A 68,301-nucleotide genomic window follows, 5' to 3' on the forward strand; every position below is an offset into this window, starting at 1 on the left:
TAAGGTACGGAACCGGAAGATCAGATTTGATGGCAAGACACAGAACACATATGCCAGGTTCGATGTTGTGGATGAATCCCTGTACTTGGAGAAGATGGCATTAGATGAGGCAGCCCGTCCATGGCTTGCAGAGGTGATAGCCATCCCTGGGACAACACCAGCTTGGCTTACACCGGGAGTCTCAATTGCTAGAAACACCCTTAACTTTGAAGCCAAAGGGTGGTGCACCTTTATCTGTAGCCGCCTTGATCCGTGCCAGCATGACTGTGACATTCCACTCTCCCAGGAGATCCTCATAGCATCCATCATGGCGGGGTACCCAATAAATGTGGGGAACCTCATGGCCCAGAACATATCTAAGGCAACCGGGAAGAAGGAAAGTTCCTACCCTTACCCCAATTTCATCACTATGTACCTAGAGGACCAGGGGGTTGAGGGGAGACACTTTGACACAAAGGTGAAGCTGAAAAGGCCCTTCTCTTGGTACATCCTTCAGGGAGTAGACAACTCGAAGTCCAAAGGCAAAGCAACTACCTCCACTGGCCAGTCTGAAGAGCCAATGGTAGTGTCCACTGGTTCCGAGCCTTCCATAGCGGAGGGTTCTTTGGCTGCTATGCCACCTCCCTCATCCGGGCCATCTGTCACAGCCCCACTATTTGTGACTTCCTTCTTGGCTTACCCTCAGGCTGTACTGCGGGTCTCTCAGACGCTATCTAGCGTCAACAACTGGTTGCAGGCAACTACATCAAAGTTGTTTGTCTTATCCAGTGCAGTCGCAGCACAGGCAGCCCCAGCAAAGCTTTAGGTACCTCCATCAGTGGAGGATTCATTGAAGGAGCTTCTGGACAACCAGAAGAAGCTCCTGGACAACCAAAAGAAAATTCTGGAGACATTAGATACTCATGGGAAGGTGATCAAGGAGCTGGGCAGGCAGGTCCAAAAGATGAAGAAGACTCAAGCTTCAAAAGAGTCAGTGGAGTTGCTGAAGAAGGAGGTAGAGAAGTTCACTTCTACCGGAGATATTCCACTGGACCTGCTTATGGAGGAGACTGCCCCTGGAGCACAGACATCACAGGCATCAAAGCAGGAGGCTGACAGAGAGCCGGTGAGAGGATTTGTGATGCCCTAGTCAGAGGACCTGGAGATACAGTTGGAGGACCCGGAGGGAGTTGATGATCCTATGCAGTCCGAGGTCCCCACTAGTGAGCCTGACCCCATGCAGACAGAGACCACATAGGGAGTTTTCTTTACTCTCTATCCCGCCCTAATCTTATTTTTGCTTTTAGCATCGAGGACAATGCTATCTTTTATTTGGGGGGGGGAGGGGGTCTTATTTTGATTAGATGACTTTGATGACTGGCTTGTAATAATTATAATACTATTTTTCTTTATTTTTTACTTATCGTTATTTTTATTTTCGTTATTTTTCACTTTTGGTATATATATAACTTTACCATTCCATGTATATATTCATCCCCATTTTGTATATATTCGTTTCACTCCCCTATTGTACATATTCATTTTACTTTCCGTATTTTACTTTATAACGTCTTTTGTAATTTTCCTTAATAGTTTAGCTTCTTATTCCCTTTAGTAGATTCTTTTAGAGTTTGTAGCCTTTTTTTACATTTCTGGGTGATCAATAAGCCTTTGGTTTTCTTAATGCCACGGTTCTTTCCAAAGGTGGATGTTGTATGAACCGGGTGGCTCTTCCCAACGATGGATGGCGTGACAACCTTCTTAAGGGATTGAGTCTGTTTTTCTTTTTGCTCTGATATATAGTAGTAATGAATAAAAGTGTCTCAAGCAGGCTTCACTTGGTACTAACACATTTACCTTCGACCTCAAGGTTAGAAACAAGTTGATTGACAAAGAATAGCTCTAGTTGTGACCTTTAGACTCTTGAGTTGACTAAAACTATCATCAAGTGGTTTCTTTGAGCCATCTGTGATCTTCAATCTTAGCTAGGGTTATTGTGGGCCCTCGACTCTGTTCTCTTTAACAATCCATTAGCTTGAGAGAGAGGTGAGGTATTGAATTGCAAGTCCAAGTCCCGTGCCAATAAGTCTAGAACTTGCCCTGAATGTTTGTCTAGGAGAAATTCTAAGTGTAGCTCGACTTGAGAAGTGATTGTAGGCTCTCCTTGGTCCCATTTAAACTGTGAAAGCTTCAGTAGCCTACCAATATGATATCCCTAGTCAACCCCTTTGAGCCTAAGCTTTTTTCATTCAATAACCACATTACAAACCCTCATCCGTTTTATAATGACCCCTTCTTAGCACCCAATCTTTCCTTAGCATTCATGATGAACATTTGGCAAAAACATAAGTTTGGGGGAGAGACGAGGAATTTTAAAGTGATGAAAGGTTCAAAGAACAAAAAGAATTTATGAAAAGGAAAGGCAAAGAAAGAATGAAAAACCAAAAAGAAGCATTTTGAAAGGATTCAAAAACATAATGTTAAAAGGAATGGATTGACTCAAAAAAAAACTCAAAGGAGAAAAATGAGTGTCATGAACAAGAAAGAGTGACAATGTATCTCTCTAGTTCCCCTGAGGAAGAAGAAAATGACTCAAAGAGTCAAGAAAGTATGAACCGAAATGAGAAAATGGAGTACTTAAGGAAAGATGATACCATCATAGTTCATTATGTCCTACCTTGATCCAAAAAGCCTTCATTGCATCCCGCTAAAGCCCTATAGGATTTAAAGTTGAGTGAGCTTATATTAGTGGTGATTTACATGAGGGGCAAGCTTATGGTACTTAGAGTCGGACTTGTGACATTCTTTTGAGAGTGATGAGTGCAATTCTTTACAATCCCTGTTTTGAGTGTCACATTCTATAAGGTGAGATTAGCTCATGGAGAGTAGAGGAGGACGAGTCTGGGATCCACAATAACCTACGTGAGAAAGCGAGCTTCCTTGATGAATTGAGTCAACTCTTGATACTTTTGTGTCACATTAGAACTATGAAACTCAAAAAGTCATAGCATGATGTTGTTGATAATGCATTTGTGTTAAGGGTAATTGTTAGTCCCAATTGATGCTTGATGAAGTCACCTTAGGACAGCTTAAATTTTCATTTCTTTTTCTTGTGGAGGTGAGAATTACCTTATTTTCTTGACGACAAGCAAAAGCTTAAATTTGGGGGAGTTGATAACTAGGGATTTTAGCCTATTATTTGCTCTCTTTTGCTTAGGTTTTGGGTCAAAAATGCGTAAAGGTATTCCCGAAAACTAACTTAATGTGCTTGCTTGCAGAGTTTGGTCAAAATGAGGCAAATAAGCCATAATCAACTCATGAAGGAGTCACACCTGCACGAATCCAAGGCTGAGACTGGAGCGCTGAGAGTGGCAGAAAAGCGCGGACGCGTAAGGACCACCGTTGAGGCGGCCAATATTACGCGATCCGCGAAACTAAGCCCAATCCAAGCCTAGTATTGAAGAAATGCGGACCGCACTCATTATTAAGCGGCTGCGTAAGCTCAAGCGCCGACGCGGTCAAAATTACGCGTCCGCGAATCCTCCGCAAGGGCATTTTTGTCCGAAAATTTTAGCCTAGTATAAATAGATCCTTTTATCCATTTTAGGTTAAGTTTTGTTTAGGGGAGCACATGAACGGCTCGTTGGGTAAAACTGCATCGACCATCCTCGCTACTCTATAGTGGTGTAGGTTTGGCCTCGATCACTTTTTGGCACCATTGCCGAGGAGTTAGACGGTGTTGGATATCTATCTAACTATTTGTGTGTCTTGTTTTTCTTTCCTTCTGTTTTTCTAACTTTTGTGTATCAATCGCTTTAGGTACCAAATGGCTCATAATGATGCTCTCGGACGTTTTCTTCCAGAGGAGGAGGTAGATAACAATGATGAGGATGAAAAGGGGCACCTATGTCGCTCACACCAAAAAGGGAACCTATGTGACTAAGGTACGGAACTAGAAGATCAGATTTGATGGCAAGACACTGAACATATATGCCGGGTTCTATGATGTGGGCGAATCCCTGTACTTGGAGAAGGTGGCATTAGATGAGGCAGCCCGTCCATGTCTTGCAGAGGTGATAGCCATCCCTGGGACAACACCGGCTTGGCTTACACCGGGAATCTCAATTGCCAGAAACATCCTTAACTTTGAAGCCAAAGGGTGGTGCACCTTCATCTGTAGCCGCCTTGATCCGTGCCAGCATGACAGTGATATTCCACTCTCTCGGGCGATCCTCATAGCGTCCAGCATGGTGGGGTACCCAATAAATGTGAGGAACCTCATGGCCCAGAACATATCTAAGGCAACCGGGAAGGAGGAAAGTTCCTACCCTTACCCCAATTTCATCACTATGTACCTAGAGGACCAGGGGGTTGAGGGGAGACACTTTGACACAAAGGTGAAGCCGAAAAGACCCTTCTCTTGGTACAGCCTTCAGGGAGCAGACAACCTAAAGTCCAAAGGCAAAGCAACTACCTCCACTGGCCAGTCTGAAGAGCCAAGGGTAGTGGCCACTGGTTCTAAGCCTTCCACAGCGGAGGGTTCTTCGCCTGCTATGCCACCTCCCTCATCCGGGCCATCTGTCACAGCCCCACCGCTCTGGAAGGCACAGATAGTATGGCTGTGCTAGATGGCCCGGATGAGGGACGTGGTATAGCAGCCGAAGAACCCTCCGCTGTGGAAGGCTCAGAACCAGTGGCCACTACCTTTGGCTCTTCAGACTGGCCAGTGGAGGTAGTGGCTTGGTCATTGGACTTCGGGTTGTCTGCTCCCTGAAGGTTGTACCAAGAGAAGGGCCTTTTCGGCTTCACCTTCGTGTCAAAGTGTTTCCCCTCAACCCCCTAGTCCTCTAGGTACAGAGTGATGAAATTGGGGTAAGGGTAGGAACTTTCCTCCTTCCCGGTTGCCTTAGATATGTTCTAGGCCATGAGGTTCCCCACATTTATTGGGTACCCCGCCATGATGGACGCTATGAGGATCGCTCAGGAGAGTGGAATGTCACTATCATGCTGGCACGGATCAAGGCGGCTACAGATGAAGGTGTACCACCCTTTGGCTTCAAAGTTAAGGGTGTTTCTGACAATCGAGACTCCCGGTGTAAGCCAAGACGGTGTTATCCCAGGGATGGCTATCACCTCTGCAAGCCATGGATGGGCTGCCTCATCTAATGCTATCTTCTCCAAGTACAGGGATTCGTCTACACCATCGAACCCGGCATATGTGTTCAGTGTCTTTCCATCAAATTTGATCTTCCAGTTCTGTACCTTAGTCACATAGGTGCCATTTGTGATGTGGGCGACATTGGTGTAGAATTCCTTGACTAGGTACTCATTTGCTTCTGGCAACTTGCTAGTGAATAATTTCCACCCACTATTTCATCAAATATTCTCTTCACGTTCGGGTTGTGAGGGAGAAGGTCTCTTTCTATGAAATATCGCTCAAGGGTGAGCGACCTTTGTGGCCACCATTCCCAGAATTTGTGGTAGGTCTTCTCACTCACGAACCTATCTTGCCACACTGACGGCTTCCTTGATCTAATCAAACCTCCAACCCGGGTATCACCACCTCTCCTGTCATCTGGGACATCCTTTTCATCATCAATATTAATTGGAGCCGTTGTGGAGGCCGGAGTTGCAGCAGGTGGGGCAGGTGGTGTGGAAGTCTCACTACCTCCTCCTGAGCCATCAGACGACCAAGACAAGGAGGTAGATTCATTGACGAGGCGGTAGGGCTGTGACTGAGCCTCTTGTTGGGGTTGTGCAGCTTCTCCTTCAGAAATCTCCCGGGAGGGGACATATTCACTAGTCTCAGAAGAGTCGAGAGTGGGTATTCGGAGGGTTTGCTTCTTGCCAATGACCCTTTTAGGTGCTAAGGGTACAGTCTGTTTCCCTCTACCCCAGCCTCGGGCGGATTCTCCTCTCCCTTGAGATTTCTTAGGACCGCCACGAGATCGCACCATTATCTGCATACACAATTAGTGAAAGCTCATTAGTATTGTGGTTCAATGAATAAACAAAGGAAAGCAGATGAAATGATCACATTGTTTCTCAAAGTAGGGGTCCGCTGACAGCGTAAAAAGGAGCGCGGCCGCGTAAGGGTCGGCGCGGTCCACATAAAAAGGAGCGCGGCCGCGAAAGAGTCAGGATCAGACTACCAACTCTCTGATATTGGTTTTCGCTGACCGCAAAATAATGGGCGCGGCCGTGGAACAATAGACGCGGACTGCGTAAAAATGAATGTGGTCGCGGAATCAATTTGTTAATTCTTTGAAGCTCATGAATGCGGTCCGCGAAATTATGGATGCGGCCGCGTAAAGTCAACCACTGACCGCGGAAAAATCACCGCGTCCGCGAACATATAAGCCTAACCAGTTCGCATAAAAGTATGAACGTGGACCGCGTAATTTGGACCGCAGTCCACGAAATTCAAATCATACTGGCACTGATGAATTATTTAAGACCTAGGGTTTCACTTAATGCAAATATTTAAGCAATTAACAGGCATAGTGAACAACCCTATCCCCCTTTAAGCATTAAACATTACCCACATGCAATTTTAGCATCAATCAAGCATCATTTTGAAATCATGACATGTGTTAAACCCTAAAAAAGAAAAGGTAAAACTAGAAGAAAAGAAAATCAAAAGATGAAATTAATGTAAAAATTTGAGCATACCAGATGTGGATTTGTAGTAGAAAATTGTTTCTTGATTAATGAGATATGAAATTGCAAGTGTAAGAAGGGGAAGATGAACAGTGGTCTATTTCGGTGAGAGTGTGGGGTTTGAAAAGTGTAAAAGTCCTAAGGACTTCCTATTTATAACAACCCCACATGTCCCACCGACTTACCTGAGCGCGGTTCGCGGAATTCCACCGCGGTCCGCGCTTTTTACCTTTCGAAGAGCCTTTTCAGAAACAGGTCCGTTGAGAGCGGATTAACGGGCGCGGCCGCATAAGATCAAAGCGGACCGCGAAATTACGAACGCGGACGCGAATACAACTTCAAGGAGTTGATATTCTGGAATTTTCAAGTCCGCGTCCGCTGACAATTTGTGCCCCCGCGAAAAGCTCTCGCTGACCACGAAATTTTGAGCGCGGTCTGTGTAATTCCCCACACTTAGGCAAATTTTTCCAGCAACAGTCCTGTACTATACAAATAATTCCTACAAAATGCTCACAACCAGTTAGTTCAAAATAAAGCTTGATCTAAGAAGAAAATCAAAACAAGAAAGAAAAGCACATGGGTTGCCTCCCAAGAAGCGCCTGATTTAACGTCGCGGCACGACGCATGTTACCAATATCATTGGAAATTGATCAAGGCCACCACATGGTTGTCATCAAACTTGCCAAGGTAATGCTTCACTCGGTGCCAATTAACTCTGAAGATTTCACCATTTTTGTTTTTCAAGTCAAGAACACCAAGCGGAGTCACGTGCACCACCTCAAAAGGGCCACTCCATTTTGACTTGAGCTTTCCCGGAAACAGTAGTAACCGAGAGTTGAATAGAAGAACCAAGTCACCCTCCTTAAAATCTTTATTCCGGGCATATTTGTCATGTAAATACTTCATTTTTTCCTTATACAAGGACGAGCTGGAATAGGCATGAAACCAAAATTCATCAAGTTCATTGAGTTGCTCTACCCGGAGATTGACTACTATATCCCATTCAAGGTTTAACTTCTTGAGTGCCCACATAGCTTTGTGCTCTAACTAAACCGAAAGATGGCATGCTTTCCCAAATACCAAACGGTACGGAGACATACCAATTGGAGTCTTGTACGCAGTTCTATAAGCCCACAAAGCATCGTCAAGTTTTCTTGACCAATCCGTCCGATTTGCATTGATGGTTTTTGATAATATGCTCTTTATCTTCCTGTTGGAGACCTCAATTTGTCCACTATCCTAGGGATGATAAGGGGTTGACACCTTATGATTGACACCATACTTGAAAAGTAAAGTGTTAAAGGCCTTGTTGCAGAAATGAGAACCCCCATCACTGATGATCGCCCTAGGAGTGCCAAACCTTGTGAAGATATTTTTCTTTAAGAACGCCACCACACTTCATGCCTCATTGTTGGGCAAAGCTACAGCTTCAACCCACTTGGAAACATAATCAACAGCAACCAGAATATAAGTGTTACCACACAAACTCATAAAAGGCCCCATGAAGTATATGCCCCACACGTCAAAAATATCGATCTCAAGAATAGTGGTGAGAGGCATTTCATCCTTCTTGGAAATTCCACCATCTTTTTGGCATTCATCACACCTCTTAACAAGCTCACTTGCATCTTTATACAGGGTAGGCCAATAAAATCCAAAGTTAAGAACCTTTGAAGCAGTTCTTGCCCCACCATGATGACCACTGTAGGGCGAGGAATGGCAAGCATCAAGAATATTCATTTGCTCCTCTTCCGGGACACATCTCCGGATCACACCATCATTGCAAATCTTGAAAAGATAGGGCTCGTCCCAATAATAATCCAAGCTGTCCCATTTGAGTTTTTTCCTTTGGTTAGAAGAGATCTCACTCGGGACAATGCCGGTCACAAGAAAGTTAGCCATATCGGCGAACCAAGGCATACCATTCAAAGACACGGAGAGGAGTTGTTCATCCGGGAACAAATCATTAATTTCGAGGCCATCGTGGGGCCTCCCCTCCTCTTCTAAGCGGGATAAGTGGTCCGCCACTTGATTATCACTTCCTTTTCTATCAATGATTTCAAGTTTAAACTCTTGAAGCAGAATAACCTATCTCATCAACCTAGCCTTCGAGTCCGTTTTGGTCATCAAGTAACAGAGTGCCGCGTGATCGGTTTGCACAATCACTTTGGCACCCATGAGATATGGCCTGAACTTTTCCATGGCGAAGACAATGGCTAATAACTCTTTCTCGGTCACCGTATAATTGACTTGGGTGTCATTCATCATTTTGCTTGCATAATAGACCAGATGAAATATCTTGTTGACCCTTTGCCCCAAAATCGCTCCTACCGTAACGTCACTAGCATCGCACATGAGCTCAAATGGTAAGCTCTAATTGGGTGCGGTAATGATGGGAGTGGTTACCAATTTATATTTGAGAAGCTCAAAAGCTTTCATGCAATCTTCATTGAACACAAACTTTGCATCCTTTTCTATCAGCTTACACAAGGGGTTCACCACTTTTGAGAAATCCTTGATGAACCTTCGGTAGAACCCCGCGTGCCCAAGAAAGCTCCTAACTCCCTTGACGGAAGTAGGATGAGGGAGTTTTGAAATAAATTCAATCTTCGCTCTGTCCACTTCAATACTGTTCTTTGAGATCTTATGGCTGAGGACAATGCCCTCCTCGACCATAAAGTGGCATTTTTCCCAATTAAGCACTAGGTTGGTCTCTTTACATCGGGCCAACATTTTGTTAAGATTATCCAAGAATTCTTCAAATGAGTCCCCCACAACACTAAAATCATCCATGAACACTTCGAGGAAGTCCTCTACCATATCAGTAAATATTGCCATCATACACTGCTGAAAGGTAGCCGGTGCATTACACAAACCAAACGGCATCCGTGAAAATGCAAATGTGCCATACGGACATGTGAAGGTGGTTTTCTCTTGGTCTTCCGGTGTAATGAGAATCTGGTTGTTTCCTGAGTACCCATCCAAAAAGCAATAGTAGGCATGCCCGGCAAGTCTGTCCAACATTTGATCAAGAAAGGGCAATGGAAAGTGGTCTTTGCGGGTCACTTTGTTCAGCTTTCTGTAGTCCATACATGCCCTCCATCCGGTGACAGTACGATTGGGGATCAACTCATTTTTCTCGTTTGTGACCACAGTCATACCCCCTTCTTCGGCACACATTGTGCCGGTGAAGTCCATGAACTATCCGATATAGGGTACACAACCCCTGCATCAAGCCACTTGATAATTTCCTTCTTGACGACCTCTTGCATAGCCTCGTTCAACCTCCTTTGATGTTCCACAGAGGGTTTGGCATCATTCTCTAGTATACTTTTGTGCGTGCAAAAGGCGGGGCTTATACCCCGAATGTCAGCCAAAGTCCAACCAATTGCCTTTTTCCTTCTTTGAAGCACCGCAAGGGTATAGTCTACATGCACGTTAGTTAGGCAAGCAGAAAGAATAACATGTAATGTGGAAGAAGGGCCTAAGAATTCATACCTGAGGTGTGAAGGCAAAGGCTTCAACTCCAATGTTGGTGGCTCCTTGATTGAGGGCTTTGTTGGTGGAGTCTTCCGGTTTTCCAAGTCCAAGGAAAGTTTACGGGGCCCATATGAGTAGGATCCCATTCCTTTCAATGCATTTGCACATTCAACCAAGCCTTCCTTTTCATCATCCTCATGGTTTAACAACACAGCTTCCAAAGGGTCTTCCACATTGATCATGGCACTCGTGTCATCAACTATCACCTCCGTCACAAGATCCACAAAAGAGCAAACTTCATTGCTATTTGGTTGCCTCATTCATTTGCACACGTGGAATACAACTTTTTCATCGCCCACTCGGAAGGTGATCTCCCCTTCTTCCACATAAACCAATGACTTCCATGTTTCTAGGAAAGGTATCCCCAATATTATAGGCACCTCATAGTCGACTTCGCAGTCGAGAATCACAAAATTCGCAGGCAAAATAAACTTGTCGACCTGGACTACAACATCATCAATAATACCCAGCGGCTTTTTCATTGTCCGATCTGCCATTTGTAATCTCATGGAAGTAGCTATTGGTTGCCCAATACCTAGTGTCTTGAACACAGAATATGGCATCAAATTAATACTTGCTCCCAAATCACACAAGGCTTTTGCAAAATCGGCGCTACCAATGGTACATGGAATTGTAAAGGCACCTGGATCTTCAAGCTTTGGAGCCATCGAGTGCACAATGGCACTCACTTGATGAGTCATTTTGATGGTTTCACAATTCATAGATCTCTTCTTAGTTACCAAATCCTTCATGAACTTGGATATCCCGGCATTTGTTCGAGAGCTTCCACCAAGGGCACATTGATTGACAAACATTTTATCATATCAATAAACTTCTTGAATTGGTTTTAATTATTTTTCTTTGCAAGCCTTTGAGGATACGGTGGAGGAGGCCTTGGCAAAGAGGCCTTGGCTTTAGTCACTATCGTTTCCAGTATGTCTATCACGTATTCCCTAGATGGGTTCACATTATTTTGAGTCTCCTCCATGTTGTCATCAATATCGATCCTCACTCCATCATTCACATTCTCATCATTGGCTTGAATCTCATCATCTTCTTGCAACACAACATCACCACTCATAATCTTCTTTGGATTAGAGGTACTTGTATCTCCACCTATACCGCTTCTTGTGGTCACTGTCATAGCATGGCCTGTATTGTTCCCGCCCTTCAGGTTTACTACCATATCACTTGGTAGTGACCCCTTGGGGCGAGTATTCAATGTTTGAGAAATTTGACCCATTTGTACTTCCAAGTTGCGAATAGAGGTAGTATGGGAGGCTATTTGGGCATCGGAATCAGCATTCCTTTCCATCATTTGTTTGAACATATTCTCTATCCGCCTCATCTCATTGTTTGAAGAACTTTGCCCTTGAGAGGAATATGGAGGCGGATTGTTGGGTTGTTGATACATCGAGGCCCTTTGAAAGCCCGACCCCCGGTTGCCTTGATTATTATTATTCCAACCCCTTTGGTTTCCATTGCCGCCCCAATTGTTATTGCTTTTCCCCCAATTCTGATTGTTGTTTCCCCAATTGTTCGAGTTGTTGTTGTTGCCATTGTACCAATTCCATTGCCCTTGGTTGCCCCAATTTTGATTGTTCCCTTGCGATCTCCATTGTTGATTTGGAGCATTGCTCTGTTGACCTTGGTAGTTATTGGCATATAACACTTCCTCACTTTGATCATCATAAGAATCGTCTTGATTGTAATTACTACCATTTTGCTCATATTGATCTTGATTGTTTTGCACTTGTTGACCATGCTGTATCCTCTTGTTGACCATGACATTTACCCCTTCCATGGCATTTACTTGCTTTGTCCCTTGAACTTGCTGAAGTTGGGACTTTTCTAACTGATTCATAGTAGTTGTCAACTCGACTATGGCTTGTCCGTGATCATGAAGTTCCTTGTGAATATGGATGCCATTAGGGTCATCCTGAGGTACATTTGCCCGACTCTGCCAAGCTGAGGATGTGTCAGCCATCTCATCAAGTATGTCACAAGCATCGGCATAAGTCATTTTCATAAAATTTCCCCCAGCTAGCTGATTCACCACACACTGGTTGGTCGTGTTGATGCCCCTATAGAATGTTTGCTGAATCATTGCTTCAGTCATATCATTGTTTGGGCATTCCTTGACCATTGTCCGGTATCGCTCCCAGATTTCATGTAAGGGTTCATTAGGTTCTTGTTTAAAGGCTAAGATCGCATCCCTCAATGCTGCCATATGGCCTAGTGAGAAAAACTTGGCTATAAACATTTTTTTCCAACTTATCCCATGTGTGTATGGAGTGGTTGGGTAGCCTCTCGAGCCAGTCCAAAGCTTTTCCTCTAAGTGAAAATAGGAAAAGTCTCAATCTCAGAGCGTCCTCCGACACGTTCGTCTGCTTGCTCCCCCAGCATGTGTCTACAAAACCCTTTAGATGCTTGTATGCGTTCTGATGAGGAGCTCCAGTGAAGAAACCCCTTTGCTCCAATAGGGTCAGCATGACATTTGTAATTTGAAAATTGCCCGCCCGAATCCGGGCGGGACAATTGCACTTGCGTAACCTTCATTGGGTAGCACCCGGTGTGTTGCCCGTGGAGGAGGTGGGGGAGGGTTTGGAATGTTGTCATTAGCTTGGCGGCCTCTTATTTGGACTTAAGGTTCTAGATTAACCTCATCCTCACCATTTTCATCTACCTCCTCCCCCGTAAGAACATGTCCGAGAGCATCATTATGAGCCATTTGGTACCTAAAGCGATTGATACACAAAAGTTAGAAAAACAGAAGGAAAGAAAAACAATACACACAAATAGTTAGATAGATAGCCAACACCGTCTAACTCCCCGGCAACGGCGCCAAAAAGTGATCGAGGCCAAACCTACACCACTATAGAGTAGAGAGGATGGTCGATGCAGTTTTACCCAACGAGGTCGGGATTGATTTCCACAGGGAGTTAATTTGATTTGGAGTTGGGTATCTAACTAATCTAGATGTGCATGTTGTTCCTAATTGCACTTCCAAACATTGTTGCGATTGATTCTATTCTAATTTTTATACTATTGTATGCTAAGTGCAAGCTAAGTACAATATTTTTGGTGAAAGTTTTCAAGTGTTAAAAGCCACTAGGGAAGTGACTTCCGTCTAGGTGAGTATCTAATGGGTATCAAGAATCTAGGATAACCTTGTTATGATTGGGGTCGTGATATAACCATATCACATAAGTGCTCACTCTATACCTCTCGGTAGTTTGAGTGACTTTGCCCGATTTGGCTTTTTCAAACTCAAATGGGTGTTCATACAATACAAGTGAAATTGACTCAAGTCGGGTATTACTATCTCTAGGTTTAACCCTTTAATTGGGGCTATCAATCTTTTGAGTTCACCCCAATTCCTTGTTAGCCTAATTTTTCTAGACTTAGTCCCTCTTTCTCAAGAAGAGCCTAAGTCATAAAGGCATGAGTCAGTGTTTGCAACCACTAATTCTATAATTTTAGCATGAATTAGGCTAAATATCACTAACCCATAAACAATTAAGCCCTAAAACTCAAGACCCATTAATTACCCATACTAGGGTTGGGTCACAACCCTAGCTATGAGGTTTAGCTACTCATAATAACAGCAGAAATCAAAGATAAAGATGAAATATAAGCCATAATATTAAAGTACAAGATGAAAATCTAAAGTTTGAAGGTAAATCTACTCTAAAATTGCCCAAAAAGGAAAAAACTAATCGTTCACGTGCTCCCCTAAACAAAACTTAACCTAAAATTGATAAAAGGATCTATTTATACTAGGCTGAAATTTTCGGACAAAAATGCCCCTGCGGAGGATTCGCGGACGCGTAATTCTGACCGCGTCCGTGCTTGAGCTTTCGCGGCCGCGTAATAATGAGCGTGGTCCGCGTTTCTTCAATACTGGGCTTAGATTGGGCTTAGTTTTGCATACCGCGTAATTTCCACCGCGGCCGTGTAATTTGGACGCGGACCGCGTTCTTCAGTTAAGCCCGACTTGCAGGGTCTATGAACCTCAAGATGTGCTCTCAGCAGAATTCCCTTTGCGGCCGCGCCAAAGATTTCGCGGCCGCGCCTTTCCAACGCGGTCAGCGGTAATTTTAGTACTCAAAGCAACTTCTCTGAATCTACTTTCGCGGACCGCATAATATTGGCCGCCTCAACGGTGGTCCTTACGCGGCCGCGCTTTTCTGCCGCTCTCAGCGCTCCAGTATCAGCCTTGGATTCGTGCAGGTGTGACTCCTTCATGAGTTGATTATGGCTTCTTTGCCTCATTTTGACCAAATCCTGCAAGCAAGCACATTAAGTTAGTTTTCGGGAATACTTTTACGCATTTTTTTACCCAAAACCTAAGCAAAAGAGAGCAAATAATAGGCTAAAACCCCTAGTTATTAGTGACCACCCAGGATTAGAAGAAAATATTCTCAGCATATTAACAATAAATGATATATCAGGCCTTGTACAAACCTGTATATGCATCAAGCAGCCAATAACACCTGCATATGGCACATCTTTCATAGTTCTCTTTTAAACATTATTTTTTGGACATTGATCCTTGCTAAGTTTGTCCCCTTTAACAACAGATGTAACACCAGGTCTACAGTCTTGCATATTAAACGTTTTAAGAACACTCTCAATATAAGGATGCTGTGATAAACCGAAGAAACCACGTGACCTATATCTTTTAATTTCTATTCCAAGAACAAAAGAGGCTTCACCAAGATCTTTCATATCAAAAGACCTAGATAAAAATTATTTGATCTCATTCATCAAGTTCAAATCATTTGTGGCAAGAAGAATTTCATCAACATAGAGGACCATAATAATAAAATTGCCATTAGCTATTTTTAGATAAACACATTCATCAAGCTTATTTTCCACAAATCCAAATTTTATAATAATTTTATCGAATTTCAAGTACTACTATCTGGAGGCTTGTTTAAGCCCATATATAGATTTGTTAAGCTTGCACACTAGATGTTCTTTACCAGCTTCTTTAAACCCTTCATGTTGAACCATGTAAACTTCTTCAAGCATACTCCCATTCAGGAAAGCAGTTTTAACATCTATCTGGTACAACTCTAAATCAAAATGAACCACAAGAGCCATCACGACTCTAAATGCATCCTTAGATGAAACAGGAGAAAATGTTTCTTTATAATCAATACCTTCTTTCTGAGCGTAACCTTTAGCAACCAACCTTGCTTTATAACGGTCTATATTTCCCTTGGAGTCTCTTTTAGTTTTAAACACCCATTTGCTACCAATAGGTCTAAAACCTACAGGCAATTTAACTAACTCCCATACTCTATTGTGTTCGATGGAGCGCATTTCATCTTCCATTGCCTCACCCATTTATCAATATATGGAGAGGAAATAGCTTGAGCATACAATAAAGGATCAATCAACTCTCCCGTAACACTAAGATTTTCAGTCACATAAACAATAAAATCATCAGAGATGGCAGATCTTCTTTCTCTTTATGACCTACGGAGTGATTCATTGTGTTCATTTTGCTCAGGGACTATGGGATCTACGTCATTGTTCCCTTGATTCTCCCCCCACATGAATATGTTGGTTTACCATTTTTCATGTACAACAAGTATAGAGAAAATGACTTCCTTCTCTTTCATTATAATTTCCTTTCCACATAAACAATCAGAATCACAAACATCATGCTCAACAAATTTTGCATTAATAGACTCAACGATTCTAGTGCCACGCCCAGGACAGAAAAACCTAAAACCTTTAGATTGATCAGGATAGCCTATAAAGAAACAATTGGTAGTTTTAGGATCAGTTTTCTTCTCTGTGAGTGAATAGATACGAACTTCAGCTGGACATCCCCAAATATGAAAATGGTTCAAGCTAGGTTTTTTGGTTGTCCATAGTTCAAAGGGAGTTTTCAAGGCAGATTTTGTAGGAACTCTATTCAGGATATAGGTAGATGTTTTTAAGGCTTCACCCCAAAGAGACTTAGGCATGCTAGTCCTTGACATCATACTTCTCATCATTTCCATGAGAGTTCGATTTCGTCTTTCAGCCACATCATTCTGCTCAGGAGTACCTGGCATGGTATATTGTCCTATTATCCCACATTCTTGCAAAAATAAAGCAAAAGGTCCCATACATTGACCAAACTCATCATATTTTCCATAATACTCACCACCACGGTCAGACCTCACTATCTTAATGGACTTCCCAAGTTATTTTTCAACTTCAGTCTTGTAAATTTTAAACTTGTCAAGTGCTTCAGATTTTTCTTTTAAAAGATATATATAATAGTATCTTGAAAAGTCATCAATAAAAGTAATAAAATACTTATGATTTGTCAAAGTAGGTACATAAGGTCCACTAATATCAGTATGAATAATTTCTAAGAGTTCAGAGCTCCTAGTGGAAACCTTTCTCTTAACACAATCCACACAAGTTTCAAAATTTTTTGGATCAAGAACATGTAAAATATTTTCCTTTGCCAATCGTTCAATTCTTTCTTTAGAAATATAACCAAGAAGTTTATGTCGTAACATGTAAGACGTTTTACTCATAACAGACCTTTTGTGGGCAATATTTTCAACATGCATTACAGAAAAATTTTCATTCAACATATTTAAGCGATATGGACCATCACTTAAAAAAGAATCAGCAACAACATGTGAATCATAAGAAATTTTAATAATATCATTATTTTGTTGAAATGAATAACCAACTTTGTCCTAAAGGGAAATCGAAACTAATTTCCGTCTCATAGACGGTACAAAAAAAATAATATTTTCTAAACAAATACTAGAATTATTTTTAAAAGGTAAAATAGATGTCCCTATAAACTCTACTTTTGCTTTGAGTCCATTGCCCACAACAATACTGGCTTCATCCTCTTTTGCCTTATGTCTGCTTACTAGATACTGCAAGTCATTGGTTACATGAACAGTTGCACCACTATTCAACCACCAGGAATTTAAAGGAACATGAACAAGACTAGTTTCAAAATAGACAAAAGCCAAAAGTTTCCTGATTTCTTTTTCAGAGGACAGGCAATTTTCTTATGACCAACTTATTTGCAATCCCAGCACTTGATTTCTTTCTTAATTATAGCTTGAGGACCAAGAAGATTATGAGACTGACTATGATTAATACCATGCTTATTAGTATGACTACTATTACCACATGGACGATGAGACTGACCATGTTTCTTTTTATGAAATTTGGGTCCACCTTTTCTTTTATAAAAGGGATAATCATTTGATCTAGGCGAACTAACAAGGTTCAATATACCCTCAACTTTCTTCTTTTGGATCCTCCCTTCCTCCCCCACACAGACAGTAATAAACTCATCAATATTTCACTTATCTTTTTGTGCATTATAGGTTATCTTAAGTTGGTTAAACTGCTCAGGAAGGGGCCTTAGGGATTGATGAACAAGAAATCACCGGTAATGGTTACACCTAAATTGTTCAGTCTGGTAGTAATGTTAATCAATTTCATAATTTGATCACGGACACTACCTACAAAGTCATACTTTATGGTAGACAGGGAATCAATCAAGCTACCTATCTCAGCTTTATCAGATTCTAGGAATTTCTGTCCAATGGCACTCAAGAAATCTTTTACATTTCTATTATCCTTAACTGCACCTTTTATGTGATCAAAAATGGATCTCTTCATGATCATAAGGCTCAATTTGTTAGCCTTAATCCATTTCTCATACTTAGTCTTTTCATCAGCAGCTCTAGTAGTTGTAGGTTCAGTTGGTTTCTGTTCAGTGAATGCAAAGTCCAGGTCCATCAGACCTAACACTATTTCAACATCATGTTTCCACTTCTTGTAGTTGCTACTAGTCAAAGTTTCAATGGAATTCAGCTGAGTAGTCATGTTGTTAACAGTTGTATAAGCAAACAAAACAAAAAATAAATAAAATTATGGGTGGGAATATATAGATCAAAAGAGCCAAAGACATCCATTACACCTCTCCTTTTGGTAGAAGATGCAATTGTCTCCCCTTTTAAAAATCAAGGAGTCCAAGACATTCATTGCATCCTCACCTTTAGGCAAAAGATACAAAACCTCTTCCCCCTATTATCCAAGAGTACAAGGCATACATTGTGTCCTACCTTCAGGTAAGAGACACAAAACCTCCTCTGACATCAAATTATCCTTATTTATTTATTTATTTTATTTTATATATATACATGAGAATCCAAGATATTAAGCTTCATCCTTTGGGTTGAAATATAATATCTTATCTCATAAATTAATTTAGCATCACTACTATCAAAAGGTAAACCTCCAATACTAGCGTACACTCTATTAAGGACAATTTATACATGTGCATTGAGAATATTTTAATGACTCGAATAAGCAAACCACTTTGGTGAAACTATTCATTAATCATAATTTTCAATCCACATATAAAGTTTAGTCACATGTATAAAATTTTAAGAATTTTCAATGACTCCAAATAAATAGACCACTTTGGTGGAAGCTATCTATTAATCATATTTCTTAATTAAACAATATCATACACATCTGAGGAAAATAAAGCCCATATATGTTAACTCTTCTAATTGCTATTAATTCCATTCTCTGACTAAAAGTCCAAAGAACCAGTAAGAGCTATTTAATCAAAACAAGATTAACGTTCCAATTTATTATCAGGACAGAGAATCTCGTAAAACACCCATAGTATTTTATCAACTACTAAATAGAAATTGAGAAATTTATTAAAGGACACAAGTCCATAGAAAAACAGTAGGCTTTTAAGTCAATTCCGCCAAGTATGTTAACATTGTATGGAGTTAATTCCATAACTAAAGGACCAATCAAGTTCAGATCTCAACAAAACTTAACAAAACTTAGCCCTCAATTAAAAAATCCTTTTCTAATGCCTTCGCTGTCAGCAAGTATTAAGGTTTTACCAACTTTGATATGTGCTTTTATTTAAAAATACCAACTACAAAATCGTTACATCCCTGACACAAACAACCGCTATACATTGATGAAACCGTTTTGGCGAGAAACAGTGACAAACTACTGCCGTCTAAAATTTACACAATAGCAAAATATATCCGCAAGGAATAACCGATCGCAATACAGAAAAGAACGCTTATTGATGGTAGGCTATAATCTCATATTTTAGTCGCTTATTGCACTTTAATTTACTGTACTTTATTCGTTTTGAGCTTTAATTGATAATGTTTTGCACTAATTGTGTGTTGTATGCCTTGTATGAGTGATTTCGAGCTATGTAGATGTTATGAAATTCGAGTGATTTGGAGCTTTGAACTCTGAGTAAAAACTCAAGGTATTAAGCCGGAATCATGTTCGGGAGTCGAGGACCAAGTCTGAACGTCAAAAATTGAGATTTGAGTTGTACTATGAGAAAAGTGCACTAATGCGGAGCGCGCTGCGCCGCGTCTGCCCATTTCTCTACTGCATGTAAGAACCAACTCTCTGAATTTCCCCACTAATGCCCCGCATGGCGCGTCACACCATGCGGAGCGTCTGTGCAATTTTTACAGAGTGACAATCCTATTTCGGCCAGGAGAAGGTGATTTCGTCTGGGCCCGACCCTACTTGGTATAAATACATGGAAAAATATTATTTCCTGGACTTTTGACATACGTTAGACCTAAGGAAGCCAAGGAGGAGTGGGAGGAATAATAGCACAAGGATTTTATCATTCCTTCCTCACTCAAGACCTGAGTTTGGATTGAATTTATGTTTTCCTATACTTTAACTTTATTTGTGATGAATTGCTCCATATTTATGGAGTAGTTCCCTTTAGGGTTTGATGGATTTGGATGATTTAACTGTTGCATCTATATTCACTTGTTCATGTAATCGAGAGAGGCATAACTTGTGATATCCTTGCATTATATTGTTGGTTGAGTTCATTAATTCTTCTTAGTAATCGAAAGAGGCTAGTTGAATTATTGATTAACCCTAGTTAAGTGAATAATCGAGAGAGGTTCTCCTAAAGACCAATCCACTACGCATCCTTGCATATCTTCACGTGCTTAAATTGGTTCATCTTGTGAAGTTGAGACTTAATCGAGAGAGGAGTTTCTACTAATCAATTGAACTAATAACCAAGTGAATTCGAGAGACTCACTTGAACATTAAAAATGAATTATCTAGAGTTAGATCCCAAATAATTATCTTGCACTTATCCTATCGACCCCTAGTTTCTCCCACTGATAACTTCCTAGGATGAGGAGGACCTTCTTGTTCTCCTCCATATTCACCACTATAAAATCTACAGGAAATACGAACTTATCCACCCGAATTAACACGTTTGGTCTACCAACTACAAAGATATTGGCACCGACCTTATCTCTCCCATCTCCTTCTCCAACTTCCTGTAAATAGATAGCGGCATTAAATTAATTGAGGCACCAGAATCACATAGAGACTTATCAAAATTAATAGAGCCTAAAGAGCAAGGTATAGTAAAACTCCCTGGATCTCCACACTTTTGTGAGAGTTTATTTTGCAATATTGCGTTGCAATGCTCTGTGAGCTTGACCATTGAGGTCTCCTCGATTTTCCTCTTCTTCATCAGGATCTCCTTCAAGAATTTTGAATAAGCAGGTATTTGTGAGAGAACTTCTGTGAATGGTAAATTTACATGAACCTGTTTTAGCACATCCAGAAATCTCCCAAACTGCTTGTCCAGCTTTTCTCTACATAACGTTTGAAGGAAAGGTAAAACATGCATATGCTTGCTCTCTTCAGGTTCCTCCCTTCTCGAAGTTTCTTCTTTCTTTTTCTTCTCAGTTTTCATCGAGCCCTTCTTCTTTTTATCAACATCATTTTTCAGCTACTTCCCACTTTCTTTTTCAAGTATCACATTATCTTGGATCGGGGTGGGATCTTTCAACACTTGCCCACTTCTCAAGATCACAAACTTCACCGTTTCTTTGGGATTCTTTTCTGGATTAGCGGGGAGAGTACCTGGAACCCACTCAGATAATATTGTTATAATTTGTCCCACTTGTCTCTCCAAGTTTCGCAAACAAGTGCCCAATTCTTTGATAGCTGCTCCATGAGCGTCCAGCATCTCATCTGTCTTGATAATGAAAGCCTTCATTAGATCCTCTAGACCGGGATGAATGGGTTGTTGAGGCTGAAATTGCTGCCTCTGCTGATTTTGGTATGCTAGAGCTCCTTGTCCATGCGGTCTAGAGTTATTTTGCTGCCAAGCATTCGGAATACCTCCAGGTGAACTCCATGAAATATCAGGGTGCCTCTTACCCATTGCATTAAAATAATAATTTCCTACAGCATTTACTTCCTCAGTTGAGGCTTGACACTCATGAGTAGGGTGACATCTTCCACATATATCACAAGTTGCGTGAGGCTCACTTTGTATCGAGGCTAAGGTCAGCTTCCTTATTTATCTGGCCATAGCATCAAGTTGTACCTGCACATATGTGTTAGCATCAACCTAGTGAACACCAGTTGATCTCCTTCTTTCTGCACTCTCAGAGAGCCATTGATTTGCATCTTCAGATAACTCATCTAAAATTATAATTATCTGATCTGGAGTCTTCTTCATCAACAGGCCTCCAGCTGCATTGCTCATTGTTCTACGCGAGATCGGTGTCAATCCATCCCAAAAGTCCTGGAGTTGCACCCAGAGTTCAATTCCGCTATGTTGACACTTTCGAACAATCTCCTTAAACCTCTCACATGCTTCAAAAACAGTTTCCGTATCTTTCTGGCAGAAGTTATGGATTTCTCATCTAAACTTGCCTGTTTTAGCTGAGGAAAAATATTTATCAAGAAATATTTTGGTCATCTCCTCCCAAGTTCTAATTGATCCTGTGGGTAAGTTTCGAAGCCACTGCTTTGCATTATCTTTAAGATAAAAGGGGAATGACCTTAGATACACTGCATCTTGTGACACACCATTGTATTGAAAGGTGTTCATAATCGCCTCGAAGTCCATTAGATATGTGTTTGGATCTCATTTGGCTTCCCTCTGAAGACACAACAATTCTGAAGGGTTTGAAGCAACCCTTGCTTTAACTCGAAAGTGTTTGCTACAATTAGAGGTGGTCTAACACTTGATAAACCTTGATTGTAGACCGGTTTAACATAATCGCCAAGTGGTCTCCCAGGCAAGGGTTGATGTTAATTAAACCTGAGACCCCTCTCTTCTTCATAGATGTTCTGCGCATCTCTAATAGGTGCTTCCTCAGCATCCCGTGTAGCTTGTTCTCTTCGTTGGGTTGCTTCTCTCGCAGCCAAATCCACATTATCTTTACCGTTTCCAGCCATAAATTCTTTGGTTGAGGAATACCCAACCTTTTCTGTTATCTCGGTGAGATTTCTTTCCTTCTTCAGCTGTCGCAGTTGTTTTTCAATTTCTGGCTCGTATGGTAGCACTTCCTTCGCAGAAGTTCTAGTCATGCACCACTCTGAACCTGTAACATACGCACAGTCAAAGAACACCAACCGTAAAAAAAAGAAAAATAAAATATTAAAAAAATCCTGAATTAACAGTACAAACTATTTCAAATACTTTTGATTGCCAATCCCCGACAACGGCGCTACTTATAACAAGCCTCGGCGTACAATCAATTTACCAAACAGAGATCGGAACACGCAAACTTGTTACCCAAGATATATACTTTTGTTAACTCAAGATTAAATCTTGATCTTATTCCCTAACTGTAGTGGCTCTGATACAAACTGTAAGATAATTAAATCGCAGCCATAGCAGAGATTAAGACACAATTATGCAATCAATCTAGAGTTAGAGTTTAAGAAAGCGTACCGTTAAACTCCATGGATTCAGCAGCGACAACAAACGGCGATTAAGCCTGAGACCAACTTCCACGATCCACTAGCCACGCGCTCCCACAGTCCGGAGAACTTGACTGATGGGACGCCTACCGTTACCATGTATTCAAGAGAAAGAATACACTAGGGTTTTCTGATAGCTAGGGAAAGGGGGGTTGGCCTCTATTTATAAACAGTGTCTACCCATCACAGGCCAATTGTTATTGGACCTCACTTATCCACACACATAGTATTTTATATCATGTCTTTTATTTATCCACCACTTGAACCACGTCACTATCCTTTCAGGATATAACCAATTAACGCAAGTCCAAATTCCAACATTCCAGTGAAAGAGAGTCGGCTGAAGTAGTATGAACTCTCGATTATATGGACGAACCTGGATTAATGGGGTCACTTAGTATGGAGTACTAACCACCAAATGGTCATACCCACAAAAAAAAAAGAGAGAGAAAAAAAACTCTCAATTATACACAAGTTAATTTGTGTCGTTTTATTCAAAAGAATACATGGGACTGACTAAAAGGCTATGAAGTTTAGCTTAATAATCCGTACAAACTAGGTTACCGAACAAATCAAAAAACGAAAAGGAAAAGAATAATTCATACAAACAATAATTCAGAAGTGCTGTTAGTATTATTAAGTGGGGCAAATCGTAGGCAATCGTATTTTATTTCTTCATTTGACTCTCAGATAAGTTTCTGATCTACTTTTCTTCTTAGAATCTCCTTTGCCACGGTTACTTTTACTATGTTAATAATGAATAATAAATTGAAATATATACTCTTGACAAAAAAATAAAGATCAAATAAATCACCTTTTTGATTGTTTATGACTTATGAGTATTAGAAGATAAGATACAATAATTTTTTCTTGATAAAAGTTACGGATGCTGATATAAAAGAAGTACAAAATTGTTTAATTTGATTACTGTACTGTCGTAATTGATCCAGCAGCTATGCATGGGATACTCGTAAACATTTGTATTTGTTCAGTGGTTGTAACTAATCTGAAAACTATTCTGGATTTAATCAATATTAGTATTAGTATGTTTTCTTTCATGTTTATCTTCAACTTTTACGATGAAAGGAACAGTTAGTGGTTATAACTCTCATTACAATGAGTATTAGAATAATTAGGGTCAAGCTTTCACATTAATGAGACTGTGGAGCAATCTTATCATCAAATACAGCTCATTAATCATTGATTGAAAATCTAGTAAATTAATCATTGACATAAAATACTTCTTTTTCCATCATCTAACCTAACATACTTTAAAAATCATTTTTTACGTGTGTGTATATTTAATCAAGTCATATAGCCAGAGGTAGAACCATTATTTAAAACTTGATGGGTTTGGCATATGATTCTACCACTAAATTTATTATATTTTTAAAATTATAAGTTTAAATCTATTATATGTTAGAAATTTGATAAAAGTGAATTTTCACATGAATATACTTTTGCTTTGTGTCGAAAATAGTGAGTTCCAAGAATTTGCCGAAGAAAAGTTACATCCACCACAGCTCTTAGCAATTTAGATAAAGAGAGGATGTAGATATACAACACCGCTAACGCCTAACGGTATCGTGAAAATATGCATGGTAAATTATTTATTTATTTTCCCTTCTTGGATGACGTTGAGTGGAAATAAAATTTATTTAACGCACGAATTGTTCAAACAACTCAAAATTTACGATAGAAAATTGCAACTGTGGTTAGCTGCAGAATTTAAAATTTGATAAGATCTTAGCAATGTGGAAAGCATTTTTCATAGAAAAACAGTTTAGTAAAAAATATTTTTTGATGTTTGGACGTTGAGTGAAATAATTATATATATTAAAAATTAATGATAATATTTCAAATGGTCATTGAGTTTGTTGGATAAATTAGTGCTAAAGTTACTAATAATATCTAAATATTAGCCGAATTGGAACTAATAATATGAAGTTAAAAGTTAAGATAGTACTAGAAAATTACTTTTGCCTATAATAAGTAAGTAAGTTATTTCTCCCTTTTTGATTAAAAATATTTTCATTGGAAAATATTCTCTTAGTAACCAATTACAAAAAAAATGACTTTCTAAATAAAAATATTTTCTTGACAAGTGAGTTATATCATATCAAGCACACCCAATTGGTGCAATAACTATTCTCCCGATTTACTTCTTTGACAGCTTGACTCATCTAATTCGTACGCAACACAATTCATCAAGTGTAGTTGGGCCTGTAATCCACAAGTAAAAGGCTGGGTCAACCAGCTCGGCCTCTATCATGGGTTAGTCGGGCCAGTTGTGATCCGGCTGCACTATTTCCAACAAGTCTTTGTCCTTCCATGTTTAAAAGTGGAAGGATTAATCTAAATAACCCTCTGCTTAATCGTTTAAAATAAAAATAACGGGCAGAGATAATATATTGTGTATAATTATGTAATTAATGTATAATCTATAAATATATACCTGTTAGAAAAAAATAAAAAGTAAATTCCGCCAACTATTTAGGTAAATACCCTTATACTCGAAGTTTCATATTTCTATTTTCACTTATACGTTCATTTTAATTATCAGTAATACTTTTTGGATTCTACCTAAAACCCTGCCATAAGACGATGTCTTTTTTGCAAAATCTTCTAAGCAACACCTTTCTCCCATGCAAAGAGCATTTGCATGCGTACGCACAACGTAATATAATAGAGAAATCATCAAAGTGGCACTAATTAAAGTGCCTTAATAAATTAATTAATCTTCTTATTCCGACAATTAATTTAAAGGACTGCTTAAGAAGCTTGTGTGACGATTCCACAAAGGCCTCCATCAATCTCAATATTTCTGGCAATTTTCATATTTCCATTTTCACCCCAACTTGCTCCCCATGAGTTCTTGATCTACCAATAGTTGGTACTATTATCATTTGCTCCGTAACCTATTATCAGCGATAGAGTCAGAATTTTTATTAAAGAAAATCAAAATTTAAAGAAGTAAACCCACAAAAAAGGTCAACGGGTGCCAAGTTGATACACATTTACTTCTAACTTGCAAGGACTATTTTATTTCTCCATTTGAACTACTGGTACAAAGGTATCATTACAATCAACCGTATATTGTTGTAAATACTCTTTAGCAACTAATCGCGCGAGCCTTGTGCCTTTTGATCTTGTAATCCCATTTTAATCCAATGAAATATTTTCCTTATGGAAAGTCAACACTCACATGCATTATTTTTCTAATCATTGTAATTTCTTCATCCGCAACTTTGGTCCATACTTTCTTTTTTACTGCATCTTCAAATTTTGAGGCTCGCAACTAAAGAGAATTCGAACTATATCACAAGATGACCAAATTACTTAAGTTAGGAGTTTTTCAAACCACATATATCATGAACCTATTCTAAATGTCCTTTTACTATTGATAGTGTTGTCAAGGTCTTAAGTATATGTCCTTTTGTAGACCTCCAAATAGTACCTATATGTAAGTGCCAGCAATATGATATTTAAAAGTACTAAACTGTGCCTGTGGGATGCTATAAATCTAAGATCATATGAAAGAAAATTATCTCAAACATATGATCTCTATGAATCATTTTGACTGACTTAATATATAGCACAATGTAATTTATATAAGCAACACTAAGTAACTAGGTTAAACGATTAGTTGTTATACTTACATTGTACCGGTCAGCTTTGAGTTGTCGAGTGACGATTACTCCATCTCTAAAGAAAGTTAGGTTGTTATATCATTGATTAGCATGAACAACACTTCCTCCTCATTTTCAACCTACATGGCTCTGATACCATGAAGAAATTGATATAGAGATGAGGCTTCACTGCTAGATCAATGGAGCAGTGGATTAGGGCACATGCATAGATGAATATTCTAGAATCAGAGATAGAGAATGAAGAAGAGAAAGATATTTTCTTATATCTCTAAGCGTACATATGACAGCCTTTTATAGACTAATACAGTTGTATCAAGCCAAATGGAGAAGTAGACAAATACAAAGTCATGTTTGTGGCCAAAGGATATACTCAACATGAAGGTTTAGATTATCATGAAACCTTCTCACCAATTGCTAAAATGGTGACTGTAAGGACGGTAATCAGTGTTGCAATCTCAAGGAATTGGCCTCTGTATCAGATGGATATAAATACCTATTAGAGGAGGTCTATATGGATTTACCTCGGGGGTTTCAAAAGCAAGGGGAGTATAAAGTATGCAAGCTACTCAAGTCACTATATGGCCTAAAATAAGCCTCTAGGCAGTGGAATAACAAACATTAGCAGACACTCACAAGCTCATACACCACCACCACCACCAGATCACCCTCCCATAATGCAGTATGACAATAATAGTAACACAACAGCAGAAGAAACAACAAAACCTCACACCACTGATGGTCATGAGACAAATACAGCACACAATGCATCTACTTCTCAACATAATATACAATTTGCAGATTCTGACAGTTCAGTACAAGGATCTGAATCAATAGCAGAAAAAACTAATAATTCGGTACAAAGAGTTGAATCACCAGCAGCAGGTTATTGAGCAAATTGTAGAGAATGATAGAGGCAAAAGAGTTACCAAGCCACCAATCTGGCTTAAAGACTATGTGACCTCTAAGGGCAAGGCTCATAACTGCTTATACTTCATTGCTAACTATGTGGAGTATGATCATTTGTCCACAGGTTATCAAAAATATCTAAGTCTGTTCTCAGCACCCATAAAGCCCAAGACCTTTAAAGAAGCATCTCAAGATCAGAGGTGGATTGAAGTTATGCAACAGGAAGTCAATGCATTAGAGCAGAACTAGACTTGGAAACAGTTAGACTTACCTAAAGGTGAAGAACTAGTCATTGTCCTAGTATACGTAGATGATCTATTTATTATTGGGAATAGTAGGAGGGTAATTGACCAAGCAAAGAGCACATTGCACAATAATTTCAAAGTCAAGGACCTAGGTGAACTGAGGTACTTCCTAGGAATTGAGGTATTGAGATCACATGATGGCATACTACTCAATCAGAGAAAATACACTCTTGAGTTAATCTCTGATGTTGGCTTGAGTGGAGTTAAGTCAGTAAACACACCTTTGGAAGCAAAGTCAGGTTCACCACTGTGGATTATGATGCACATGTGGGAGCATTACAGATCCTGTACTTCCAGATGCCACTCCTTATCAGAAGCTCATTGGAAAATTGCTCTACCTAACCATCACTAGATCTGACATCAGTTTGTTGTACAAGTTCTAAGCCAATTCATGCAACAGCCTAAAGCTTCACACTAGGAGGCGAGACTTAGGCTAGTTAGATATTTGAAAGGGTCACTTGGTCAAGGTATTTTGCTGAAGAATAATCCATGCATGCAACTGATTGTATTTTGTTACAGTGATTGGGCAGCCTGCTCAAACACTAGAAGATCTGTGACTGGCTATATAGTAAAACTAGGGGACTCTATCATATCGTGCAAGTCAAAGAAGCAAGCACACTATGAGTCGAAACTCATCAGAGGCAGAATATAGGAGCATGGCAGTTGCAGTTTCAGAGGTAATTTGGATAGCAGGGCTGTTAAAAGAACTAAATGTGTCTATAACTATACCTGTGAAGTTGTTCTGCGACAGCAACGCAGCTATACAGATTGCCTCCAACCCTATCTATCATGAGAGGACGAAACATATCGAAATAGACTGTCACTTTGTAAGAGGCATGATCAAAGCAGGGCTAATAGTGCCTGAGCATGTCAATACCAAAAGCCAATTGGAAGATCTACTGACTAAGGCTCTAGGGACTGTTCAGCATCATTTCCTTTTATCCAAGCTTAGAGTGCTCGATGTATTCTACCCTCCAGCATGAGAGGGAGTATTGAAATAATAGAGACTTAGCTTGCCTAATTATTGTTATAGTCTGTTAAGTTGTTAGAGTTAGTGATTACTATTAGAGGTGGTTAACTGCACATGTAATGCACGTGAGAATACAACTGTATTAGTCTATAAAAGGTTGTCATATGTACGCTTAGAGATATAAGAAAATATCTTTCTCTTCTTCATTCTCTATCTCAGATTCTAGAATATTCATCTCTGTATATGCTCTAATCCACTGCTCCATTGATCTAGCAGTGAAGCCTCATCTCTGCATCAATTTCTTCAATATGTAATATATTCCAGAAACCTATTTGACTAATTAGAGACTTGTATGTAATATATATACAGAATAAATAATTTTTTTAAAAGAATAACCTAGACATCCGATCCTAATTTATCTTAAACGATAAATTATTATGTATGGTAATATAACGAGCTTATGTGGAGTAGAATTACTATAAAGGATTCATGAAGCCGACCCTAAATAGTACAATGACTTTTTACATATTGTACCTTAAATCAATAAATATGACGTGTCTTAAATTGTTTATATCTGAAAAATTTAATCGCTTTTGGTTAATTAACATGTCTTTTGCTAATCATGTTAATTTTTTTTAATGCTTATTCACTTACTTTTTGTGTTCTATGTTAGTACAAGTAGTATCACGCTTCATTAGTAAAGCTACGAAAATTACAAAACTTAAAATATTATAACAAGACACTTTAAATTTTGCAGATGGTTCATAATCATAATTAACACAACTCAACTAGATTGCGATTTACTACTAATCAAAATCTGTCTTTAGAATATTTAAGTCAAGATAATACTAAGGGAAGAGTTCTCAGGTCGCCGTTAGTCGAGATGACCCAAGAAGCAGCAAAGTCCATGGTCGAAGAGTCGACGAGAGTCATAGTCGAGATGTCAACAAGGGTCGATGTCGAGTATCGTTGACAGAGTTGTAACGACTAGTTTTCAAGATAGGATATTAAAGAGAATATTTTAGTGGATATTCTCTGCACTTGTACTATTAGAATTTCTTAGGAATATATTTCATATAAATAGAAAAAGAGATAATGATATGGGCAGGTGATATTCATTTGTAAAAAATACATTTTGACTAAATGATTCTCTCTTACTTGCTAAGATACAAACATCGCCTTTTCACTTAGATTCTGGTCTATATTTTTCCATCAGATCCGAGAATAACTCGAATATTCAAGAATCTTTCTATCATTCATCATTGTCAGGAGGAACATCCATCTATTCCATTCTTTATTTGGTGAATCATTCCTCTTATTTACGATGTTCAATATTATTGAATGCTATATTATTGCTCCTAATTTCTAAAACATTTGTTACATATTATTGTCATTGTCCGACCAGATCCACATGACATTTACTGCTTTTTTAACAACCCTATCTAAGGATATTATTGTTAGCTAATATTAACCCTTGTTCACATAGATGTAATTATTTGAACCAATATCTGTATTTTTTTTTTTCAAACAACGACTAATGCTCTTTATAGAGTTGAATCACTTAAACATTGTTCATTAAGCACATGACGTTGAAGAAACATCTAAAATAAAATAAAACCTTTTTATGGTTATTAACTTTTGTAGCTGATGTAAATATAGTGCTAACACATATCGTATCTAAAAATGTGAAATAGCAAAACTCAATTTTTAGAATAAAATATTTCAAAATTCATGGTAAAGATTCATGATTATGAAACGTAAATCTAGCTCCTTTTTATGGAAAAAAAAAAATTAAAAATATCTTATTTCATGGGAGAAAGAGAAAAAAAAAAACAATGAAAACAATACCAAGACTCTCATTATATTATTAGATTATAATTTTTTGTGGTGTAAACCTAACTCTTTTTTCTTCAAAAGCAATGTTATTCTTAGAATTAGATTAGATTAGATTAGTTAAATTTGATGCATGCATTAGGCATTTAGGCAAAAAGCATAAATGTTTTCCCAGAAATAAGAAAGCGCAAAAGGGAAAAGAAAAAAAGAGAAGGTTATCCAATCTGATTTTTCAATAAATGTTCTTTCGACAGAAATAAATTGATACGTAGTGATTTTTGGTTGTCGGCTTCGCTGAGTCAAGGAACCGAGTCGGTGAGTTCCCTTTTTTTTTTTCTCTGTATCTCATCATACAATCATCTATTGAGTTTCTCGTAAAATTCACTCTTTATTTTGCAGATTACTTAAGGCGATCTCAATCTCTGTTCTTCATCAGGTATCTCTCTCTTTCTACGGCTAAAAATAAAGAAATTTTGTTAATATCCCGTTATTATGCTTTAGCAATTTCCCAAAATCATGTCTTTTTTATTTTTAGTGGCTGGTGCTTCATATGAATCACTTGTTGAAAAGAAGGAAGGAAAATGATTTTTCAGCTGAGCTCTAGGGTTTTGGCTATTGGGATATTTTATAATTTTTTTGCTTTGTTTTGTGTATCTATATGAACTTTTGGTGTAATTTTGAATTACCCTTCATCTATGAAATGAGTTCTCCCTGAGAATCTGTTAATTTTTTTCTTTTTTATCATGTTGGAGTTTTTTTTTGACTTTTCATACTTGGTTGTGCTCCAAAATATTCTTATTTTCTGGTCTATGCTTATTTAATGGGCACTCGAACATGGCTTCAGTATTTGAGGTTGTTGTACTTTTTCGAATGCCTTGGTGTAAGGAAATTTTCTTAAGTTTCATGTTTTTTAAGGTCTAATACACTTTTTCTCTAGACTGGGATTACTGGAGCAAGTTTTTGCCTAAAATTAGATACTAAATTTTGTGATATTGCTTCATGCTGCATATGTTCTTCTTCAGCTTTGAAGTCCATACCTAATGGATCATTTTAGGGGGCATTTACTGCTTAGAATCCTTATTAACATTTGATTGATGCGTTATCACTTGGCCGTTTTCAAATTTAGACACGTGGACAGAAGGGTCTGGTCGTAAAGGTGGAAGAGGTACATTCCGAATCAATGTTTTTAAAAGTGAAAAGCGCAATAAAACGACAAGGTCAAGGGGGTTTGAAGCGAACAGCTAGAAGTGAAACATACGCTTCTTTAAAGTGAAACACACAATTTACTGAAAATTCCAAAAATACCATACATATATAAATGTAGTATTATAATAATCAAATTTCAACATCCTATATACAACAATGCTGATATTAATCCAACTCCTCAAAGTTGAGATTCAAAGGATCGACAGTTTCTTATTGAGATCTCTTTGCACGTCATTATTTGAAGCGCAAACTTTTGTTGAAGCATGTAGACTTCACCCATTAAGCGATACACTTCGGGACGTAGACTTCACCCATTAATATCACTGTCCTGAACATGATAGGATCACTTCTTGTGGAACTGAACTATGTGTGTGTGTGTGTGTGTGAGAGAGAGAGAGAGAGAGAGAGAGAGAGAGAGAGAGAGAGAGAGAGAGAGAGAGAGAGAGAGAGAGAGAGAGAGAGAGTATGGCATGCTAATGTGTTCTCTTAATTCTTCTGGGTTAAATATCTGGCTTCCTTTGTGGACTAATCAATGCTATGTCAGATCGACATAGTTCTTCTCTAATGCTATCTTGGTGCAATGAACCAAAGTAACTCAAATAGTGATGGTTATTCTTCACCAAAGTGGAACCAATTAATATAGGGTGCAGAAGAGCAATAAATGTCACACTTCTCATTAATAATTTGCTTTGTCTTCTTTTAGCTGATTTGCGTTTCTAAACTTGTGCCCGACAGTTGCTTGAGCCATGGGGAAGAGGAAGTCGAAATCAAAGCCGCCTCCAAAGAAGAGAATGGACAAACTTGACACTGTCTTCAGCTGTCCTTTCTGCAGCCATGGCACCAGCGTTGAATGTCGCATGTAAATTAATTACTTTTGCATTTCTATGTCCAAGTCATTTTTCTGCATAGCCATGGACTAGATTGGGTTATTCCCTTCTCACAAACAACACTACGCCTCAGTCCCAAACAGGTTGGGGTTGGCGGCTATTCCCTTCTCATGTTCACACCAGTGTAGACACTTATTCTGGATGATAACTCCTAAGTTAGGCTAAGAAGGATGGCCTGCAGAAAGATTAACACAGGAGAACATAAAACCTGTCCTTTCCACCAGACAAAATAGCAGAAGAGTTCTGAGAGGAATAAGCTGTGTTTTCCTTTTTCGTTCGGATGAATAACCTCTGTTATACTTGTGTGTTCCAAGTAGCAGTTTCTAGTTCCGCACATGTCATGTGTTAATAGATTTTACTCATTAACAAAAGCTTGTACTGGTATTTTTTTTTGGTTGGCCATTTATATGATGATATGTCAATGCTCAAGCTTGCACTTACTGGTTTTCAGTGATATGAAAAACTTGATTGGGGAGGCAACATGCAGGATTTGTCAAGAGAGCTTCAGCACCACTGTTACGGGTATGTTAGATATTTGGTTTCTAATTTATTTATTTGTTGTCCCCTGTGTTGCATTCATTTCAGAAAACATGGTGCAATTATTTTGACAACATAAAATATTTGGAGGACTAACTAAAAGAGGTGAAAAGAAACTAGAGATGTTTCTTTTTATGTTCTATATCATCTTTTTATGCATCAAATCAATTATTATGTGCAATTATGGTTCTCTAGATGATCTGCCTTCTGTAAGATAGTGAGTACAATCTGTGTCCTAAGGGTTTTGGTCTAGTGGTAAGAGCGCATCACGCAATGTGTGGGTTAGGCATACATCATGGGTTCGAATCTTGCCACAAACGAAAACATGGTATCTCAGTGCGGAAGGGTAGTTGCTGGTCCCATTAACCTCCGAGTTTCCAACCATTTGCCATTGGCCAACGGCCATTGGGAATTTTTCGGTTATCCCAAAAATAGAGCACAAGCTGCATTCACTTGTTTCAAGTTTGTTTAGCACATTTTCTTGTCCTTGGCCTGCATACCAGAGCAGATAGAGTCGTGTTACAAATCTGAAATAAATGATAAAAGTGTCCTCTCTTACAACACAAGCTTTTCGATGAAGCAGCTTCATTCTTCAAAGATTAGCTTCTTAGGAATTGAACATTTGGAACACTTGATGGGTCCCTCGAAATGGATTTTATTGTTAAGCTAACAGTTCTTACTTTTTTATCCTGCAGCACTGACAGAGCCTATTGATATGTAAGTTCATCTAGCATTGCTATGTGTCTTTATTTACTCCCTTTGTGCCCCCATCCTCCCTCTCTCATATCTCTTTGTTGAAAACTCACAGATATAGTGAATGGATTGACGAGTGTGAAAGAGTCAACAACCTCGAAGACGATGATGGTTCTTAGGTTCTAGTGACAATCTGCTTAGTTGTGTAGACAGTAGCCTGCTGCCTTAAGTTTGATGTCAGTTCTGGTGATATTTCTATGTTTCATCACTACTACAGTTGTACCAAAACTTACGAAAGCCTCTTGGTTCGATAAATAAGCTCCATGTGACAGGTTTTCTATGTTCAAATCGATGCAATTACTGTCGTGTTTATATCCTGAATGTTATATTATAGCTCGTTTGAGGTCGAATCTAAACACACAATCAAGTAGGTTTCCACTTTGGTGTATAGTACCCAAAGCATGCAAATAATCAACAGCTTAAATATGCTATAAAATGCCTGTATACAGCTTTGCTTGGGCTATGTGCCGTGACTGATAGGCATCTACTAGTGGCCTCGCTTTTCACTGAATGAACCATGGGACATTAGGTTCAAATATCAGCAATGCAATGTGATTTTTTCATATGTTTAAGCCTTTGTGGAAAGTAGGAGATATCGGGTGGATTAACATAGTGTACACAGTTGGTTCAGACATCACTAATTGTTTTTAAAAAAAAAAAGTGCTCAAGGTAATAGTTTCTAGTCGAAGTGTCAGCAGCATCTGTAAAATAGTGATGTGAAGCTCGAAATTTTCGGGTGGACAGCTTTTCATCTTGTATAGCAACTCCAAGATGCATTGTTTGAATTGACTGGAGTTCTAATAACTACTTATATGAAGCTCTTGAGATTGGCTATTATGCATAGTTCTCGACAAACTGAATTTCTCGTAAACTATATGATTAATAAAAAAATTTACTAACAGAAACATCTCTGATAAGTGATATGTAACCAACAGTAGACATTGAAGCGAAGAATTTGCTAATCATCATTTGATTAGCTACCAAAGTATAACTATAGAAGAAAGCAGACATTTACTGAACTTTATTTTAATATAATATAATATGATGTCAGTATCATACAGTCGAGTAGAAATCTCTCTTATGTCTAAGGCCAATTACCGCTATATCTTTCTATGATAATCGTCCTTTATAATAACTAAAAGGCGAGTGTTTTTTTTTTTTTAAATTGAAAAAATAATTTCTAGGTTTTGATGGGTATCGTTAATCCTGGTTAAAGAATTTGCTCTAATCGTTAGTTATTATAGGATTTTCTTAGTATTAACATGGTAAATGTAAGTTGTTATCGTAAATTTAATTTGTTAATTGGTTGCAAACAAATTCGTTTTAAATTTGTTTCGATTAATTTGTTCTTTTTTGCTCGAGTCTGGAAAATCAGTTTTATAAATGACAATTACAAGTTATAATTCTCTACTCTAAGTTTGGTTGATAGAACATAACCGTAAAGAGTAATACCGAAATTACCGAACCAAAATCGAAAAGTGGAAAACCGAACCATACCGAATTTATTTTGGTACGGTATAAGTAACATTGTTAAATTCACCAAAGGACTATCTTCCGATACCGTGCCAAACAGACCTATAAACACCCCTATGTATATGTATAATACACGGACAAAAAGCCTCTTTATTTTAAAAGCATCCAAAGTACTTATCCAATCTACGTTACATAGTAGCCACCTAAATTATCAACGAGATAGTCAGGAAAAGGTGCACCGGTCCCATAATCAAACCCTTCACTAGCTGGAACAATTCGATTTGGAACAGCATGCATGTTAACAGCAACGTCCTTGTTAGCTTTTGCTCTACCTTTAACAGAGCGCTTGTTCTCCGAAGGAAATTCAGCAGTGAGTCTTCCCATTTGCTTTTGCAAATCCGCAACTGATTCCTTCGTTACTTTCCCTTTTGGACTCTTCTTCCCATCAACAAGTTTCAGCTCCAATCTGTACAGGGCACACACATCATACTTGTTGATCTCATATTCATACAGATGCCATTCCAGGTCTTTCATCGGCTGTGGATCCATATAGTAGGATCTCTTCAGCCCTCCGTATTCATTCATCACTTGTTTCCTAGACTCATGCCAACCCCGCCCGTTATAATCTGGCAGTGACCTCTGCTTTCTGTTTCCGCTTTCAAATGCTCTTCGAGGCTTATCAAAGAAAAGCCATTCCCTGATTGTTTCACCTTCAACAACTTTAAGGTCAAAGAGCTCTGCAGAAGAATAAGCAAACAAATTGATATCAGATTTTACAAGTAAAATAAAAGAGGAATAAACTGATCTGGTATATGACACACAGCAATCAGAAATACAGAAGTGTCTCAGCACACTAACCTGGTGCCTTCCAAGGGGATTTTGCAGTGGCAGCACCTTCACACTCCGGAATACCAACATCTTTCCCCAGTGCTTTTGCACTTAGAGCTTGGAAAAGCAAATTATCCTTTAAGCCAATACCCATCGGTCGAACAACTGGAGCTGTTCCAGGATAACCTTCATTAGGCGCAAGAGAAGCATGATAGTCACTGCAGTAGTCATGAGACTTCTGACACCAATCTGACCCCATCGCAGGTCGAGGACAATCCCAAAGTGAACATTTAGGACCCAGGAAAGCAGAGGGCGGAGGACTAATATGAACAGGAGGCAACACATCCTCTAGACAAAGATTTAAAGCATCAAATCCGGGGAAGTACCGATCAAAGTCTTGCTGCAAATCAAAAGAATTGTAATCTTGTTGTGTTGCAATGCCTAGGTTGTTAATCCCTGCATTGTTGACCACCAACGGCATACTTTTGCACTGATCAACCAACTGGTAACCTTGCTCCTGCAGCACCGGAGTTACATTGAAACCCTGCAGAAAACACGTCGCTTAAGTTGTGAGGATTCATTGATAAACTTAGCGCAAGTGCAAACCCGTTAAAAGAAAAAAAGATTGCAGGAAAAACTATCTGAAAAAGGACGGCCAAGAAGTTTCTTAAAGGCGTGACATTCTTAGAGGATCCGGCGCAAGGAAAAGAAAGGAAGACAGCAAACTGATGATCAAACTGAAACAAGTAAAAGTTCAACAAGATGGTCAGCCATGAGACACACCACATTATGAGGACAAAATTTCGAGGAAAAAATCTTCAAATTCAAGATATCAAGCTAGCTATATAAAAAGAACAAAGTGCTTATTAGTCAAGTACACTATCTTGAAACTTTTAAGCAAAAGGCGAGGAATAGCTAGCTGATGGTAGGAATTAATTTATTCCTACTATGCAACAGAGAGAACTCTGTTTATGTGAACTTAGCAAAGCATTACTGGTCCAGCCGGGATAAAGGAAGAACACTGTGATAGGTTAAACAATAATATAAACTAGTCTAGTTATGATGATCCTTCAAATACTGAATACTCAATAGTCAATAGAGCAGAATAGATACAAAGGATTCATAATAAAGGGCAGCCCGGTGCACTAAGCTCCCGCTATGCGCGGGGTCCGGGGAAGGGCCGGACCACAAGGGTCTATTGTACGCAGCCTTACCCTGCATTTCTGCAAGAGGCTGTTTCCACGGCTTGAACCCGTGACCTCCTTATCACATGGCAGCAACTTTACAAGTTACGCCAAAGCTCCCCTTCAAAGGATTCATAATGCTGGCCCTAAATAATTTGGTGAAACATAGTTGATTCGTTGATTGATATGTAACAAGGGACTAGAGGAGCACTCTGGATAATGTTCACATTTTCAAATATTTGAGGTACCTCCAAAGCACTTTCTGGGATAATTTCCTTAGACAGAACTCCACCAGCAACCACACCCTCACCAAATAGTCTAACATGGTAATATAATTTTCAGTTCTGTGGTTTAAAAAAATTATTTCAAAGCATCTGCTGATCTGTTCCTATTACGTAGGCAACTGGTAAGACAACCACAATCAGGCCTGGAACTCTCAAAGCGAGTCTAGGGAAAAATTTAACATCCACTGACAGCAAGTTGGTTTTAACCAACAGCAAGAAAGGAACCATACATTCAACAAAGCAACAAGTGTTATCTAAACATACAAATCAAATAGCAAAATCGTGACTGAAAGACCTAATCATAATTCAGAACCTACAGGCTTCCAGGGAAAAGTAGATCAATGAAATCAATAAAGGCAATATTACAGAAAACTTTATACAGCAGATATCCAAACAGAAGATTCAATTTACAAATAGAAGAAAAACATGTTTCGGATATACCAAAGTAATGGCAAGCCTACCCGATGAGATCAAAAGAGCTGTAAATATACTAATCAAATTCAACACAATGGTGTACCAGGAGAGATGCAAACATATTCCAGAGATCATGTCCGGAGAAAAGTAGGTCAAAGAAACTAAAATTAAGGAGGCAATAACACAAGATTTTATAAAACAAAAATCCAACAGAAGATTCAAGTTACAAAAAGGAGGAAAAACATGTTCCAGATGAACCAAAATAATGGCATACCTACTCTGTGAGTTCGTAAGAGCTACAAATGTAATCAAATTCAACACTATGGTCTAGCAGGACAGATACTAACATATTTCATAGGTCAAGTGTTCATTGAAGCTTTGAGGTGAACTACATTCAGGAGTTATCTACATAAAGGTTTGAAAAATGTTATACTCCTATAAAAAAGAACATGCTGTACTCTTACTGATCAAGAAAACATGTCATACTCTTTGTCATTTATTTCACCTGCTTGCACTTCGGAGATCAAAAGAAACTCCTCTTTGACTAAGTTTACAATTAGTCATTTATTATATTAAATTCTTGCATTTCGTGGTTACACATATTCTTGTGTCATTAATCTATACATTTCATTTTAAAAACAAGAAATACATTCATAATGTGTGAAGCTAGATAAAGTCTGAACATGTTATACTTTGAGATTTATTTGAGTTGCTTGCCATTTTAATCAGTAAAATAAACTCCTCTTGAACATTATGTTTTCAACTGTTCCTTTATTATTCCTAGTTCTTACATTTCGATGTTAAACATTTTTTATATTTTCTTAATTTATACATTTCATTTAGAAAAGGTTCATCAATGTGTTAAAGTAGACTAAGAATAGATCACCAGCAGACCAAATCGGGTCATTCCCTGTGGTCCCTTATTGATAGAGGAATATGCTGTAGCCAATAGACGATTATCTTAAAATAATAGTTGCGTCTGCAAAACTAGTCCAGTTTGGATCTGTTATCATCAACAACCAACGATAACAGTTCAGAATTTTTTATGCTTTTCCATTTGCAGAGAAGGGTGGGTCAACTATCAAGTAAGCTGGGACATATAAAAACGGAGACTGGGTCAAATAAAACGGAAACGAGATCCTAGCAATTCACAAACTACAATGAAATCAAAGCTTCCTAAGATAAAATACCAACATCATTCTAAAATGGATTTCCAACAAGGTTCAATCTGTTGGAAATGATACCACTTTAGAGAGTCCATTACATGCACAAGCTTATTTCAAGGAAAATGATTACCTCTTGAAATCCAGCAACATCATTTTTTTGAGCATCAGGCTCAGGCTTAGGTGCAGCTAATGCGCTGGTAGCGTCATCTTCCTCCTCACCAAGCAGCAGTCTATAGATATCTGATGAGACACGGCTTCCTCCCTGCACACCATGCATCAAGATAAACACTTACGACTAATATTTTTATGTGCATTAAAACTATACACCAATGCTTGAACACTGAAACATACTTAAACACCATAGATCCGCAGTTGCACACAATTACACCATAACGGACACAATTACACTTGAATCTCATAGAGATACAAGTATGTGCTAGTAATAGATCCAAAACTTTTGTAAAAGTTTTCTCAAGATGCTTCAATCAAAAATAACATACTACATCACAAACACAGACAAAGACAAACACAAGTGGACATGCAAATATCAAACTTTGATCACATCAATATAAGACTAATGTGGACCAGACAATATCAAAACATGGGCAATCGTGCATATAAAAGGAAACTAAAACCACTTGGCACACACCACTAAAGGGACTTAAGGTTGGTTCTTGCCTGCAACGAAGAAGCCGGGGAAGGCTCATTGAGCTCAGCCTTCCACTCACGAAGCATCTGATGAACCTGCTCTTCAAGCACCCCAACATCATAAGTTCGACTCTCCTTCCTTGCAGATTGCAGGTTAGTGAACACACCCTGCAGATCATCCACGCGGTTCTTCGCCTTGTCCTTGAAGAGCTGGTGCGATGCAGACTTGCCCGCACCGCTCTTCGAACCCTTCCACATTCCAATCAAAGCAGAAGAAACAAACCCCTCAATCTTTCACCTGCAAAAAACAACAAAAAAAACATCTTTAGCATAAACTCACCATCTTTATATGTTCCATTCCACCATCAAGCACAATACATAAGCTAAACATAACCAACAAGATAACATTAGGGATTTTCGTGTTAGAAAAGCAATAAATAAAAAATTTCAACCTTTGCAGAATCAAAATTCCGAAAAATAATCAAACATAAGCAACAACAACCAAAAGTACCCCAAGTTTAATCATACCCGCTACAACCAAAACTCTGGCAAATCCCAAATCCCCAAAAAGGCACAATTTCCCAAGAAAAGGCTCGATTCGACAAAGCCCCACGAAGTAAGGCGATCTTAAAGCACTTACAAAACCCTAATTATGAGGAATCAAAAGAACAGTTGCAGCATATCAATCAACTAAAAAATTGTAAGGGAATATATATAAAGCAAGGTTAAGAAAAAGGGAGAATAAAGCATGGAAAAGAATAGGCAACTACTCAGAAATTAGTCAATTGGAAAAAGAAAAAAAAAAGAGAAAAGGGAAAATTGGTAAAGTAAAACAGGAAACATTAGCAACAGGAAAGAACGAAGATGGATAGGATTCATACCAATTACCGGTAGGTAGGGTGGGTCGGATTGCGGCCTCTGAGACAGTGAAAAGAGAGAAAGAGAGAATATGTGTAAGAGCTGCCTTTTTGGGTTTTGATTTCGTGTCTGTGATTTTCTCTCTCTAGTTCAATATATCAATATATATATTCTTGGAAATTCGAATGTGATTTGTGTAGAACTAGAAGACTGCTCTATATTATAGTACTACTACAGATTGGCCCAATAACACTATTACCTAAATAATAGAGTCACAGATATATGTATGGTAGAGTTAGACGGAGTTAATCTTCAAAGGATACTAAAGTTATTCTTAAATCATCTAAAGTCATTAAAATTACAATTTCATTGGACTCAGCTATTACTTAAAATTAAAATTTAAGGAGCTTAATTTTATGATCATATTGTTCGAATTAGCAGGAGTTATAAAATTTATGTTTAATTTATAAATATTGACAATCTTCTTTTGTTGCAATGTCAAGTTATGTAACGCAACTACAATTAGATTCACATTTAATATTACTTCATGCCTAAAATAAATATCGTTTAAAAATTTTGTATGCTCATTAAAAAAATCATATAAAACAAAAATTATAAGATTTATTTGATTAAGTTATGCTTTATATCATAGTCAAATACTCATTATAATATGTGGGTAATTATTAGATCGAAAATAGATTTAGAAAAACATAACTAATGTCGTTTTAATTTTTCAAAGCAACATTTATTTTGGCCAAATATATTTAGCTAAATAAATTGACATTTATTTTTCGGCGAACGGCCAAATATACCCATGTACTTTCGAAAATGGTCTAAGAATACCCACCGTTATACTATTGGGCTATATATATACCCTTTCCGTCATACTTTGGAACAAATATACCCTTATTTTCGATGGAGTGCCACGTGTCAGCACCAAATGAAAACGACTCATTTCTTTTTTTTTACCGGATCCGTTTTAAAAAATCCACCACCCGACCCGTTTTAAAATTCAGTTTTTTTAAAGCATATATTTTGTAAAAACTGAAATTTTGTTTTGTAAAAATTGAAAAGAAAAAAAAAGGAATTTGCAAAATATATATTTTTAAGTCTTTTCAGTTTTTTTAAAGTATTTGTTTTGTAAAAACTGGGAAAAAAATTAAAAATGATTTAAAAACTAAAAAATATATATTCTGTAAAAACTGAAAAAAAAAAAAAAAAGGAATTTGCAAAATATAGATTTTTAAGTCTTTTCAGTTTTTTTAAAGTATTTTTTTTGTAAACTGGTTGTTGTTGGTGTTGGATTGTGATTCTCTTGTTGGTTATCTTCGAGTCATTCCCACATATCACTAAGTATTGGCAACTCTAACTGGCATAGTAATACTGGTTCTGCTGAAGACTAATCAATTCTTGAGTGTCTTCTGTGCAGTAGCAGTGCTAGTTGAGCATTCTGCTGTAGCTAGGCATGTTACAGTCACCATTACTCACGTATCTACACCCTTCAAGCATTGTGTATGTAAGCCCAGTAGAGTGAGAGAAGATAGCTATAACCAAACAAATATGGCATCCTTTGATATATGTATGAGACTAGTCTTTGCCTCAATTTTCTGATCTTGTTATCCTCTGGGAAGCAGCAAACATTTTAAATCATTCCCACATAGTAAAAGGCAGTGGCAACTTCAACTAGCATCCAAACATTGAAGACCAATCAATTTTGTGATTGTTCTCTGTGCAAAAGTAGTGCAGGTTGAGCCTTTATTCTTTGCCTCAGTTTTCTGATCCTGTTATTGATACCTGCAACATGAAACAACCAAGTTAGGGTGTAAAATTGTTCTCCCAGGATTTGTGTGTACTGATAACTTTGATGATGATGAGGGATGTTGTTGGTGCTAGATTGTGACTCTCTTGTTGGTTATCTTCAAGTCATTCCCATATAGCACTAACTATTGGCAACTCCAACTGCATAGTAATACTGGTTATGCTGAAGGATAATCAGTTCTTGATTGTTGTAACGATCCGGCCGGTCGTTTTGAGAGTAATAACTTCGGCTCTCTATTTACTGTTTCCCCCGTATCTTTTTCTGCCTATGTGACTTGTCGGGAGGTTTTGTTTTTGGTTTCGGAGTGTTTTGGGGCACTTAGTCCGTAAAATAGAAGCTTAAGTCTTAGAATTTTAACCGTAGTCGGAACTGTGTGAAGACGACTACGGAATAAAGTTCGGTCGGTTCTGTTAGCTCCGTTGGGTAATTTTGGACTTCGGAGCATGTCCGGACTGTGAATTTGAGGTTTGTAGCTGATGCTTGAATTGACGAAAGTTGAATTTTTGGAAATTTTGCCGGTAGTGGACTCTTTGATATCGAGGTCGGATTCCGATTCCGAAAGTTGGAGTATGTCCGTAAAGTTGAATATGACTTGTGTGCAAAATTTGGGGTCAATCGGACGTGGTTTGATAGGTTTCGGCATCGGTTGTGAAAATTTGAAGTTTCAAGTTCTTTAAGTTTGAATTGGAGGGCGATTCGTGATTTTAGCATTGTTTGATGTGGTTTGAGGGCTCGACTAAGTTCGTATGGTCTTTTAGGATTGGTTGGTATATTTGGTTGAGGTCCCGGGGGCCTCGGCTGAGTTTCGGATGCCCAACGGATCATGTTTTTGGACTTAGGAGGCTGCTGAAGTTTTCTGGTGTCTGAGTTCTGGTTTCCTTATACGCGATTGCATGGGGTGATCCGCGATCACGTAAGCAAGTTGGGTGAGAGGATGGAATTGTTCTTTGCATTCGCAGACAGTGGCATGCGAACGCGTAGTGAAGTGAGGTGGTGCTTCACGAACGCAGAGACAAGGTCGTGTTCATGTAGGGTTAAGTGGACCAAAGCCGGGCCACGCGCGTTGCTCATCGCGAACGCGTGAGAAAGTTTGCGATCGCGTGATTCTGAGAGCCAGAGCATCGCGTTCGCATGGTGTTTTACGCGTTCTTGTAGAGTTAATTTCTGGGGTAGCAAAGTTCTTCTTCGCGATCGTGATTAAGGAATCACTAGGCAGTATTAAACATTTCAAAAATGAGGGTTTGGCCATTTTTCTCAAAACTTGAGTTTGGGAGCTCGGATTTGGATGAAAATTTGTGAAATTTTTAGAGACATCGATTGGTTAATGATTCTACACTCCAATTTAGTTATATTCCACTAATCTATCATTAATTTCCTCTTTAATTTTAGATTTTTGGGGTTGAAATTGAGAAAAATTGGAAGAACTTCTTAAAGAAAGATTTCGAGTTTTGAAAGGGGATTTGTGGTCGGATTTGAGTAATTTTTATATGGTTGGACTAGTGAGTGAATGGGTGTTCATATTTTGTGACTTTTACCCGATTCTGATACGTGGGCCCGGGTCGACGTTTTAGGGCGAATTTCGAAATTTTTGTTAAAGTATTGATTTCATTAATTAGATGAGTCTATTATGGTTGTATTTATGATATGTAATTGCTTTTGGCTAGATTTGGGCCATTCGGAGCTGGATATTCGTGGAAAACTCATTGTGACCGATTGATTGAGCTTGGTTCGAGGTAAGTGGCTTGCCTAACCTTGTGTGGGGAAAACTTCCCTTAGGATTTGATACTATTTTGATATGTGAGCACCGTGTACGTAAGGTGACGAGTACGTACACAGGCTATTTGTTGTAAAACCCCATTCTTCACTAAGTAATAACTTGTTTTTCCCCTTATTTGAACTACACTAACATATGTAACTATCCTGTTTAGTTTAGAATAGCATGCCTACGTGTCTTAACTGCCTATCTGAACTCTGTGCAGCATGTTTAGTGAAATTCCTATTTTTTTTGTTTGACTTGAACTTAGTCTCAATTGTAGGTTTTTTTGCTGTAACTGTTATTTCTGTTGGTTGAGCTGCATATTTACTTTGGGACTACGGAACGGTATTCCAGGAGATCCCCCTGTACTGCATATTTACTTTGAGACTACAGAACGGTATTCTCGGAGATTCCCATGTACTGCATATTTACTTTGGGACTACAGAACGGTATTCCGGGAGATCCCCATGTACTGCATATTTACCTTGGGACTACGGAATGGTGTTCCGGGAGATCCCCCATGTTCTGCATATTTACTTTGGGACTACACAACGGTATTCCGGGAGATCCCCCTACACATTTACGTTTGGGACTACGAGACGGTATCTCGGGATATCCCCTGTTGTTATCTCTGTGTACTGAGCTGTCATCTTCTATAAATTCTTTCTTGTTAAATTTCAGTTTTTATTTTACTGCGATATTTCGTTCTTGCCTTGTTTTATTATTATTTATACCAGTGGGGTTCTGACCTAACCTCGTCAATACTCGACCAAGGTTAGGCTTGGCACTTATTGGGTACCGATTGTGGTGTACTCATGCTACTCTTCTGTACATGTTTTTCGTGTGCAGATCCAAGTGCTCCTTATCAGTCGCACTATCAGTGAGCCGGGACAGCTTTGGAGACTTCAAGGTATATCTTCCGTGTCCGCAGACCTCGAAGTCCCCTTCTACTCTTTCCCATGTCCATTATCTTATATGTTTTTGTTTTGTTAGACTCTGATGTATATAGACACTAGACTTTCCTTCTGTAGTTTGTGATTCATGATGTTCCGGGTTTTGGGATTACTTTGTATTTTTTTTTATGTTAGATATTGTACATGTTAGGCGGCATGGTACCCATTTATGTTGTTATTACTACAGTTAGTTGTTAAATTTATGTTTTCATTTCATTGTTCCACAAATGTTAGGCTTACCTAGTCGTAGAGACTAGGTGCCATCACAACGTCATATGGAGGGAAAATTGGGTCATGACAAGTTGGTATCAGAGCTCTAGGTTCGTAGGTGTCGTGAGTCACAAGCCGATTTATTAGAGTCTCGCGTATCGGTACATAGACGTTTGTACTTATCTTCGGAAGGCTATGGAACTGTTAGAAAAATTTCACTACTTTGTTTCCTTGTCGTGAGAAAAAAAATAATTGTTGACTTCAAAAAAAAAATTCTAAACTTATGTATTCTATTCTCTCACAGATGGTGAGGACACGTACAAGTGGATCTGATGACCAGGCACCCGCGCCCCCTGCTAGAGCTGCCAGAGGTCGGGGTAGAGTACGGCCACACAGTGCAGCCAGAGCACCCGCACGAGCTGCGACAGAGGAGCCCCCAGCAGTTCCAGCTAGAGGGGAGGCACCGGAGATTCCTATTGCTGCACCAGCCCTCCAGGAGACTCTAGCCCAGTTCATGAGCATGTTCAGCACTTTAGCTCTGACTAGATTGGTCCCACTAGCTCCCGCCACATCTCAGGCCAAGGGAGGGGCACAGACTCCCGCAGCCCACACTCTTAAGCAGTGGGTCCAGGTTGATCAGGCCCCAGAGTTCATTCCTATGCCGTTAGTAGCTCTAGTTCAGCATGAGACTAGGACAGCCGCTTCTGAGGCGGAGCAGCTCAGACTTGAGAGGTACAAGAAGTACCACCCACCTACCTTCAGCGGATTGGCTACAGATGATGCTCAGGGTTTTCTGGACGAGTGTCATCGTATTCTCCGTACTATGGGTGTAGCGGAGATGAGTAGGGTTTCTTTTACCACTTTCTAGCTTAGAGAAGCAGCCTATCAATGGGCATGCTTATGAGTTGAGTAGTCCAGATGAGGTAGCTTCACTTACATGGACTCAGTTCTCGGACATGTTTTTGAGAGAGTATGTCCCTCATAGCCTCAGGAACTCATGGCGCGCGGAGTTTGAGCAGCTGCGCCAGGGTGCTATGACTGTGTCAGAGTATGCAGTCCGCTTCAGTGATTTGGCCTGACATGCACCAGCCTTGGTTGCTACAGTTCGAGAGAGGGTTCGACGGTTTATTGAGGGACTCCACCCCAGTATCCATATTAGTATGGCCAGGGAGTTGGAGATGGATATCCCTTATTAGCAGGTTGTGAGTATTGCCAGGATATTAGAGGGCATGCTTGCTAGGGACCGAGAGGAGAGAGAGGCCAAAAGGTCTCGAGAGACTAGTTCTTATTCTGGATCTCGTGCCCTAGCAGCTCGCCATGGTAAGGGTTATGTGAGTCACCCCGTTCATTCAGCTCTGCCAGCTACCAGTGATGTTCCAGCCCCTTCTAGGCCCTAGGAGCCTTATTATGCACCGCCAATATCTAGTGTGCCTCCTGCACGGGGTGTTCCTAGTGGCAAGTCCAGCAGATCTGGCCCGAGCCAGCCACAACAACCATGCCCTCCTAGAGCTTGTTTTAAGTATGGCGACACTCGCCATATGGTGAGGGATTGCCCCAGATATAGGCGGGGTGCACCTCCACAGAATTCTCAACCACCACGTGCTCCACCGGGTCCTCAGGCCATGATTCATGCACCAGCTACCGCCCCACCTGCTCAGCCAGCTCGAGGTGGAGGTTGGGGAGGTCGAGGCCGCCCTAGATGGGGAGGCCAGACCAGGTATTATGATCTTCTAGCTCGTACAGAGGCAATTGCTTCCGACTCTATCATTATAAGTATTGTTCCAGTCTGTCATAGAGATGTGTCGGTATTATTTGACCCAGGCTCTACATATTCATATGTGTCCTCTTATTTTGCCCCACATTTGGGCATATCTCGGGATTCTTTGAGTTCCCCTATTTATGTGTCTACTCCTTTGGGAGATTCTTTTGTTGTGGACCGCGTGTATCGGTCGTATTTGATTGTTCTTAGTGGTTTTGAGACCATAGCCAATTTATTATTGCTCAGTATGGTGGACTTTGATATTATTTTGGGCATGGACTGGTTATCGCCCCATTATGCTATTCTTGATTGTCACGCTAAGACCGTGACACTGGCTATGCCAGGATTTCCGACATTTGAGTGGAGAGGTACCTTAGAGTATACTCCCAGCAGATTTATTTTATTTCTTAAAGCTCAACGAATGGTTGAGAAGGGGTGTGACTCGTATCTAGCTTATGTGAGAGATGTCAGTATTGATACCCCTACAGTTGAGCCAGTTCCAGTAGTGAGGGACTTTCCAAATGTGTTTCCAGCTGATCTTCCGAGCATGCCACCCGACAGAGATATTGATTTTGGCATTGATTTGTTGCCGGGAACTCAGCCCATCTCTATTCCTCCATATCGTATGGCTCCTCATGAGTTGAAGGAGCAGTTACAAGAGTTGCTTGATAAGGGCTTCATTCGGCCCAGTATGTCACCTTGAGGTGTTCCTGTCTTATTTGTGAAGAAGAAGGATGGTTCCATGCGGATGTGTATTGATTACCGCTAGTTTAACAAAGTCACAGTGAAGAACAGGTATCCATTACCTCGTATTGATGACTTATTTGATCAGTTACAGGGTGCCAGAGTGTTTTCCAAGATTAACTTACGTTCAGGATATCATCAGTTGAAGTTTCGGGAGCCAGATATCCCGAAGACTACTTTTAGGACCAGATATGGTCACTATGAGTTTCTTGTCATGTCTTTTAGGCTGACCAATGCCCTGGCAGCTTTTATGCACTTGATGCACAGTGTGTTCCAACCTTATCTTGACTCATTCGTCATTGTGTTTATTGACGACATTCTGGTGTACTCCCGGAGTCGGGAGGATCATGAGCAGCACTTGAGGACTGCGCTTCAGACTTTGAGAGAAAAGAAATTATATGCAAAATTTTCAAACTGTGAGTTTTGGCTAGACTCAGTGGTATTCTTGGGTCATATAGTATCAAGTGATGGGATCCAGGTGGATCCGAAGAAGATTGAAGCAGTGCAGAATTGGCCCAGACCGTCCTCAGCTACAGAGATCCGGAGTTTTCTTGGTTTGGCGGAGTATTACCGTCGCTTTGTAGAGGGATTCTCATCTATTGCAGCACATATGACCAGGCAGACCCAGAAGGGTGCTCCCTTCAGGTGGACAGAGGAGTGTGAGGAGAGGGTTCAGAAGCTCAAGACAACTTTGACTACAACCCCAGTTTTGGTATTGCCTACAGGTTTGGGGTCCTACACTATATATTATGATGCGTCGCGGATTGGTCTTGGAGCGGTGTTGATGCAGGATGGTAGGGTGATTGCCTACGCGTCCAGACAGCTTAAGGTGCATGAGAAGAACTATCATGTCCATAACCTTGAGTTAGCAGCTATTGTTCATGCCCTGAAGATTTGGCGCCACTATTTTTACAGAGTTCCTGGTGAGATTTACACTGATCATCAGAGTTTGTAGCATCTGTTCAAGCAAAAGAATCTTAATTTGCGTCAGCGGAGGTGGTTGGATCTACTTAAGGATTATGATATCACCATTTTGTACCACCCGGGGAAGGCCAATGTGGTGGCCGATTCTTTGAGTCTTCAGGCGGAGAGTTTGGGGAGTTTAGCATATCTTCCAGCAACAGAGAGACCCTTAGCATTGGATGTTCAGGTCTTAGCCAGCCAGTTTGTGAGATTGGATATTTCTTAGCTGAGTCGAGTGTTGGCTTGTGTGGTCTCTCGGTCTTCTCTTTATAATCACATCAGGGAGCGTTAGTATGATGACCCCCACCTGCTTGTCTTTAAGGACACGGTTCAGCACGGTGATGTAAGGAGGTCACTGTTGGGGATGATGGAGTATTGAGTATGCAGGGCAGACTATGTGTGTCTAATGTAGATGGTTTGCGTGAGTTGATTCTTCAGGAGGCTCATAGCTCGTGGTAATCTATTCATCCGGATGCCGCGAAGATGTATCAGGACTTGAGGCAGCATTAATGGTAGAGGAGGATGAAGAAGGACATAGTGGAGTATGTGGCTTGGTGCCTAAATTGCCAACAGGTGAAGTATGAGCATCAGCGACCGGGCGAGTTGCTTTAAAAGTTAGAGATTTCGGAGTGGAAATGGGAGCGGATCACTATGGAATTCGTTGTTGGACTCCCACGGACTAAGCGAAGGTTTGATGCAGTTTGGGTGATTGTAGATAGGCTGACCAAGTCATCTCATTTCATTCCTATGATGACTACATATTCTTCCGAGCTTCTAGCTCGAATCTACATCTGTGAGATCGTCAGGCTTCATGGCGTACCAATATCTATTATCTCTGACCGGGGTACGCAGTTTACATCACGATTCTGGAGAGCCTTACAGCAGGAGTTGGGTACTAGAGTGGAGCTGAGCACAGAATTTCACCCTCAGACGGACGGATAGTCCAAGCGCACTATTCAAATACTATAGGATATGCTCCGCGCTTGTGTGATAGATTTTGGGGGTGCTTGGGACCAGTTTTTGCCACTTGCGGAGTTTGCTTACAACAACAGCTATCAGTCCAGCATTTATATGGCACTATGTGAGGCTCTGTATGGTAGGCGGTGTCGGTACCCAGTGGGTTGGTTCAAGTCGGGTGAGGCCAGATTATTGGGTACGGACTTGGTTCAGGATGCCTTGGAGAAGGCTAAGGTGATTCAGGATAGACTTCACATAGCCCAGTCCAGACAGAAGAGTTATATAGATTGGAAGGTTCGCAATGCTGCATTCATGGTTGGAGAGTGGGTCTTGCTCCGGGTTTTGCCTATAAAGGGCGTTATGAGATTCGGAAAGAAGGGCAAACTGAGCCCAAGTTTTATTGGCCCTTTTGAGGTGTTGCGGCGAGTTGGGGAAGTTGCTTATGAGATTGCCTTACCCACTAGCCTAGCAGGAGTTCATACGGTATTTCATGTTTCGATGCTCCAGAAGTATCACGGCGATCCATCTCATGTGTTAGATTTCAGCTAAGTCCAATTGGACAAGGATCTATCTTATGTTGAGGAGCTAGTGGTTATTTTAGACAGGCAGGTCAAAAAGCTAAGGTTAAAGAACATTGCTTCCGTGAAGGTTCAGTGGAGGGGACAGCCAGTCGAGGAGGCGACTTGGGAGACCGAGCAAGATATGTGCAACCGTTATCCTCATATTTTCACCACTTCATATATGTCTCTATGCTCGTTCGAGGATGAATGATTATTTTAAGAGGGGGATGATGTAACGACCCGAATGGTCATTTTGAGAGTAATAACCTCGGCTCCCTATTTACTGTTTCCCTCGTATCTTTTTCTGCTTATGTGACTTGTCGGGAGGTTTTGTTTTTGGTTTTGGAGTGTTTTGGATCACTTATTCTGTAAAACAGAAGCTTAAGTCTTAGGATTTTAACCGTAGTCAGAACTATGTGAAGACGACTATGGAATGAAGTTCTGTCGGTTCTGTTAGCTCCGTTGGGTGATTTTGGACTTAGGAGCGTGTCCGGCCTGTGAATTTGAGGTCTGTAGTTGATGCTTGAATTGGCGAAAGTTGAATTTTTAGAAATTTTGCCGGTAGTGGACTTTTTGATATCGAGGTCGGATTCCGATTCCGAAAGTTGGAGTAGGTCCGTAATGTTGAATATGACTTGTGTGCAAAATTTAGGGTCAATAGGACGTGGTTTGATAGGTTTCGGCATCGGTTGTAGAAATTTGAAGTTTCAAGTTCTTTAAGTTTGAATTGGAGGGCGATTCGTGATTTTAGAGTTGTTTGATGTGGTTTGAGGGCCCGACTAAGTTCGTATGGTCTTTTAGGATTGGTTGGTATGTTTGGTTAAGGTCCCGGGGGCCTCGACTGAGTTTCGGATGCCCAACGGATCGTTTTTTGGACTTAGGAGGCTGCTGAAGTTTTCTGGTGTCTGAGTTTTGGTTTCCTTATACGCGATCATGTGGGGTGATCCGCGATCACGTAAGCTAGCTGGGTGAGAGGATGGAATTGTTCTTTGCATTCATAGACAGTGGCATGCGAACGCGTAGTGAAGTGAGGTGGTACTTCACGAACGCAGAGACAAGGTCGCGTTCATGTAGGGTTAAGTGGACCAAAGCTGGGCCACGCGCGTTGCTCATCGTGAACGCGTGAGAAAGTTTGCGATCGCGTGAGTCTGAGAGCCAGAGCATCGCGTTCGCGTGGTGTTTTACGCGTTCGTGTAGAGTTAATTTCTGGGGCAGCAAAGTTCTTCTTCGCGATCGCGAGGCTATTTCCGCGATCGCGATTAAGGAATCACTGGGCAGTATTAAACATTTCAAAAAAGAGGGTTTGGCCATTTTTCTCAAAACTTGAGTTTGGGAGCTCGGATTTGGATGAAAATTTGTGGCATTTTTAGAGACATCGATTGGGTAATGATTCTACACTCCATTTTGGTTATATTGCACTAATCTAGTATTAATTTCCTCTTTAATTTCGGATTTTTGGGGTTGAAATTGGGAAAAATTGGAAGAACTTCTTCAACAAAAATTTCGAGTTTTGAAAGAGGATTTGTGGTCGGATTTGAGTAATTTTTATATGGTTGGACTCGTGAGTTAATGGGTGTTCATATTTTATGACTTTTACCCGATCTTAGACGTGGCCCCGGGTCAACCTTTTAGGTCAAATTTCGGAATTTTTGTTAAAGTATTGATTTCATTAATTAGATGAGTCTATTATGGTTGTATTTATGATATGTAATTGATTTTGGCTAGATTTGGGCCATTCGGAGCCGGATATTCGTGGGAAAGGCATTGTGACCGATTGATTGAGCTTGGTTCGAGGTAAGTGGCTTGCCTAATCTTTTGTGGGGAAAACTTCCCTTAGGATTTGATACTATTTTGATATGTGAGCGTCGTGTACATGAGGTGACGAGTACGTACACGGGCTATTTATTGTAAAACCCCATTTTTCATTAAGTTATAACATATTTTCTCCTTATTTGAACTACACTAGCATATGTAACTATCATGTTTAGTTTATAATAGCATGCCTACGTGTCTTAACTGCCTATCTGAACTCTGTGCAGCATGTTTAGTGAAATTCCTGGGTTTTTTTTTTTTACTTGAACTTAGTCTCAATTGTAGGTTTTCTTGCTTTAACTGTTATTTCTGTTGGTTGAGCTGCATATTTACTTTGGGACTATGGAACGGTATTCCGGGAGATCCCCTGCACATTTATGTTTGGGACTACGAGACGGTATCTCGGGATATCCCATGTTGTTATCTCTGTGTACTGAGCTGTTATCTTCTACAAATTCTTTCTTGTTAAATTTCAGTCTTTATTTAACTGCGATATTTTGTTCTTGCCTTGTTTTATTATTATTTATACCAGTAGGGTCCTGACCTAACCTCGCCAATATTCGACCGAGGTTAGGCTTGGCACTTACTGGGTACCGATTGTGGTGTACTCATGCTCCTCTTCTGCACATGTTTTTCTTGTGAATATCCAGGTGCTCCTTATCAGTCGCACTATCAGAGAGCCGGGACAACTTTGGAGACTTCAAGGTATATATGCCGCGTCCGCAGAGCTTGGAGTCCCCTTCTACTCTTTTCCATGTCCATTATATTCTGTATTTTTCTTTTGTTAGACTCTGATGTATATAGACACTAGACGTTCCTTCTGTAGTTTGTGATTCACAATGTTCCGGGCTTTGGGATTACTGTGTATTTTTTTATGTTGGTTATTGTACATGCCAGGCGTCATGGTAGCCATTTATGTTGTTATTGCTACAGTTAGTTGTTAAATTTATATTTTTATTTAATTATTCTGCAAATATTAGGCTTACCTAGTCTTAGAGACTAGGTGCCGTCACGACGTCATATGGAGGGAAAATTGGGTCGTGACAATTGTCTTCTATGTAGAAGAAGTGCTGGTTGAGCATTATGTTGTAGCCAGGCATATTACAGTCACCACTACCCAAGTATCTACACCCTTCAAGCATTGTGTATATAAGCCCAGTAGAGTGAGATAAAACAGTTATAACCAAGCAAATATGGCATCCTTTGGTATCTGTATGAAACTAGTCTTTGCCTCAGTTTTCTAATCTTGTTATCTTGCAAAATATAGCAAACAAGTTTATGAAATGTGTATGTGCTCACAGATTATTGCATCTACACCCTTCAGTTGGCATGTGTTTGACCTGCAGATTCAACATTTGTTATAACCTCATGCCAACATATTGTTGAGTGCAAAATGGTCACAACAAAAACTTGTTTAAAACCATGGAGAAGTGCAGAAACAATTTGACCATGCTATTGCCTCAGTTAGCTTACACTACTCAAGCATCTACACTCTTCAACTGGTGTATAGCCTAGTAGAGTAAGAGAGACAAAAACAATAATCAAACCAATATGAGTTTGTAGAGGCAGTGTAGGTCTTTGGTATCTGCTGCCAAGCATTTACAGGAGGTTGCAACAGATCCCCTATAGTCTGGTGTTGTGCAATGCTAGCTATAATTATAACCAACCAAGTATGTACACCATACAAGTGAGAACAACTGCATGATTAGGAATGCTAGTTGGTGGAGTTTTACTAGCCTACTTTTCTTTGAGATCTTGCATGTATTGTTGAGACACCATAATTTCTAAGAAACAAGGCAAGGTTTTATATGTTGATCTCATTAATCATGTTCTCTTCTCTTCACAATCCTAATCCGAAGGTTAGGAATTTGTGATTTGTCCATGTTGATCAGTTTTTTTCCTGCACTTGGGAATTCATTAAATGACTGAAATGTGTGTGTACCTGGAAAAGTGAAAGCTAGGTTAGCAAAAAAGTCAGCAACAATGTTCCCTTCCCTTAGTACATGCTGAAAGACAATATTGTAGTTGTTCTTTATATGCTTTATCTTCCTTACTTCAGCACCTATACACCAAGGAGTTGCCCATTCACCATCAATTATCTTCCTCATTACTAAGGAATCAGTCTCCATAATCAGTGGATGTAGCTGCCTTTCCACACAGTATGCCAACCCCTCCACAATTTCCTTTGCTTCTGCCACTAAGTTAGTTGTCTCTCCTTTCTCATGTGCTTTTGCAAATACCAAATCGCCAGCATGATCTCGAACACAAAACCCATATGAGCTTGGACCAGGATTGCCTCTTGATGCACCATCAGTATTGCATTTGAACCACCCTTCATAAGGAATCTGCCATGTAACTGTCTTAGTCCCCACATATGGCTTGTAACCTTCAAAGAAGTTGATCATATCTGACCATAGAGGAGGAATTCTAGACAGCCATGGGTACCTCATCCTTGCTAGATAATGTAAAGTCTTATTCACTTCATGAATCACCCTATTGCAAGAAATTGCACCACCATACTTCATCGTATTTCTCCTTTTCCAAAGTTCCCATGTGATTACAGCTGGAGTTGCCTGATATAATGGCATTATTTTAGGACAACACTTTGCATTCCACCATGTTCTCATTACTTGATGCACTTGTACCAGATTGACCACTAAACCTGCTGCTTGAAGGATGTTTCTCCATACTCTAGTTGCAGTTTCACTAGTTAGGAACAAGTGTTGAAAAGTCTCTTCTTGCAGTTGTGAACAACACCAACACTTAGACAGTACCAAATACCCACTTCTTCTCCACAAATCGTCAGTAGGAATCTTCCCCTTCCACAATCTCCATAAGAAGAATGAGATTTTAAATGGTAGACTTTTAGTCCATATCTTATTGTAGTCAGGATTTACATGATCTCTATGCCTCAAAATATTCCAAGCACTACTAACAGAGAAATTTCCTGAGGGTGAAGGCATCCATCTAGGAACATCCCAGGAATCGTCAGTAGTGCCAAATATGACTTCTTGCCTGATATGTTGAGCAATGTCCGCAGGGAAAGATTGCGCTAGAAGTTGCTCATCTCAAGTATCATCCACTCTCAATTCAGCTACTTCATGCATATCTTCATTGATTGTATAGTCATTTGAAACAATATGGTACAAAGCTCCCAGACCAGTCCAATTCTCATGCCAAACATTAGTAGAACCCCTATTCATTTCCCATAGTATTTCGTGCTCCACCTCTTCCCTAACATTTTCCTCCATACATGAGATCCTTGTCTAAATTGGACAGTTGTCGGGATTTTCTTTTTACAGTACTTGTTCCACATAAAGTTAGACCATAAGGACTTGGATATCCTAAACTTTCACCATAATTTGGCAAATAAAGCTTTTGATACATCATGCAGTGATCTAAAACCTACACCCCTTCTTCCTTTGGTAGGAATAGATTTTGTCATTTTGTCTAATGTCTACTCCTACCTTCTTCCTTGGTACTCCAGAAGAATCTCGCAAAGGCTTTATGAAGGTGTTCAATTACATTTTTAGGAGGGTCAATGACATAAAGGATGTGCGTTGGCATTCTCTATAGGACACTAGAGATTAATGTAGATTTTCCACCACATGATAGTAGCTTCCCTTTCCAAGAGTGCAGTTTTGCCTTTACATTTTTTATCAGGTCATTGTAATAATCCTTCCTTCTTCTTGTGTAGAATATTGGTCAACCAAGATAGGTGAATGTAAATTCACCCTTTGAAAATCCAGTGATAGTACCTATCGAGTTGGACACTGTTGAGGACACAATATAATGCATATAAAAGGAACTCATTGTCTTATTGATCATTTGGCATGAAGTGTGCTCATACTTGGACAAAACTTCTAACAATTTTCCTTAAAGAGTATGGATCATCAGAGAAAACGATTATAGTATCGTCTACATAGGCCAAATGATTTAATGGATTAGTCCATTTAAGCACCTCAAAGCCCTTGAATCTCGTGTCTTCAAATAGTCTATTTAACAATCTAGACAGAACCTCTGAAGAGAGAATGAACAGGGCTAGAGAGAGAGGATATCCTTGCTTGACCCCTCTTGTTGAGTGAAAGAATCTTGATGCTTGACCATTAATCAGAACAGAATACCAGTTGTTGGAAATTAAATTCCATATCATGTTGATGAAGCATTCTGTAAATCCCATTTTTCTCAAAACATACATTAGATACTTCCATGAGACCCTATCATAAGCCTTTTCTATGTCAAGTTTGATAACTACATTAGCAGGTTTTCCCCTTAATCTTATGTCAGTAACAATCTCCTGTGTTAACAAAATATTTTCAAATATACTTCTCAATTTGACAAATCCTGACTGATTGGAAGAGATCAAAGAAGGCAGTATTTTTTTCAGCCTATCATGAACAACTTTGGAGATAACTTTATTTACAAAATTTCTTAAGCTAATAGGCCTTAGGTCGTTAAATGTTTGAACTTGTTGTTTTTTGGTAGCAAGACAAGGTTTGTGTGGGTTATAGACTTAGGTAAGGAACATCCTCCATAAAATAGTTTCAGCATCTCATGTATGTCTTCCCCTATTATATCCCAACATTCTTGAAAGAAAATGCCTGTGAAACCATCTGGCCCACTTGCACTTTCACCGCTCAGTGCAAAAACTGCTGCCTTTACCTCCTCTATTGTAGGAATTCTACAAAGTTCTATGTTTTGATCACAAGACACCATTGAGAGTACATTGTTGAGGAGCTCAGACCTTGTATGATCAGCTTCTTGTGTGAACTATTTTTGAAAAAATTTGACTCCTGCGTCATCCATCCGTTCTTGCGAATCAATCCAGTTACCATCCTGGTTCTGGATTCTCTTCAGTTGGAGTTTCTGCCTTTTACCATTGACATGGCTATGAAAGAATCTAGTGTTTCTGTCTCCTTCTGCAAACCAGGACATACCTGCTTTTTGTTTCCAATATTGTTCCTTTATGCTCAGATATCTCTTTAATTCTAATTGTGCTTTCTGAAGTACAATTCTATTCTCAACTGTGGGTTCTTCTTCAAAAAGCATTTCCTTTATTCTGACCACATCTTCCCTTAAAGCTAGTTGCTTGAAGTTGTCCCCGTAAGTGAGCCTACTGCATTTTGAAAGAGCAATCTTAACTCTTTTTAATTTCTGTTTGAACATCCAGAAGGGGTCACCTGTGACATTTGCCTGCCAATTTTGTCTAACCACCTCCTTAAAAGAGGTATGTTTTGTCCAGATTTTCAGAAATTTGAATGGTTTAGTAAATGTGGTAGTCGCGTCACCACATGTCATAAATAGAGGTGCATGATCCGAGCCTGTTCTAATAAGATGTTCGACCTCTGTAGTTGGGAATAGAGATTGGAATGGGGAATTGACAAATATTCTGTCCAGTCTTTTAAATATGCATTCATCATTTGGCCTCCCATTCCACCATGTGAAGGGACTTTCTTTGTACCCAGTGTCAAAGAGTTCACATGAATTTACACAAGGCAAAGTCTTCATATTCTGGAGGGTGGAATGGAATCCCTCCAATTTTCTCTTCTTTACTCAAAAGCACATTAAAATACCCTCCAACTAGCCATGGCAATTTCATATCACTTACAAGGTAGTATAAACTATCCCATAATTCTAGTCTGTCCAGTGCTGAGCACTTTGCATATACGAAAGTCATCATGATATATTTATCAATATCTTGATGATAGACTCTGATAGTAAGTTGTTGTTCCGTGTCAATTACTAATTCCCACTGCACGACTGAATCTAGAAAAAGCCATATCTTGCCATTGACATTTGAAATGGCAACATCCATGCCAAGTCTCCTCTTGTAGTTTTGAATAAATCTTTGATTTTGAAAAGGTTCCATAAGTGCTATAACAAAATAATCATGTTACCTTTGCATGTTGATAACTCTCTAAAAGGCTTGTTGTGTCTTAACAGACCTAATATTCCATGTGAGTGTTTTAATATTACATCATCTAGTCGTGGAGGCTGCCCTTTTAGGAAGTATTCTTGTAGGTGGTAGTTGTTCCTTTAATTGGTTTTGCCTCTTTCCTTTCTTCCCATGTTTAGTAAACAACCTAGGTGACAAATCTCCTTCTCTTGCAATAGCCTTGAAGTTCCCTGCAATAGATTCATTGTTACCTTCATCTTCTAGTTGCTTTTTATCAACCAAGGCAGTATGAAATTCCATTGGTTGTTGGTTGTGTATAATAATGTCATGCATTACATGATTTGGAGATTTCAATGGTACACTTACTTGGATCTGTATTAGAGATCCTGTACCTGATGCACAAGCCATAGACAATGTGTTAATTGCAGTTGACTCATTTGGTACAATAATTGTACCATTTTGTTCATATACAGCGATAGTATCCTTCCCAACCACATCTTGGGGTTCTGGAGCATCACCACTGACTCTGTCATGTGGTGTGGTTGCCACTATTGGTCCTTGAACATTGGCTAGTAGTTTTCCAGTTGTGTTGCTGCTCAACGCATTGTTGGGTAACGTATTGTGAAACTATTCTGGAATTGGCTTTTCCTTATGATCATCAACTCTGGATATTGTTTGTTTCCCTGATCCATAACACTTCAGTTCAGTCCCTAGTTGTACATATCCTGTTGTATTTCCATTAGGCATAGGGGATTCCATACATATCTGTGCGGGCATATCCTGGCATGAGTGGTTGAGTGTAACATTAAGGATTTCCTTATGCATTCCAAAACTCCTTTGAACCCATTCAAAAGTATTTTCCTTTGTTACATCTGGTGCTACCCCAGCAATTGTAGCAGTATTGTTTGTGCCGATTCCTGGGTCTTTTGGATTGTCCCTGGATTTGTTAGCAGTCCTGATATGTTGGATCTCTTGAATTATGTTTGTTTCCACTGTTTGATGCTTGTGTTGTTTGTCATTTATCTGGTCCTTGCCATTGTTATCTCCATCAGTTGCAGCATCAATACCAGTATATCTGGCACTTGTTCTCCTATATTCTCCAGAGCACTTGCTGTTACAATTTGAGAATTGATCTGTGAGCCATGATTCTGAGCTTTTGTGGTTATCTGTTTTGCATTCATTTGTTCATAAGACTGTTTGTGTTTCTCTTGCTTGTTTTTTGGTACATACCCTTGAAATTCTTCTTCTTCTGAGATTGCCATTGATCCTTGGAGTTGTTTGCATTTATTGGTTGATGTGCTGTAAGTTTGATTTTGCCTAGTTGTTCTTCATTTTGGTCTTGTACCACTACTCTTTGGTTGTAGTTTTGTTCTTTGTGTTGCCCTGGTATGCTCTGCTCCTTTTGATGTTGTATTCTATTTGCTCCTTCAGTATTGTTTGATATCTGTTTGGTTTTATTTTGTGGGGTTTCAGTAGCTACTTTTTTCTTGTCTTCTTCTTCTCTTTCTCGAGTAGGGCATGAGTAGTCTTCATGTCCTAAGTGCTTGCAGTGTGAGCAATATGTTGGGAAATCCTCATATACCACTTCTAGCCACTGTCCATCCCCATTGACATCCTAATCTTCATCAAAACCTAGCCAAACATGATGAGGCCTGAGTTGAATCAAGTCAACCTGCATTTTGACTTTAGCTACACTTCCTCTTATTTTCTGCATAGAGGCTAGGTCGAGATGCAATACCTTCCTAATAGGAGACAACAGTACAGATAGGACCTCCATGTAGTAAAAATGCCATGGTAATTTAGGAATGACTATCCAAACAGGAACAATTGGGTTATCCTCATTCGGGTTGAAGTTGGGTGTCCAAGCTTGTAGTTCCATTCTTTGACCTTGTATGTACATGAAGGTTTTTGTCCAGACAGTTGTGTGATCATACTCATTGTCTAGATCAATGTAAACTGTACGAGCATTGAAATGGGCTATTTTAACTCCTCCTCTTAGTTCTGTTGCTGCTATGAAACTTCTCCTGATCACCTCCATTCGAGGCATTGTATTAAGGAATTTTCCTAAAATTGTATATTGGCACCTGGATGCAAGTGTGATCATGTAGTCCTTTCTAGTAAATATGACAGTCGGTTGGCCCTGTTTGGTAGTTATTTTTGGTAGGGGGGGGGGTGAAGTCTATTGGGGTTATTTCTGTTGCTTGCCTTGCTCTTAATTTTGTAGCAAGTGAATGAGTTATGGTAAGAGGTGATGTGGCATGATAATTAGTTGGTTAAGGTGGCTAGGCAATAGCTTCGGTTTGGTTTAGTTTGGTTGCTGATTTTGTTGAGTAAAACTGGATATTTTGATGTACATTTGCAGGTGGTTGTACGGAGTGTGTGTGTTTTGGTATATAAAAACTGGTTAATATGTTTGGATGTGTATTTGCAGCAGATGTACTGATTGTTTGATTATGGTGTTTGGTATGCTGTGTAATTTCTTTTGGTGTTAGCATCTGAGTGTTAGTGTGATGGTGCTTAGTCTTAGTATTATTTTTATTCTGGAAAACATGTGGTTTGTCAAAGTTGGCAGAGATCTTAGGGAAATTTGCTGGCATTGATATTTAATTGAATTGGGGATTAGTTTGAGCATTGATATTCCTAGTTAAGTCAATATTTGTTGTATTAGACACATATGATGCCGAGACATTACTTGAAGATGCCAAGTATGATGCTGTAGTGATTGGCTGCCCTTGAGTAGTAGGAGTGGTTGCAATTTCCTTTTCCTTATCAATAGAGATTATCTCGACAGGTGAAGCACAGGGAATTTCATGGGCAGTCAGTGAATCACTCAACTTTTCCGCCAGTGGTCGAGTATTAATGATACCAACTGGAGTTTGAGCCTGGACCTTCTGGCGACCTTCAGCAGCATGTGGATAATTTTTTTTTCTAGTTGAGTTTCCACTGGGGCTAGGACATTTGAAGAACCAGGGACTCCATGGGTGTCATGTGGCGTTGTAGGTGACTACATTTTATCGCCCTCATTTGTTGTGTTTTCTTTCAAATTCTCTTGACGACTAATCTCAACATGACTTTGTGAAGCAGAATCATTCATATGTTCATCAACATTAACATTAAAACTGACCCTGGCATTTCGTCGAGCAGATGGCAAGTGTGATTCTATGTGTTATGTATTCTGCCATGTTGATTCAGGTTGTTCGTCGTGGTTTCTATTTGAAGAGTTGGGATCAGTATCCAAATCAATTGGAGTATAGTGGCATTGATTTTGAACATTTTGGGTATCTATCACCCTATGCACAATCAACATCTGAGTGTTGTCGTTGTATATCTGTGTAGTGTCGTTGGTTCATTTGTTGATGTTGTCTGAAACTATGTGTATCGATTGTAATTGAGGTGTTGAGTAATCTCCATGGTTTTGAATTGGCTGATTTGGTTCAGAAACAGTACAGTACGTTGTAGTTTTCTCTAGTTGTTGTTTTGGCATGTTTACAGATCCGCCATTGTTGACAGTTGCAGCAGATGGGGAAGAAGCAGTAAGAGCGACCACATGGGGTTTGTGCGTAGAGTTGTTATGCGACTCTTTAAACATAAGCGATTACTTTTCATGGTCGTTCTGCCACTTGTTGCATGAATACATGGATTATCTCATTGCCCACAATTACTGGAATTTCCTGTAACTCATATGATCTCAAATATCATCTTTTGATTTTTTTTCCCGTTCATTAGCCACGATAGGTGCCACTTTCTTATGGAGTGCATACAATGTTGTTGTGAGACTGTTGTTATAAGACCATTTCTTCCTTATGTCACTATGATTAAGTTGAAGCCTTTTTCTTATTCCCTCAACTAGTCTTTATTTGTAGTACCTAAGAGAGACCCTTTGACTTCTGTAAAGCTGCGAGCTTATTACAACGTATACACCCGAAAGAATTTTTGATGTTCTTACTCGCCTATAATTATCCTTAATTAATTACCTCCGCACTCTCGTGCTCGTAAGGTTGATTTTGAACTGAAATTTTTAATTGTCTTCTCAGTGGCACCATTTTTTTATTTTCGTAACACTTATACGGTACCTTTAATAACCCAAATCCTATCTGAATATTTCTCAAGGATTACGATGTCATCATATTTGTGAGACTGAATTCCCTATATTGGGTTTCACTATGTTTATCTTGCACAAACTGTTGATTTGTCGGTACCCTCTTGTTTAGCCATGGCTAGGCTCTTTCTGAATCAACTACTAACTACACGTTAGTCCATTCTAATATCTATATTCTGCGTAATGTCTCTTGGGTTATATCCTTTGTCTTAACTTACCCCGCACACTAGCTCCTTATGTATCCAGTGTTCATTTGCACTTATTTATCAATAACATCTAGTGATGGAACCCTTTCTGCCTCTCCCCGTCGTCATGCTTACATAATGTTCTGGAGTCGTATCATATATGTAGGATCTGAATAAATGCAATCTCATTCTTTTCGCCTTTCTACCACATTCTTCCTTTACTATTCCATAGTTACCTTAACCACATAACTCCGACTTAATACCATATCACACCATCTTCCCCCTTTTAGGGGAGTACTAACATTTATTTCTATGAAGATTTACCAGTAAGTGTTTCACCTCTTCATATTTGGCATCTTTACACATCTTCACAGACTCTTACTTGCCTTGCGGTAACCCTTTTGTATCATGGATAATTTAATTTCTTACACACAAAGGTGACACCTAGTGTAACTGGCACACTTAGTCCCTTAAGCTTAACTCTGCTCACAATGCTTGTTTTAGGGAAACGTCTTCCTGAATGACCTTTAAAAGTTATTCTTCTGTTGTCCATTCAATTATCGCCCGGAACGCGATCTCTAAAATTCTCACAATGTCAACTATTATCAAATCCTTCGGTCCCGAATTCATGTTCAGTTTATCTTATTCACTAGCCCATATTAATTTCTATTACTCTGGGGGTCTAACATTTCCTTCCGGTAATCACGTATGAGTCACCAACTCATTTCTCGAAATAGGGACATGATTTTATGGCTTATATCTTTTATTGTCTCAAGGAATGTAACTTCTTATCTTTTCCTTCACTTGACTATAGAATCTGTAGTCCTGTCATTTTTTGATTTACCGTTATGATCCATTTATCACATCTTACTCATAATGCTTCATTTACCCTCTTCTTATTCTCCTGCTAATATTTATGTCTATCACCTTATTATGAAAACTTCTTCAAAATATTCTTTCAGTTTTAGCCCCACTTGATTCAACTCACTGGCTCTTTGGGCCGCCTAACACTCTCTCTTTACTAGGGATGAGAGCCATACAAAGGTAAATATTTATCCCTTCTAGGATTCCAATGCCAATCTTCTGAAATTTCTGAGCATTCTAGTATTCATATCTGATTTACCATTCTATAGTGCACCATCTGGGTGTCTCATAAAGAGAACCATTACCATGTTTGCAATATCCCTCGAAAATGTGAGCTAATGATAACAATCCATCCATAATTTTGGGTTACTCTAACCCCCGTTGGATGCTGATATCCCATCCTTCTCTTAAATTATATCTGTTAACTCCCACATGGCATAACTGAAATGGGTGTTTTCAAGTGAATATATCATTGCTATTGTTGAAAGTAACTCAGAATACTTATATTTCTCTGCCTGAATTGTAAATACAGATAATAATCACTAACTAGGTACCTAGTACCTTCTTCACCTAACTTTTTTTACTTGTTGAAACTTGTATCTACCTTCTGATTCTCTCGTTGCTTTTTACCATAGGGGTAGATAGATATTCATGCCTTAGGGATCCTTATCAAGATGCTCACACGTCGTAGTATACACATATCTACTAAATGCCTTACATTTACTCATCATAAGCATGACACACAAACACCTTCTGATGAGCTGATAGCCTACTAGGAGAACTCTTAACCTATCTATTGGGACTTGCGGGCATGAAACGCAGCTTCCCCGGGCAAAAGGGATGTCAGTACAAATAAAGTACCGAGTATGTAAGGCATGAAAGAAACATGAAGTAAGGAACTCAACCAGTAAGTCTGAATAGATCTGTGAATCATGAAAATACTTATAATGTCATGCATGTGCGTATAAATGCCATACCATGCATAAATATATGCGTACATAACATCATCAAGCCTCTGAGGGCATCCCATTATATCATCTCAGCCATTGTGGGCTAAATCATCAACGTATACCAGTTGATCAGGTGGTGGTGCGTATATAACGCCATAACCTTTTCCATATCCCATATACATATAATATACGCGTATATAACGCCATCTGGTCATGGGTCAATGTACATGTATAAATGAATGCAATGCATAATGAAGTAAGTCAATAAGATCTCTCGGATAAACTTTATACCCATAAATAGATGATATGATAGTAGGACATATGGGGAATCAAGAACATAGGCAACCCTAGTACTTCTAGGAATAGGATTATTTGTGAAAGTTGCGCACTTGCTCATTTCCTGCATCATATGGATCATGCCAAAAAGGAAAGAAGGGATAGTCTTAACATACCTTATCACAATCTTTCCAATCACCAAGTTGAACTCACCTCTTCTTACCTTAATCTAAAACAACAATAATAATACTACCTTTAAGTTACGAAAGGTACAACTATCGCACAACGAATGACAAGCTTATTTTGTATTAAAACGGGCAGCATCTCCCCTATAATCCTTACTTCCTTCAAATTCAAGATAACACCAAACACAATAATATCAACATGTATACATTATTTTCCAACCTTATGTACACCACAAAACACTACAAAACAGCCCAACATACCCCAATCTCTTCATACACAAAACGACCACCGTAGTAGTGTTAAATGGACCGAAATGTTACGACGAATGACCAGCCCACCACCCTACACTTATGTGGTGTTTATACATAATCTTACTACTCCAAAACTCCACAAAAATAGTAGTAAAACATGCAGACTAACAGCAATACAAAATAGTCTACTACAAGTGAATAACTCGAACTCACGGCTTCTGATCACCGTTCCGTGAGTTCTAACTATTAGAAAATGAATTTATAAACCTTAATTTATATTTAAACACTTAAATACAGAAATTACACATTTTCTTAGCTATGAATTACCTTCCAAAACTCAAACTACAAAGAAAAAGAGAGGCGATATAGCGATACTTACGTCATATGGATCGTTTTAATGTTTTCGCTTCTTGATTCCATGCCCGGGATGATTATCTTGTTTGAAGCTCTTGAAAGAGCTTAAGAGTAAAGTTAGGGGTCTTATTTTGGTTGTGTGTTCTGTAAAATTGAAGAAATAAATGAGATAAGGAAATAAATATCCATTTTGTTTGAAAAGTCAAAAGGTACTACTTGGCACCCTCGCATTAGTCCTTCTTCTAACGCTTATAAAGTTTTATACGGGTGTTGTATGAATGAACAGTTAAGAGAGTTGCAAACTACATTCCAAGATCTTCAATTTGGTATATAATATGTCCCAAAAATACCTCATATAGCACACGAAATTTATTTCTTAAAAAGCTCTGTTACAAGGCAAATCCTTAGTCGGTGTTTTCGCAACTTTAATTCAATTTTTTCCAAACTTCATATTTTCTATCCAAATATCATATATAGTAATATTATGACTTTAAAATCATTTAAATCATTATTAACAAGTCTCATATTCATTACGTCACCTTGGGATGCACAGGGTGTAACAGTTTAGTCCTAGTTGTGTCCACAAGATTTGTACGTTTGGACAATGTAGAAAGATGTGATTCAGTGATTCGGTATCATTTTTAAAAATTTGGCAAAGATTATCTGGAATTATACCAATACGATGCAAGTATCGACGTGTAGGGAGACGATCATGCATGAGTAGCCACAAAAATGATTTAATTTTTGGAGTTACCGGGATTTTCCAAATCCATGTAAATGTGGGTGTATGTGTTGGGCTGGGTAGGCAGTGGTCTAATAGGGCATTATATATTAATTTGATTGTAAATTGACCATGAGGTGTTAATCCCTAGTAGATAGTATCCAAAGTGTGTGTGTAGACAGGCATATGGAGTCTATTAATTAAGCTCTTTATATTATGAGGGACATCAAATGGACATTTTCCCCAATTCCAGACATTGTTAGTCCTGTAAGTAGCTATAGTATTGTGTAGATGGTTTAATGGCAAATGGCCTGATATTAGAGATCTCATCGTAATAGTTAGTGCAAGCCAGACATCTGTCCAGTATTTAATATTAGAAGTGCTACCAATGTTCTATTGTATACCTAGTTGACAATGTGTCAAGCCTAAAAGGATAGTTTTCCATGTATTAGAATGACCCCATCGGGTAAGGGGAGTCTTGTTATATTTATGTAAGAGGTTGGCTGCCCAAAGTTGGGTGGGTGATTGAAAAAGTCTCCAAGAGAGGCTAGCTAGTAGAGCATTATTTTTTATAGCCAAGCGTTGTATTCCAAGCCCTCCGAAGTCTCTGGTAGCAGTGATTTTTTGCCAATTCACCAATTGAAGTTTTCTTTTTAGGTCAGTCGTACCCCATAGGAAGTTGCGCATGTACTGTTCCATCTTGTGAATTATAGAATGTGGGATGAAAATGTATTGCATAATATGATTGGGAAAGGTAGTGAGTGTAGATTGAATAAGAGTTGTTCTCCCCGCTAGGGAAAGACAATTAGTTTTCCAGCAAGTCTTGCTTTGAAGTTGTCCAAAAGGAATTGAAAATCGGATTTATTGGGCTTTTTCTGAAACATGGGAAAACCTAAATATTTTCCAAAGGTCGTTCCCTCATTCATGTTAAAGCAAGAGAGGATGTAGTTTTTATCAGTAGTGGTACCATTTTTGGAGAAGAAGATTTTCAACTTTTGAAAGTTTATAGTTTGTCCTGAAAGAGTAGTAAAGTCATTAAGAGTATTAATGATGGGGTGACAACTTGTTTTTGTTACTTTAGAAAGGAGAATGATATCGTCAGCAAAAAATAAATGTAATAATTGTGGGACATTTTTTGATAATTGTATGGGTTTCCATAGAAGGTAATCTACTGACTGAAAGATGGTGCAAGATAGGCGTTTCATACACATAATAAAGATATATGGGAATAGTGGGTCCCCTTGTATTATACCCCTTAAGGGTTGGAATAAGTTTGTTCGTGAGCCATTGATCAAGATAGATACAGAGGCAGTTGTAATACAAGACATTATTAGGGATATGAGTGTGCTTGATAAGTTAAAATAGTAGAGTGTATTTTTGATAAAAGACTATTCTAATTTATCGAAAGCTTTTTCAAGGTCCAGTTTCAGAAGCATGTGACCTGTGTTTCCCTTTCTCTTTTTTTGGAAGTGGGTAAGAATTTCTTGGACAAGGATTGCATTATCCGAAGCTCTCTTCCCTTGTTGGAAGCTAGATTGCGTGGGGCCTATAATTTTATGTAAAAAAAAGGTTTGAGACGGATCACAATTAGTTTTGTGACCAGTTTATAAATGGTATTACAAAGACTAATTAGACGGAATTGGGTAATGGAGGCTGTGTTCTTTATTTTGGGTATTAGGCACAAGTATGTTTTGTTGATGTCCGGTGGAATATGACTTTCTTTTAAAGCTGTTTGGCATAGAAGAACCACAAACTTGCCTACTTCTTTCCAATATTTTTGAAAGAAATATGGGTGTAAGCCATCTGGGCCCGGTGCTTTAAAAGGTTTAAAAGAATTGAGGGCTTGGATTATTTCTAGAAGGGTCAATTGTGTAGCTGACTTATTTTGATCTGTGGTGGTTAATAAAGAAGTTGTATCAAAAGTAGGGTAGTTGTTAATAGTACATGATTGTGTAGTAGTAAATAATTGAGTATAATAGTTGAAAATATGTTGCTGAATTTCGATGGGATTAAAGGACCAATTTCCCACATTGTCCTTGAGTGCGTTGATATGGTTACGTCTACGCCGTTGTAAAGTACTCATGTGGAAGAATTT

The 68,301-nt window shown here is 39.2% G+C and overlaps 2 protein-coding genes and 1 non-coding gene across 4 annotated transcripts; 2 read left to right on the forward strand and 1 right to left on the reverse strand.

The window, feature by feature from the left end:
- Nucleotides 1-21,824: 21,824 nt before the first annotated feature.
- LOC142172251 (small nucleolar RNA R71) lies at nt 21,825-21,931 on the forward strand. Its single transcript, XR_012701625.1, has one exon. It is a non-coding gene; the product is annotated as a small nucleolar RNA R71 (small nucleolar RNA).
- An 8,895-nt stretch (nt 21,932-30,826) lies between these two features.
- LOC107769561 (transcription elongation factor 1 homolog) lies at nt 30,827-34,348 on the forward strand. Its single transcript, XM_016588787.2, has 6 exons — nt 30,827-30,968; nt 31,053-31,089; nt 32,595-32,718; nt 33,198-33,268; nt 33,979-34,000; nt 34,092-34,348. Exons 3-6 carry the CDS (start codon nt 32,606-32,608, stop codon nt 34,153-34,155), a joined length of 270 nt encoding a protein of 89 aa, XP_016444273.1. The 5' UTR covers nt 30,827-30,968; nt 31,053-31,089; nt 32,595-32,605; the 3' UTR covers nt 34,156-34,348.
- A 1,167-nt stretch (nt 34,349-35,515) lies between these two features.
- On the reverse strand, nt 35,516-41,066 carry LOC107769562 (transcription factor VOZ1). Of its 2 annotated transcripts, none has more exons than XM_016588788.2 (5): nt 40,915-41,066; nt 40,064-40,331; nt 39,516-39,647; nt 36,368-36,881; nt 35,516-36,246 (listed from the first exon to the last, which is right to left on the reverse strand). In XM_016588788.2, exons 2-5 carry the CDS (start codon nt 40,289-40,291, stop codon nt 35,693-35,695), a joined length of 1,428 nt encoding a protein of 475 aa, XP_016444274.2. In that variant the 5' UTR covers nt 40,292-40,331; nt 40,915-41,066; the 3' UTR covers nt 35,516-35,692. The 2 variants fall into 2 exon arrangements, with proteins under 2 accessions (XP_016444274.2, XP_016444275.2); XM_016588789.2 differs by lacking the exon at nt 40,915-41,066 and adding an exon at nt 40,562-40,701.
- Between the last annotated feature and the right edge of the window lie 27,235 nt (nt 41,067-68,301).

The sequence above is a fragment of the Nicotiana tabacum genome, chromosome 17 (assembly GCF_000715075.1).
Source record: "Nicotiana tabacum cultivar K326 chromosome 17, ASM71507v2, whole genome shotgun sequence".
Classification (NCBI taxonomy): domain Eukaryota; kingdom Viridiplantae; phylum Streptophyta; class Magnoliopsida; order Solanales; family Solanaceae; genus Nicotiana; species Nicotiana tabacum.

Excerpts from the sequence above, each read along its gene's own strand:
- LOC107769561 (XM_016588787.2), top strand. The coding sequence starts at position 32,606 with ATGGGGAAGAGGAAGTCGAAATCAAAGCCGCCTCCAAAGAAGAGAATG. Across the intron at positions 32,719-33,197 it reads ACCAGCGTTGAATGTCGCAT|TGATATGAAAAACTTGATTG; the intron begins GTAAATTAATTA and ends ACTGGTTTTCAG. Across the intron at positions 33,269-33,978 it reads CTTCAGCACCACTGTTACGG|CACTGACAGAGCCTATTGAT; the intron begins GTATGTTAGATA and ends TTTATCCTGCAG.
- LOC107769562 (XM_016588788.2), bottom strand. The coding sequence starts at position 40,291 with ATGTGGAAGGGTTCGAAGAGCGGTGCGGGCAAGTCTGCATCGCACCAG. Across the intron at positions 39,648-40,063 it reads CCCCGGCTTCTTCGTTGCAG|GGAGGAAGCCGTGTCTCATC; the intron begins GCAAGAACCAAC and ends CATGGTGTGCAG. Across the intron at positions 36,882-39,515 it reads ATGTTGCTGGATTTCAAGAG|GGTTTCAATGTAACTCCGGT; the intron begins GTAATCATTTTC and ends TGTTTTCTGCAG.